Raw genomic sequence first — 72089 nt, 5'->3', positions numbered from 1 at the left:
GTGAATCAGTATTATCAGATTAATCAAACCTTTTAAATGCTCAGAAACATATACGCTACTTCAGTTAAGTGAACCAGCGTGTACACGCTACTGTGACGAAGTAAAACAGCGTATAATAAGAAAACTCACAATTTAGTTAGCTTATTCTTCAATTAAGTGCATCAGGACATTATTCATCACATTAACAGTAAACATGTGCAGTATAACAGAACAGATAAAAAGCCACACACATGAACACCAAGATATAAGGTGGAAACCCAATGTGGGTGAAAACCACCTGCTGCAAGTTGTCTCTATCTTTCTTTAATATGAAACTTCAGTTTACAATCTTTTGTACTGGTGCAGCCTTATACCAGTACGCAGGCTACAACCTGCAGAAGGCTTCAACCTTCTCTCGTTCTCCAAACTTCCTTGGAAGGGAGCTCCAACCCCCTTTGCTCTTGTACTAGCCAAGATACTAGTACGTAGGTGCTGACCTACAATCTTCCTTCTTTCAGGTATCACTTTTCATACATTTTCAGACTTGGATATTCCTGAAGCACAACATTACAATCTGAAGACCACAATTCATTCAATTTCCACAACAGACCATTGAAGCATAAAACAACCAAATTTTGAACCACTGAACCACTGAACCCTGTCAATCACCAGTTACCAGAACACAGAGCAGACTACAGAACTCTGCAATAACAGTCAGACCCCACTATAAACCCAAAATCAAGCTTCAAAAGATATACGCTACTTTAATGAGCAAAACCCGCGTATACACGCTCTTTTACCGAATCCAACCTGCGTACAGATCTAAAAATAAACTTTCTCAATTTGCAGCTGTACCAGACATTAGTTAGACCCAGAACGTAACATTGCGACAATATGCAGATCTAGAAATACGCATAATCAACCATATCATGATAGTGCATTTCAAACCATTAGATCCCGATCTATCCTTAGATCTAGTCTTCCATCAACCGATGTGATCTCTCCTTGGCTTAGATCAAGCAACTCAGAACCTGCATATCAGATCTCTTTCTCTCTTAGATATTCAAGCCTTGTCAAAAGATGATTTTGCCTAATGATTTTCTTCTCCTTATATAGTCTTAGGCCTAGCTCAATACCAAGAGCCAAAACCATAGTAACACAATACCATCAACTTTAAAACTAGGGATCGACACGCCCGTCGAGACATAATGGTCCGAAATCATAGGCACAACTTCCAAGGACTAACCACCATGAACCAAAGGAACCTTTCCACATACACGCGCTTTTTATGAATCTAACTAGCGTGTACACGCGATTTGGGCTTAACGAAACGGCGTGTATGAGCTTCCTTGGCATGCTGTACTGAGATCTGTCTTCTGATTAAGTTTCCATCACCTGTACCTGTACCATCCTCTGAGTGAGTTGCCTTCAAGGACAACACTTGAATCATAATGCCAACAGATCACTGCTCCCTCTTATTTTTATAATCACACCTTAACCCTTCATCTTGCCAACCTTTCAAATTCTTGGGAATACTAACCATCACATCAAATGAAAATATTTACGCGGTATATTTTTCCTCTTAAGTCAAGTTTTCCCCCTCCTGAAAGAATCATAATGTGTTGGATATCCCCTTTCTTCAACTCTATCATTTTTATTAATAAAAATAAGCATTACATCATATAATAGAGTTCGACATCATAACATCAATATTGGCACCCCAACAATATATGTTCTTAATTACATTACAAAATTTGGCGTAATGAAAGGGGTATCATAACTAGTGACATATAGGCTGGTATAACTTCAACGAATTTGATTTCCTTGAAGTCGAATTTAGTTGGGATACTCATTATTACCATATTGATGCACCACAAAATACCTATTGGTTCAACATAACATTGAAATACTAGCTTCAAATAATTTGTTGACGCTATATAGTTGTCACCTCCCCAAATTTATCCAAGTTTCCATTGGGAGAATGTTAACTTGGGAATCAAATTTGACAAATTCCCCATTTACCATATGTCCATTGATATCTAATTTGACTTGTGTATCATAGTCATCCTAAATGTTGTTTTGTGATAATTTCTGAAGGTTCTTATCTGACATTTTCTCTTCTTGCCAGTACCTCAACATGTTTAACAATTAAGAAATCAATTGACTAACTTATTTTATTTCAGTAGTTGCATGAGCTCTTAAATTTCATATTCATGGTTTATATTATTATTGTATTCTTGATTTTTAAAGAATTCTAAGGCCTCATGCACTAGCCAATGTCCTTGTTCTAGATTTGGGTATGTATTTTTGTTTTTCAATGGTCGGATAGGATTTTCCCCTTGCATATAAATTGTTGACCAACTCTTGATCTCATTACAACATGCAAATTATTATGATTTTTTTTTTCTTTGGAATTATGTGTACTATATTGACATTTCTATAGTGAATGATTTTCTCCAACATGATTGGAGAATATTCTAAAGAATGACCATCAACACCATATATATTGCAATAATATAAGTTGGTATGCTCTTTTAATGCGAAGTTGGGAGCCAGATGGTCTTCTTTCCAACATATGAAACAATATGTTTGACCTATACCTTAACCTCTACCACCTTTTGTGATTCGTCCTCTTCCTCTTTCCCCTCTTCCTTGGTAGTGACCTCTTCCTTTGTATCTTCCAAATCCTTGGTAGCCAATTTTTTTTGCATACTTTGGTCGACTGATTGCATATGATATACTGCATGGTAGTTTGGTTTGCTCCGACCATTCAGGTGATATTAATATGTTGAATGGATTTACTCTTTGTTTTTATAAATTTGAGATTATGTGGGAAATATCTTGTGTTGTGATTTTCATAGTTGGAAAACTATCACAAAGCATATCTACCTAGAGTATGTGCACATCTTGTTCATTTCCAAAAGAATAACCATATTTACAATTTTCTTTTGTTTGACCTTCATTCTTGCAACTTGTGAACCATATTTCATTTTGTTGAATACCATAACTTCTTAATGATTGATGTTGTTGTAGATTTTCTTGGAGGTATCTATTGGTTGATGATGATGACACTAATGGAAAATTGTCATTGGCCTCTATGTGTCATGCCTTTTGTAATGCTTCTTCACATGACTTAATGTCATGCATTCATAGTGGTACTCTAATTTTTTGTAGTAAGCCTAATATGTACCACTACATCAAGAGTTGTTCATTTATCTGAAAGGAGATTTGACTTAACAAATCCTTGAATCTCTTGTTGTAACCTTGGACTAATTCTCCCGACCATTGCTTTATCTCCTTCCACCTTTGTGTAGCTAGTGTTGAGATATGTTTTCATTGATGGAAACAAGGTGATGGAAACAAGGTGATGGAAACAAAGTATTAAGTGATGGTAGGTGGCAGTAGGAGGCATAGGTGTCAAATAAATACCTCCAGGAGCAGGTTCCAAGAACACAAGAAGGGAAAATGATCATAATCAGTGTAGTGGATTTGGATCCAGTTTTGGAGCATCATACCATCTCAAATGAAGATGGAAACCACTCACGTGGATAGAGATCTGAAAGAATTTTCTAGTGGTATGGGGAAGTTTGAAAATGGCCTCCTAGATCATAAGATTGAGCCAATCAAAGCTCGATGACCCTAAGTCAAATATAACATATTTAGTAGAGGTTGGAGAACCCTTAACACATAGCCAAAGTTGGAAGAACAACCAAGTCCAACGGAGCCTCTAAGTGAGAGCTCTGGGTAGACGTGGCAGGAACAGGTTGGACCATAGGTGGAGCCCTCTCGGTGGATACATCTTGACAGAATGTTTTGGTTCCCAAGTCTAAGAGACTGGGAGGAAATAATCGGACATGACAAATGTGTGTTGTCCAATGGGGACCAAGAGGGTGGAACCTACTCGGCCATGGTACCTCAACGGGTTCACCTCAGAGGTTGGCTAACAACGCCCAAGTATAAGTGACTGGGAGGTAGTCTCCAAGACATGACAACTAAGCGATGTATAATGGGGAGCAAGAAGTGGATCCCATAGTATAGGCTCACCCAAAAGATTATGTAGGGAACACACGGCTAAGCACCAGGAGGAAAGGTTCAGGCTACATGTTGGCTTCCTGAGGGAATTGGAGACAATCATTTAGACGAGCTTTTTGGTCACGAAAGTGGTTTCCCGAATAGTTTATCGTCCAAATAAACAATGGAGAGCTACTTCGGGGACACTCCTCCCAAAGCCACAATCCGCTCAGGAGTGGTGTTGAAGAAAAAGGGATTGAACTTGACATTTTTTGGAAAAATGAAATAACAAATGAAATGGTCATAAAATAAGGTCTTCAAGGAATTTTTCTCTCTCCTCCTAGAGGATAGGTGGAAACTCGTTATTGGCCCAAAAAATGGAGGATGGTGATGTCAACATCAGGGGAGGACATGTGTTGGGTCCCTATAATACTAGTGATTACCCCATTACTATTGTAGTTATACCCCTTATTTATATTGTTGTGCCCCTATTACCCCCATATTGTTATTTCTGTGCCCCATAGAATCCCTCTATTGTTATTTTTGTGACTTTATATTATTATTGTTAGGTCAGCTGGATTATATTGTGACTCCTTAGACTCCTATATATAGAAAGGAGGTTTTGTCATTTGTATCATCCAAGAATTGTTCATTTATGTAATGTAAAGGAAGTTGCCCCCTCGAAGAGGCTGAATTCTAAGGCGTTGATCTATCTTTTCTATCTTTTCTTGAGCTGGTTTCATAACATTTGGTATCGGAGCTTTGATTCTAGGGTTTCGCTGCTCCAAATAGGTCATCGTGGAATTTTCGCTATAACTTTTTTCTGTGACGTTTCAGAAGTAAAAAAAAACCCATTTGAGAAGAAATCGCGCTGAACCTTGGGTCCGAATTTCAGAGCTTTTCGCGTCATATTTGCGGAGATATGATCTGAGGAAGTTGGTCTTTTTGCAGACTCCTGAATTACATTCAAAACAGGTGACCTGGGGAAAATCGTCATAACTTTCTCTCTGGGGATCGGTTTGAAATTTCGTAAGAAGGTACAAAAATAGGACAGACTGTAGTTTCTTGTATGCATTTTTCAAATCCATAGGTCGAAACAGTGACTCGTGGCACGTCGTACAAGTTCGCTTTACTGAACTAGTCTATAATCAAGTCACTGTGGTAGATTTCACATAACTCTTCCTTGGAGAATCCAATTTGGGTCAGACTTGTGGAAAGAGGACACAGAAGGCTACTACAGGTTGCAATTTCAAAATTGGAGGATCTGGAATTATAGAGATACATCAGATTCAATATCAGGCTTCTACAAAGTGAAAAAAGGTGTGTAGTTTTTTTTTTAAATATTTGTGTAAGCTGGGTTTGAAGGAATTCAAAGGGCATATTAAAGAATTATTATCGGTAATTGATGCCTCGAGGAAAGAAAATGCAAACACCTAGTAAGGAACCTGAAAGCTCTAGCATGACTCATGAAGAAGAGGAAGAAATGCTACATGATATATCAAAATTACAAGAACAAGTGCAACAAATGTCACGCTCACAAAAGCTAACAGAAGCTAAGATAAATGGCATGGAATCTAAGATAAAGGGTGTGGAAGCTAAGATGGATGATTGGAAGACAGATTTGAAGACAAACATGGAAGAATTGAAGATAGATTTGAACACAAACTTGAAGACAGGCATGACAGATATGAAGATAGATTTGACAAATTTTCTACAAGAAATACTTACTAATGGTGAAAAGGTAGTAAAGGAAACTCATGATGCGAACAAAAGAAATGTTAATCATGATATCATAGACGCTAATGTTGGATCGAAGAATCACCATATTCCAAAAATCGATATGAGGAAGTTTGATGGCAAGGATCCCGCCACATGGATATTACAGATGGAGCAATTCTTCGATCTCAATAATGTGCAGAACGCACAAAAGGTACGTATGGCAACTGTATATTTGGAACCAAATCAGTTTGTATGGTATCAATGGCTTTGTTCTCGTAAACAATTTATCACTTGGGCAATTTTTACGGAAGAATTGATAACACATTATGAGGATACAAAAAGCAACACTTTTTTTAGCCAATTGATAAGTCTCAAACAAAAGGGTTCAACAATGGAGCACATTGAGGAGTTCCAAAAATTGAACATAAGGGTAAAAGATATTCCAGAGGAGCATAGGATTGATGTGTTCATAGGGTCTTTAAAGGATAATATCCAACATTATGTTCGCCTTTGGGAACCTAATTCATTAGAGAAGGCATTCAGGTTAGCAAGAAAAATGGAAAGCAAAATTATGGCAACTAGGAAGCATACCATTCACAACTATAAAGACGGAAGTGTTGTTGCCCCTAGTCTTCCACAACCTACAAGGTTGACACCACAACAATTGGAAGAAAAAAGAGCAAAAGGGCTTTGTTACAATTGTGATAGCAAATACACAAAAGGTCATAAGTGTGCTGAGAAGAAATTATTCTACATAGATTGTGAAGAGGAAGAATAAAAGGAGCAAGAAAGGTCAAAATAAGAGGATATACTCCAGGAAAAAAGCCTAGATGAAGAGCAAATAAATCCGACCATACCTTGTAATGCATTGGTGGGAATTACCACTCCTCAAACCATCAAGATAGAAGGACAAATCAAGAAGAAAAAGGTAATAATGTTGATTGATTCTGGAAGCACCCACAATTTTATTCATTGTAGGGTAGCAAAAGAATTGAATTGCTTCCTATATCCAGCACCAGAGTGTCAAGTGATGATTGCAAATGGAGGAACAATAAATTGCTCTAGCAAGTGCCATAATATCAAGCTATCCATGGGAGAATATGCATTGACTAGCCCAATGCTTTCCATTCCAATGGGAGGTGCTGATGTTGTACTAGGAGTCCAATGGCTACAATCCTTGGGTATAATAGCTTTTAATTTTCAAGAACTTTTCATCAAATTTTCTATGGAAGGAAAGGAAGTTGAATTAAGGGGTATTGCAGGGAAACCAGGAAATATAATCAGCTCTAATGGCATGACAAAGCTTCTAAAAAAGGAGCAAAGAGGTGTAATTGCACAATTATGTTCGCTAGATGTTTCCACATTGGAATCATCTATTTCTCCAGATCTCCAAAAAGTCCTGAACAATCATTCCAAGGTATTTGAGACTCCCAAAGGTCTCCCACCTATGCGTGATCATGATCATGCTATTCATCTGATTCCAGGAAGTGTTCCTCCAAACATCAGGCCGTACAGATATCCCTATGTCCAAAAAAGTGAAATTGAACGTATGGTTGCAGAAATGCTAGAGGATGGTATAATTCAACCGAGTCAAAGTTCTTTCTCAGCTCCAACAGTATTGGTGCACAAGAAGGATGGATCATGGCACATGTGTCTTGATTATAGGGAGCTCAACAAGCTCACTATTAAAGATAAGTTCCTCATTCTCGTCATTGATGAATTACTGGATGAATTGCATGGATCAATTTACTTCACCAAGTTGGATCTTCGTTCGAGATATCATCAAATCAGAATGAAGATTGAAGACATCCCGAAAACGACATTTAAAACTCATGAGGGTCATTATGAATTTTTGGTCATGCCTTTTGGCCTTACGAATGCACCTTCAACATTTCAAGGTTTGATGAATTCAATTTTCAAACCATTCCTTAGAAAATTTATGTTAGTATTTTTTGATGATATACTAATCTACAGCAAGTCTTGGAAGGATCATGTTGAACATGTTGATAGGGTGCTACAACTATTGGAGGAGAAACAATTATATGCAAAAAGATCCAAATGTTTCTTTGGAGTCCAGGAGGTGGAATATTTGGGTCATATTGTATCTCATGAAGGAGTTAAGGTAGACCCTAGCAAAATTAAATCCATTAAGGAATGGAAAATCCCCACATCCATAAAGCATCTGCGAGGATTCCTTGGGTTGACAGGGTATTATCGCAAGTTTGTTAAAAATTATGGGAGAATAGCAGCACCTCTAACAACATTATTGAAGAAAGATTCATTTTCATGGACTCCGGAAGCAACAAAGACCTTTGAACATCTTAAAGAGGCAATGTGCCAAGCACCGGTCTTAGCTACACCGGACTTCACAAAAACCTTTATTGTGGAATGTGATGCTTCAGGAAATGGAATTGGTGTTGTTCTAATGCAAGATGAAAGACCCATTTCTTTTGAAAGTCGTCCAATCAAGGGAAAATTTTTAAGCAAAGCTATTTATGAGAAGGAAATGTTGGCAATACTCCATGCAGTTAAGAAATGGCGACCCTACCTAATGGGAATACACTTCAAGGTAAAAACGGATCATGATAGCCTTAAATACTTTTTAGAACAAAGATTATCCTCTGAAGAGCAACAAAAGTGGGTTACAAGGATGTTGGGTTATAACTTTGAAATCATCTACAAAAAAGGGAAGCAAAATGTGGTGGCAGATGCACTCTCAAGAAAGGATGAGGATGTGGAAGCATTGTTGTGTGCCATTTCTATTATCCAACCAGATTGGATAAATGAAGCAAGGGAGGAATGGAAGAATGACGAAGAAGTGTGGGAACTTATTCGAAAGCTACAACAAGATTCCAGTACTTCTGATACATTTAACTGGCAAAATGATTCGTTATGGTACAAAGATCGCTTATACCTCTGTAAGAATTCCCAGCTAAAACAAAAGATTCGTATGGAATTGCACACTTCTCCCTTAGGAGGGCACTCAGTATTTTTAAAAACTTACCACAGGGTTAAGAAGGAATTTTTTTGGGATGGCCTTAAATCAGATATTCAAAAGTTTGTGGCGGAATGTTTGTTTTGCCAACAAAATAAAGTTGAAACAATTAAGACACCGGGTCTATTACAACCTTTATCCATTCCAAGCCAACGTTGGGAGGAGGTTTCAATGGATTTTATCACAGGTTTACCCAAGTCTGAGGGAAAGAGTGTCATCATGGTGGTAGTTGACAGACTTACCAAGTATGCACACTTTTGTGCATTATCACATCCATTTAAAGCCAGTACAGTTTCTACTGCATTTATGGAAACAGTTCAAAAGCTACATGGAAACCCAAAGATTATTGTAAGTGACAGAGATCCCATTTTCACTGGAAATTTTTGGACAGAATTATTTTCTTGTCTTGGTACTCAGTTAGCTCATAGCTCATCTTATCATCCTCAATCTGATGGGCAAACTGAGATAGTAAAAAAATGTTTGGAAGGATATCTTCGTTGCTTTGTATCTGATAAACAGACACAATGGGTCAAATGGTTGCCTCTGGCTGAATGGTGGTATAACACTTCCTTCCATATAGCAACAAAAATGACCCCATTTATGGCACTTTATGGGTATCAACCACCATCCATCACATCATATTTAAGAGAAAATTCTAAGGTTCAGGCAGTGGAACATCACATCAAACATCAACAACAAGTCCTCCAACTCTTAAAGGATAACCTCGTGTTGGCACAAAATAGAATGAAACAACAGGCAGATCAACATCGCAGTGAAAGAAGTTTTGATGTAGGTGATTGGGTATTCCTACGGCTACAACCATATAAGCAAATGTCCCTAAAGCAAGCTAAGAAGGATAATAAATTATCACCAAAGTATTATGGTTCGTACAAGGTGTTGCAAAAGATTGGTACTATGGCATACAAATTGGAGCTTCCTGCAGCTTCTCGATTGCACCCAGTTTTCCATGTTTCATGTTTAAAGAAGGTTATAGGTGACAAGCTCCCAATTCAAACAATATTTCCAGAACTTGACGAGGAAGGAAAAATTATATTGGAACCGGAAGCAGTCACCGAAACAAGAACTCGACAGCTACGAAATCGATCAATTTCAGAGTATCTTATCAAGTGGAAGAACTTATTCACTGAAGATTCCACATGGGAGGATGAGAATTTTATGCAGAAGTATCCAGAACTACTCAAGCGTTGAGGACAACACTTTTTTTGAAGGAGAGGGGCATGTTGGGTCCCTATAATACTAGTGATTACCCCATTACTATTGTAGTTATACCCCTTATTTATATTTGTGCCCCTATTACCCCATATTGTTATTTCTGTGCCCCATAGAATCCCTCTATTGTTATTTTTGTGGCTTTATATTATTATTGTTAGGTCGGCTGGATTATATTGTGACTCCTTAGACTCCTATATATAGAAATGAGGTTTTGTCATTTGTATCATCCAAGAATTGTTCATTTATGTAATGTAAATGAGGTTGCCCCCTCGAAGAGGCTAAATTCTAAGGCGTTGATCTATCTTTTCTATCTTTTCTTGAGCTGGTTTCATAACAACATGTGGCAAGTAGATTCAACATTTTTGGGCACCCAAAGGGCCCATTTTTGAGTGACACGTGTCACCACTCCATAGGTGCCAAGTGTCCCTATTGATTTCAACATGAAATCATCACGGAGGTATGACCTCGATGGTTAATAAAAATATGCAAAGGGAAAGCTCTAGGAGAGGATTGTTGGGACACATTGGCAAGTTGACAGATTAGCAGCCAATTAGAAAGGTGCTAGGAGGATTCCTTGAGACAACTCATGCTAGAAAATTCATTGTTGTGAATCTTATGGCGACGTTGGGAAGAAGGGATTGGGCCATAGAGTAAAGTGACAACCAATAAAATGGGTGTCAGGCGTTCCCCACGGACACGTTGTTGGGCCCCAGATATGTTATCATATTGGATATCCAAACCTCTCATTTACGAGCTATATTCATACCCTTATAACATATTTCATAACTATCATATTACCAATTTTCCCTAAATGCATTCATTTTACCTTGTGGTTAATTATTAATGTTTTCTTGTATTTTTAATGATTATAATGTGGTTTTATCAATATCGGTTTACTAATTTGTTTATGTGGCCAAGGATCATGTTCAACTATGATTTTTATTTTTATTTTTTTATTTTTATCTCTGTATTAGTTCAGCAGCTCGGTACTTAATTCTGCACTTGCACAAATGGAGGGAAAATAATTCAAAATTATAAAATATGTTTTTATTTTCTCGAGCATGGTAAATTAGGTGCCACATGGACCTAATATTATGGTACAAGCCTTGGAATATACTCAGCTCACACATGGGATCCTAGCACATGATTTAAGTTACAACAAAAAATAGGTGATAGTTTTGGAACTGCCATGTTTTCCCTCAATTTACGTGAAAATGGTGGAGAATAAAAATAATATGGAAAATTGGTTTCTAGAAAACATAGAAATTTATTTGGATCTCAAACCATTTCAAAAAATTCAATATGGTTTAAAAGTTATAGGTTGTCCTTTGAAGCAGTTTTGTATAAAATTTCTGCAAAACCTAGATTGGAAAAAGATCCAAACAGTCATATTTGGGTGTGATTTACGAGGCCATGGAAGAGAATCAGGAAATTAAAAGAGAGGTTTTTGTTCATATTATAACAAATTAGACTCCATAGAAAACGAATTTCTAAAATACATCATGGTCGAGAAGATATGGTTAGTTATCTACCACCAGTTTGTATAAAATTGCAAAAAAACTAGAATTATGAGATTTTCCTTTAAAATTGTAAATTCGTTTTCTGAGTTAAGGGGATTAGATATTATCTTTCCCCAATGAATTTTATGTATAAATAAGGTCTCAAATAACAGAGATTAGGAGGAGTTTGTTCATTATTGTAATAGAGGAGATCAATTATTAGTTTTTGGAGAGATTTAGAGTGTTGATTTATAACAAAGTTTTTAAATGTGAATAAAGAATTGATGGTTGACGAATTGTGGTACATCTTCTTAGCTTGATTTGAGATGTTATTAGTAGCACTAACTTCCTGGGAAGGGCCCCTTAGTGTGGGTAAGTGTTTCTATGCTTCATGTGTTTTGTAGATTAGTTTTACATCTAACAATTCAGTTTTATTTTGCAATGAATTTATGTTAGATACAACTTAGATCTATTCACTTTCATGCTCTCAATTTAGTGTTGAGTAGTTCCCTTTAGGTTTAAGAACTAAATTCCATTTGATTGCATATTTTATTTGGTGTTTCTTTCAATTTTCACTAGATTTGTATTTCACATAGTATTAGTATTAGATTTGTTTGCTTTTTCTTATAGTTGTCGGCATTTACTTTTATACAATTTACTTTTTTGCAACGTGTTTAATGAGCTTTCATCACTATAGGATTAAAACCACTGAAGTATCAAGACTTAATAAGTTACATATATGCAACCACACGAACATTGTTAATGAAAGATTATGGTTCAAAACTTGATAAGCATTAGAGTCCCATAGTCCAGTGACAAGTGATAATCCTTAGTGATTAGCTTTTTCTGGTGTTAATTGTTAGCATAGGCTAGAATAGGCTCTAGTCCTGCATTTCCTGTGCTTGCATTTCTAAGTCTTACGACCCTAGATTCGATAATTAAATGTTGGAATTAGAATACATATAATTCCACCAACACACGCCAACCTAGAGATTAGACCTCGATGGGTTATTGTGGTGCACATAAGTGAATGTGCTGGAAGGAAGTGAGCTATGGGCTACACGTCTGCATAAGGTTCCATGCAGTAGTTGGAGGACCATGGGCACAACAAAATAAAAAGATTCGGGACTTGGGAGCTTCGGGCCTTTTGTTTGGTGATTGTTCGCCTCGCGTAGAGGCAAAACCAACGACATAAGAGTCATTAACACACGGAATTGGCCTATGAAGGGTTTGAGAGGGCTTAGATCCTAGGTCTTCATTCTTGGTCATTTTTATTAGAAACAAGACCAAAAACATGAAACTGTTAACAAAGGAAAAAGGCCTCCAACAAGTCTAAAAAGGGATTAGCGCCCAGGGCCTAATTTGATGGTTGTGAAGACCCGGTCTTATGGCGAAGAAGCAGGAAAAGGAGAAAGTGAAAGGGGCTTAAGCTAAAATTTGGCAGAACTGATAATTTTGGTAGTGGAGTTAGAAATTAAGCCAGTTTAATTGCATATAAAAATAACAGGCGCATTGCTAAATTCTGTAAAAAGACATAATACAAAAATAAAGTAGAAAAACTCAATTCAAGTTGTAGAAAAGGTTGTAAAGGTCAGTTTGACTTGGAGATGAAGCTTAGAATAGAAAAAATAGTCCAGAAGACTTAAATGAACAGGACAAAGGAAAAAAATAAGGCTCCGTGCACAAATAAAAAATAAACAAAGCCAAAAGTAGAAAAAAAAAAAAAAATCTATAAAAGCAGGTCTAATCAAGCAGAATGTGGACAATTTTTTTTGAGACAGAGCTTATAGTGCAACGAGGTGTTGGTATGGTGATTGTTTTAGGTGTTTGTGAGAGGTTCTGAGATAAATTATTTGTTTAGAAAGGAGAGAAGGCAATAATTGATCCTAGTGTGAAAATGGATAGTAAATCCTTAGATGAGGAAAATATGATGAGATATCTACGGAATTCATGTTGATGGCCATTGAAAATATGCAAACTCTGATGATGATGAAGGAGAAGTTGATCTTGAAGGAGAACTGGTAAGTGCACTTGAGGAAATAGAGAGGCTGAGAAAGAAAAACAAAACCTAGAAAAAATATTTGATAAAGGAAAAGGTTGAGGTTGTTGATCCATTACTTATGCAATTAGAAGAAGGTAAGAAAATATAAGAAACCTTGAACCAACAGTTGATTAAAAAATCTCAAACGTGTGAGAAGATGGAAGGTAAAATTGTGATGTTAAAGAAGGATCTTGAAAAGGCTAAAATGCACTTCAGTTTCAACCAAAATTTTGGAAAAGAAACTGAAGATTTCAATTAAATATGGGAAGCACATCGAGCCTCCTCAAATCAAACTCGTCTAGGCTATGAAGTTGAGGCCTACACAACAATTAGATTAAAAGGTAAAAATGGAATTACCTTTGTTCCCCCAACAAAAGAAGGGTCCAAACAGTAGCTTGAAGACAACAAGAGTCTGAGAAAAGTCAACAACAACATCAAAAGGAGCATCTTGTCCATAATATTTGAACTACCCAAAATTATGCTCAACGCAGAAGGAAATCATTAAGGAACATGTATATCTTCCTAGGGTACTATTTTACATGCACCAATTATGGCCAGAAAGTAGCAAACTACATAGTTTAACTCTCTTACATACAACTTCGACATAAGAAAAGAAATCAAAAGAGAAGAAGCATACCCAGGTATAATAATTATTTAGATCCTTTGAATTATCAAGTACAATTCTGTAAGTGCCAAAAATTTGGGCATATAAAAATCAATTGCAGACTTAAAGAAAAGAACACAAAGCTAGTAATTGAGAAAATTGGACAAAAGTCGAAGTCTAGAAAGAAAACGGAAAAACAAAGCAATGTGACATTGTCTTGTATGCTCACAATGGTCAGAGCCATTGGTATGTGGACATTGGTTGTTCCAGGCACATGATAGGAGATAGAAGTAAGTTCCTAACTTGGAAACCTATCGACAAAGGTAATGTGAACTTTGGCAACAATGCTCCATGCAAAATAATTTCAAAAGGAGTGGTCAGTCTATCAAAAGGACAAGTTAAATCCAACAATGTTTCATATGTTGATGGGCTGAACCATAATCTATTGAGTGTGTCTTAGATGTGTGATAAAGGTATGATGTGGTTTTTAAAGCCAAAAATTGTCAAATCAAATCCACAGGCATAGGTGATATAGTTAATTAGGTTGTAAGAGCATACAACAATGTCTCTATGATGAAGGAGAAGACATAAGAGTGTTGTTTAACCAAGATAGATGAGAGTTGGTTATGCCACAAAAGGCTTGGACACCTGAACTTTGATTAGAATGTCAAGATGAGCAAGAAAAATGTTGTCAAGGGCTTTCCCAAGCTTCCAAAACTAGAGAACATTATATGTAAATCCTGCCAATTAAGAAAGCAAGCTTGATTTCCTTTCAAGGCAAAGGAAAAATCTTCAGTAAAGCCATTGCAACTAGTACACATGGATTTGTGTGGACCATCCAAGACATAGTCAACCACAAGTAAGCTATATTTTATGCTAATAATTGATGATTTCAGTAGGATGATGTGGGTTTCCTTTCTCAGAGAGAAATCTAAGGCTTTTGAGAAGTTTAAAGAATTCAAAGCTATGGTTGAGAATGAAACCAATTGCAAAATCAAAAGCATCAGGTCAGACAATGGAGGTGAGTTCACTTCAAAGGAATTTGATGAATTTTGTAAGACAAATGGCATCAAGAGACAATTTACCATAGTAGAGACTCCCCAACAAAATGGTGTTGCAAAGAGAGAAAACAGGTTAGTGAAACAATTAGCCAGCGTAATGATGACATAAAAGAATGTTCAATAGAGGTTTTGGGCAGAGGTTATTCACACAATATTTGTCATCCTCAACAAAGCTCATTTTCAACCCAACAGTGAAAAAACTTCATATGAGCTGTGGTGTGGCAGGCCTGCAACAGTTAATCACTTCAATTTTTTTGGCAGTAGATGCTACATTAAGAAAAAAGATGAAAAACATGGCAAATTTGATGCTAGATAATATGAAGGCATTTTTATGGGTTATTCACATAAAAACAAGGGTTAGAAATGTTACAATAAATTTAGTAAGAGAATCATTGATTGCATCTATGTAAAGGTAGATGAGCACGATGATCAAGAGGTGAAACAACACGAAAGAGGTAGTGATGATGAACCAATAAGCATTGGTGATGAGAATGATGAGGAAGATACAAAATAAATTGAGGAATATAACTTTAGTCCTCAAGCCAGAGATCCCCCAAGGTATTTACAAAAACACCATCCAATTGATCAGATTGTTGGTGAATTAAATTTTGGAGTGCAGACAAGAAGGAGGTTGCAGGATTCCCTCACACAGGCACATGTTGCACTGTTATCCATGGAGGAACCAAAGAATATTGTTCAATCTAGTCAAGATCAACATTGGCTAAAGGCCATGAATGAAGAATTGGACCAGATAGAGAAAAATTAGACTTGGGAACTTGTTCCAAGACCTGCAAACAAGAATGTCATTGGCACAAAGTGGGTATTCAGGAATAAGTTGAATGATCGTGGAGAAGTGATAAGGAACAATGAAAGGTTGGTGTGTAAAGGCTATGCTCAAATAGAGGGATTAGACTATGATGAAACTTTTACTCTTGTTTCCGGGTTAGAAGCAATCAATTTTTTTTTGGCATTTTCTTATTTTAAAAGATTTAAAAATTTATCAAATGGATGTCAAATCTACTTTCCTCAATGGAGAGCTACAAGAGGAAGTTTATATAGAGTAGTCAAAAGGATTTTAGTTGACAGAGAATCTAGATTATTTTTACAAACTTACGAAGGAATTATATGGCCTGAAGTAAGCCCCTAGGGCTTAGTATTCAAATCTAGACAACTAACAACTCAAGTGTGGATTTAAAAGAGGAGTGGCTGATAGAAATCTCTATGTCAAAGAAAAGGATGGAAAACTCATTGTGATGGTCATATATGTTGATGATATCATCTTTCCAAGTAATTAATAATTGTTGAACAATGAATTTGTAGTTGATATGAAGGCATAATTCAAGATGTCCATGCTTGGAGAGTTGTCATATCTCCTTGGATTGTAGGTAGCGCAAACCCCTAAAGGAATTTTTATTTCTCAAGGAAAGTATCTCAAGGAAGTACTAAAGAAATTTTGCATGGAAGAATTCTCTTTAGAGAGAACTCCAATGGTGACAGGCTGCAAACTTAGTAATATGGATGAATCTCCAAAAGTGGACTAGGCCTTATATGGATCCATCATTGGCAGCCTTTTGTATTTGACAACTTCAAGGCCAGACAACATGCAAGTTGTTGCAATATTTGGAAGATTTCAAACAGATCCTAGACAAAGTCATTTCCTTGCAACCAAAATAATTCTTAGATATCTTAGAGCAAAAATGTACTATGGAATGTGGTACCCAAGAGGTAAAGATTTTTCATTTACTGTTTTTACAGATGTTGATTGGGCAGGTGATGTGGATGATAGAAAGATCATAAGTGGCCATTATTCCTTTCTTGGAGATTGTCTAGTCTCATGGTTGAGCAAGAAGAAAACTTCGATTTCCTTATCTACAGTCGAAGTGGAATATATTGTAGCAACATCTTGCTATACTCAACTTATATGGATGAAGAAAAATTTGCAAGATGTACAAGTGTTTTATGATTAATCGATCCCCATTATTTGTGACAACACAATTGCAATTAGAATGTCAAAGAATCTAGTCTTTCACTCTAAGACCAAGCATATCCCCATTGTGTTATTTCTTGAGGGAGCAGGTTGCAACCCAGATTATGAAGCTTGAGTATGTTCCAACAAAAGAACAAGTCGCTGATATATTTACAAATCCACTCCCTAGAGAAAATTTTGAGTGCTTAAGGCAAATATTGGGAGTCATTCCTTTTGCCTCCCTTCACTATCTCCTCCTCCAAGAGGAAGCAAGGCAACTGGTATAATTTTCAACATATATTGGTGAAGCTGCCAAGCCCACAAGGGTCAACATAACAGATGGAGTATGGTAAAAGGGGGAGCACGGTCGTGTCTTTTGACATTAATGTCAAAGGGGGAGTGATAAAACAAAAAGGGTATGAAAGATGGTAATCAAACTAGAGCTAGCACAACAAGCACAACAACAACACTAACAACAATACTACAGCAACAAAATTTTATCTTTGGGGGAGCAACAATCATGTTTTACTAAGGGTGTTTTTACAAGAGAAAAAGGTGTTTTGTTATTTTGGTGTTTCCATCAATGCCAAAAGGGGGGATTTTTTATATATGTTGTCGTTGATGGAAACAAAGTGATGGGGAAAAAGTGTTCAGTGATGGTAGGTGGAAGCAGGAGGCACAAGTGTCAAAGAAATAATTTTAGGAGTAGGTTACATGAACAAAAGAAGGGAAAAAGATCAAAATCAATGTAGTGTCTTTGGAGCCAAATTAGGAGCATTAGACCATCTCAAATGAAGATGGAAACCACTCAGATGGATAAAGCTCTGAAAGAGATTTCCGTTGGTATGTGAAAGTTTAAAAATGGCCTTTTGGATTGTAAGATAGAGAAAAACAAAGATTAATGACCCCAAGTCAAATATAATATAGTTAACAGAGGTTGGAGAACCCTTGGCGTGCAACCAAAGTTGGCAGAACATCCAAGGCTAGCGGAGCCTCTAAGCAAGAGCTTTGGGAAGACGTGGTAGTAGTGGGTTGGACCACAGGCAAATCCCACCCGACGGATACATCCCGACGGAATATTTGGTCCCCAAGTCTAAGCGATCAAGAGGGAAGAGTTGGGACACGACAACTACACGTTATCCAATGGGGACCAAGCGGGTGGATCCCACTCGACGGTGGCACCCTAGATGGTTCACCCCAGAGGTTGGCTAACAACGTCCAATTCTATGCAATTAGGCTATAGTTAACAGGACATGACAACTAAGCGTTGTCTAATGGGGAGCGAGCAACGGAGTCCATAGTACAGGCTGGCCCAGAGGAGGTAACTTGAAATATTTTGTAGGGTGCACACGACTAAGCGTTGAGAGGAAAGGGTCGAGCCATGTGCTGACTTTCTTTGGGAATTGGAGACAACCCTTTAGATGGGATTTGTGGTCATGGAAGTGGTTTCCCATACAATTGGTCACGTAGATAAACGTCAGAGAGACACTCTGGAGACACTCCTCCCAAAACCACAATCTGCCCAGGAGTGGTGTCGAAGACAAAAGCGATTGAACTTGACATTTTTCGAAAAATGAAATAACAAATGAAATGGTCACAAAACAAGGCCTTGGAATAATTTTTCTCTCTCTCCTCCTAGAGGATAGGTGGTAGCTCGTGATTGACATAGACAACAGAGGATAGTGACGTCAACATTAGGGTAGGACATGTGGTAGGTAGATTCAACATTTTTGGACACCGAGAGGGCCCATTTATGAGTGACATGTGTCACCACTCCGAAGGCGCTAGGTGTCCCTGGTGATATCAACATGAGATCATCTTAGAGGTATGACCCTGATGGTTAATAAAAATATGCAAAGGGAAATATCTAGGAGAGGATTGTTGGGACACAGTGGAAATTTGACAGATTGGCATCCAATCAAAAAGGTGTTGGGAGGACCCTTTGAGATATCTCATCCCAGAAGAGTCATTCTTGTACATTTTGTAGTGGCATAGGGCAGAAGGGACCAGGCCATGGAGGCAGAGAAACAACCAATGAAATGGGCATTGGGCAGTCCCCACAGACACGTCAACTTAGAGGTTAGACCCCATCAATTTATTTTGGTGCACATAAGTGAATGCGTCGGGAGGAAGGGGGCTACAGGCTACATGCCTGCATAATGTTCCGTGCAATAGTTAGATGACCAAGGGCACAATGAAACAAAAAGAGCCAAGAATTGGGCGCTTTGGGCCTTTTAGTTGGTGATTAGCCACCTCGCATAGAGGCAGAACCAACGACATAAGATTCATTAACACAAGGAATTGGCTTGTGAAGGGCTTGACAGGGCTTAGAGCTCGGGCACTCATTCTTGGTCATTTCACTTAGAAATTGGAACAACAACGTGGATTCATTTGTTAGAGTCTTATATTATAGAGATATTAGTCATGTTAGTCTTTCTACTTACCTAAGGTCAATTTGTGAATATCAGTCATGAGTCCAGACTATGATGGTTTAAAAAGGTCTAGTTTTGTATTGAGTGTCATGCAAAGTTTGTTTATTTTTCTAAAGTCCAAATGTCTACTGTCATGAAAGATCATTATTAAGGGGTAATCATAGGAGGACATTGGTCACTATTAAAGGGTAATAAGCATTCATGTCAAGAAAATTTTTGGTCATCATGAATTAGTTAGCTAGTTCTAAAGGTCAAGTTACATCAAGTAATCATGAAAAGATTTTGATGCCACACTTTCTCATCATGGGAACATATTTGGAGGTCTTTTGAGTCAATTTACATGTCAAATCAGGATTGGTCATGACATGATCAAGAGGACAATGGTCAAAAGGATAGTCGATGCACTTTTTCCAAGTGCTGCGTTTTTTGTCATTCACATTCAATTCGAGTTTTCCACCATCAACTACACTCCAAGTCTCTTTGGGAGGTTATTTGCACGCTTTGTATCATTCAATAATGCTTTTCTTGTTTTCATTTCCATCAGAATCTTATGGTGTGAGTGCAAGGTTTTTGTGCAAACGAGGTAGGGGCGCTATGTTTCCACACAATGCTGCGTTTTCTCATCTTGGTGGTCAATTCTCCCTCACAAGTGAAAAAATCACGATTGTTTTTGTTCCTTAGTTTTGAATAAATCCCCAATTGCATGTATGAGCTAGCTAAAATCATAAAATCCTAAAAATAACCAAATTTCACCATTGCTGCATTTTCTGCCTATCACTGCGCTTTTCCCATTTCGTTGCGCTTTCTCCTAAACATTGTGCTTCCACAAAGTGCTCCATCTTTTTCATTTGTCATTTTTCAAGTCAGTATTTTTCCCTGTGGGGCCTACATTTGCAAGATGTGCTGTGTGTTTAAACTAAATTGAAGCTCCTTATCATAGGTTTATGTGATGTGGAAGTGTTTGAAATCCAATTTCTTGTGCACTTTGTTACGAGTGTTGTGCCTATCCCTTTCAATTTCCTACCAACAACATCAAACATTTGAAAGTTTTTTAGCGTTTTCTAAAGAAGGTTTGTGTTGATTAGTCTCTTGTGTAGAATTTCTTTCTTAATCATCATTAGAGGTTAATTTGGAGAGTCCTTCTTGTCATTACTCTTACACTGGTTGCACAAAACAAGTTTGCCTTAAACCTTAGACTATTCACTACTGCAAAACAAACATCATGTCAACTCCAGAGGAAAGAAAGCACAAGGGAGGTGCTATTGTCTATTTTGAACCACAAGATCTCTCATATATCAACGCAAACCCAACTATGAGAATGTCTTTTGAGTAGTTGGGCTATATGATATTTTGTGAAAATATTCAAGGATACAATCTACAATTGACTAAGTAGTTTGCCAAGAATTTTGATGGATTGGAGGCTGAGATAGGGACACTCACCTTTCCAGTTACTGATGTCACAATAGTAGTTGCAACAGAGATCCCCTCCAGGGAGAGAAATGGTTCAAGGGCACATCCCTTGATATTTCACATTACAAATATTTTTTGAAGCCTGAGTAGAGAGACAAGGAGTATGGGTCCATTGTGCTTAAGGAGTATTTACTGGAAAGTCACAACATGCTTTTGCAATATATTCATAAGTATTTCACATGTGAGGGAAGGTTTGGGAGAATTTTTCAATACCATTTCAGACTCCTTATACATTTCAATGGAACATTAGGGGAGTTTTGAGGTCTAAAATGGGCCTCCTGAGAAAATTATAAAATAATAGTGGAAATAATAAACTAATATTACATTACATCATCAAATTTTAGAGGAAAAAAGAAAAAAAACAATCAACTCATATTTTCAACTTATCTCCCTATGGGTTTACTCAAATTTCGAGTGAAAACATTCGTTGAATGAAAAATTTGATTCCTCATCCAAGGAGTACCCATGTTGCATACTTTTGATGGACTCTGCTACATGAAAAATGAGATATACATGAAAAATGTCTGCAATCACATTTTTTCATGTATTTCTCATTTTTCGTGTAGCAAGGTCCATTGAAAGTATGCAATATGGGTACTCCTTGGATGAGGAATTAAAGTTTTCATCCAACGAGTACTCCCGCTCTAAATTTGAGTAAAAACTTAGGGAGATAAGTTTAAAAGACAAGTTGAAAGAGTAATTTTATTATTTTATTATTTTTTAATATTTTTCCTTTTTTACTCAAAAAAATAGTGAATCATCCCCCATGGTTGACATGATCATCTTGAATCCTATTGGTTCTTATAAATTTTATTTTGCTTGTACATTTTTCTTAGGAGTCCCATTTTAGACCTCAAAATTCCCCTAATGAGAGCTCCTTAAACTTTCCCTTTTACCCATTTAGAAGTCTCAGTAAGATGGCTGACAAAGTTCAAGGAAAACAAAGTCAATTGGAGCCTATTCTATTACATATTTCCTTAACTAAGTTGTTGGTTTTAGGAACTAAGAAAAAGAAAACTATCATGGCAATCATTTGTTGATTCTTCAAAACTAGTGGATGATGTACTAACTAGTCCCTTGACCAAGAAGGAGACACCCTCAGTAGTGGTAAAGGAGATTAAATCACTAATTGGAAGCTCAGTGAAGAGGCCCTCATATACAGTGCAGTCTAAAGGAAAGAAGAAAGGAAAGAAACTAAAATTTTCTCCAGAGGTGGTAGTTGCCCCTAAGAAAACTATCACTAGGTCTATTGCCAAAACACTTCCCTTAGAGTAGACATTTTAGACCATGGAGACCATACAAGAAGTTGAGGTGATTGATGATAAGGTTAGGGAGATTGCATAATTACAAGAACAATTGAAGAAGGCCTATTTCATGATTGCATAGTTGCAACAAGAAAATAGGCAACTAAAGAAGGTTATTCTAGAAAAAAAATTCAACCTACTGAAGATGTGCCTATGGTTCAAGGTACACTAGTTATTGTCAAGTCTAAGGGAAAAGAGAAAGTAATTAACGAATATGTTAAGAAGACAGAAATACCAGTAGCTCGGATTACGAGATCCTCATCTAAGAAGCTACAAATACAAGAAGAGAGGATAGTGCAAGAGGAAAATAATGAGGTAGGTGAGGGGAAGAACACCTTTAACAGGTTGAGAAGGCAACTGGAAGAGGCTCACAGAGAGATCTCTTAACTCAAGAAATAGGAAGAAATGATGATAAATAAAAGGGGTGATCTTATGGACATTTATCAACCAGCCATGGATGATGCCAATTACATGTTGAGCAGATCCCTTCCACTTCACAAGAAAATGAAGAATGTATAAATGAAGAACCTATATATGAGGAAAGAACTAAGAGCCACTAAACAACAGCTAAAGGAATTGCAAGAGAAAGATAGGGGAAGACTAGACCTATATGCTGAGGCAACCAAAATCTGAATGTTGTAAGGGGAGAAGTAACACAGTTTTGTTTTTTGACTTTGCTTAAGAAATATGATTGTTTATAAGTTTGAATTTCCAGGTGATAATATCTAGCAAAATTTCCTCTAGCAGCTACATCTGGTCATAACTATGAAGCTATTTTGAAGAAGCAAATTTTCATCATTTTGTGCCCTAGCTAGCATTGTGGTTTCTGGTATAGAGATGCATGTCTAGTGTTTTGATGAAGAAAGGCTTGTGGAGGTTATATGATATCATTTTTGAAGTGTTATCATCCTCATCAGTGTACGAAACTTGTCTACAAACATCATTGTCCACTCAAACTATGAAAAAGAGGTGGCACTGTGCTTCTAAAACTGGCGTTGCGTTTTTGGCTACAGGAGGATTTGTCGGAGTTTAATGTTTTGTATGGTAAAGGAAAGCTTCTAAAGGGGAAGGTGTCCATATGCATGTTTATTTCCAAGTGCTGGAGCCATTAATTAGATCAAGAGGCGACCAAAGGCATCACAACCATCAAGCATTGCACTTTTGCACCGTGTTTATGCATTTTTGTAGGTTTAGGAGTTTGTGCAACACTTCCACTACATTTCTAGACAAAGCTTTTTTGAGTGAGTTATCTAAACTAAAAATTGATGTAATTTGTTTTGATGGTTGTTGTAATTGCAATAAACTAGTCAGTTACTCATAAGATCAATTTGGAGCTAAGATACTAATGTAAAATCCTTAGAAAAGCATCTAGTTATGCAATATCTAGTCTTTAGGAAGTTAGTTCTATTTTCCTTGCAAAGTTAGAAACAACAATCCAAATGAGGAATTTGACCCCTAGAGGTTAGAAATGACTCTTTTGAGTCTATTTTATGGTGTGCATGTAATGGAAAAATGGTTGGTTGGTCATATTTGAGAGAAAGAGACTTGTGTATGTGATATATTTTTTGAAATTGTTTCTAGTGAAAGAAAGACAAAAGGTGACTCGTAGGGATTCCTGTGTGAGATCTTGATGGTGTTGTGTTTATTTCATGTTGTAAGTTTGTTTGATGTTTTTTACATCTATTGAATGTATGTCTTCATGCTTGGAAGAACTAGATGTTTAGCTCAAAATTCATCTAAAAAGGTGCTATGACTTAGTTTTACCAAGTGATCGATGTTTTCTTCTTAAAATAACATTCAAAATTTATCTCCAAATTGATACTCTTTGTGTTGTTTCCATTTTTTCTCACACTCACCCTCTTACAACGAATTAATTCCATCACCATGACTGCCTACCTTGCCCCTATGAAAAAAACCCTTTCTCTCTTCATCTTATCACTGGACAAATAATCAACTTGACATGACTCCATGCCCAATGGATCTGTATCCTTTCTTACCAACAAACCATTGAAAATCATGCTTTATTGAGCACTATACCTAGCCTAACATTAGAGTAGATGAACATTTTGACAGAGAGAGCCCCCTCTAAAGATAGAAGGGCTAGATTCTAGCTTACAAGTGGGTATGTGGTTACGTTTGGAATTTATCTCCCTGGCCTATGGAAATTTACGGAGTGCTAACACCGTTAACAAAGGAAAAATGCCTCCAAGAGACTCAAAAGGGCTTAGTGCCTAGGGCCTAATTTGGTGGTTGCTAAGGCCTAATCTTTTGGGGAAGAAGTAGGAAAAGGAGCCAACAAAATGGAGTTAAACCCAGATTTAGCGGAACTAATAGTTTTGGTAGTGGACTTGGCATTTAAGCCAAATTAACTGTGGATGAAAATAACAGGCACACTGCTAAATTATGTAAAAGGCCAAAATGCAAAAATTAAGCAGAAAAACTCAGTTCAAGTTACATAAAGGTAGTAAAGGTCAGTTTGAATTGGAGATGAAGCTCAGAACAAAAAACAAACCCTGGAACCTAGAAATGAACATGAAAAGGAAAAAAATAAGGCTTCATGCAAAAATTCAAAAATAAACAAAGCCAAAGTTAGATAAAAGAAAAATATATAAAATCAAGCCTAATCAAGCAGAATGCAGACAATTGTTTTTAAGACAAAGCTTATGGTGAAATGAGGTGTTTCTATGGTGATTTATGTAGGTGTTTGTGAGATGTGACTGAGATAAATTGTTTGTTTTGAAAGGAGAGAAGGCAATCATTGATCCTAGTGTGAAAATGGATGAAAAATAGAACAATGAGTATCAGAGCAAGTTGTAGCTTGTTGATCAGGGGTTGGTTCTCCTTCCAGTGGGTGTTGGAGAATCGTTGGGGTTGAAGCTCCATTCAGCTGTAGCTAATAATTTAGGAATTTGTAGCTTCTTGTTGGTTGTAGCCAGAACTTTGTAGTTGCAAGTTGTAGCTTGCCCTATTAATAAAATGGAGAATCAGTTACAAAGTTATATGTTCTTTGCATAATTCCATTGATTGCTGAAGTAATTGTTTTCCATATTTATTATTGAAAGCTATCTTTATTGTTTTATTGTTCTCACAAAAAGTAAAAAGAAATTTTGAATTGGTAAAATTGCTACAATATTGACTCACCCGCCCTCTTAGTATTTTATTGGTTTCCAATAGCTAGATGCATAAAATATTTGGTTTATCTCCTTCATCCTCTATGTAGCTATATGCATAAAGTATTTTTCTTTAAAAAATATAAGAACTTGGATTTTATTTCATCTTTAGTTCTTGGATATTTTTTTGTAAAGTTCATGAACTAGGTTAACACTCTACTTCTCAAGGCATTGAAAAAACAATCCATTTATATTTCTTCATCATTGATGTTTAGTGATTTTGATAAATTTTGATAAATGAGCTAGCGATGCCTTGGGTCCTTGTCACCTTCATAAAGTGGGATGTGCTTGTGGCCCATGTTACCAATTATATGCACCTTCTTTAGTGCAGAAGGACGATTTGTCTAGATTTTTTGAACGTTTAAAGGAGTCTATTTTGCAGTCAACCCACTTCTTTGGGTCAAATGAAAATCGATCAACTTGACTTGGGAAGTTGAATTTCCTACTTCTGTCAATTTTTTTTCCTATTGATTAAATTATTTTTACTTCCTCATCTTCTAGATAAACTGGACTCATTTAGAAATATTTGTCTATATACTCAGTGAACTACCCTTCTTAGGGACACATTGGTTGACCACAACTGTTTGTTGACTTGGAACCCTCTTCCTTAGAAATTAAATTTAGTTGTGGGGGGGTGTGCATCTGTGATATATTTTATATGGAATATGGTGTTCTTGTCGCCTTGTTGTCCTCCTTGGATTTGATCTACCAAAGGTATTTATATCAATAGTTTTTGTCCAAGTTCCTTTGCAAGTTGACTCTATACCATGTTGAAGATGGAAACAGATATAGATTTAGTCTCTAGTGGAGGAATTCTTGAATACAAGGATTGGCATCATGAGGGATTCTAAACCAATGTAATGAGAGGGATGAAATCATTGACATACATACTTTCTACAATATCTACAAGTTGACGAGTGCAATCTATTTCCATGTCCAATTGTAAGCTATCACTAATCTTTGGAATTGTCAGGGAAACCCCTCTTGAATTTGATTAGTCTCTACCAACCTGAGAGTCCAACACATTGAAATGTTTCTCCTGCAGTTTCTTCCTAACTAATGTCTAGGGGTCACTTGCATTGTGCATTTTCTCTCTTTCCTTTGTCTTTTTTCCCTTTCAATTTTTTAAATGTTGGTTGAAGGTTCATTAGAGAAAATTTTAGCCTAAAAGTGGCCTCCTAAGGAGAAATAATAAAATAATAAAATGAAAGTAATGAATTTAGGAGCGAAAAGAAGAAAATTACTTTTTTAATTGTATTTTTGGCTTATCTCCTTATAGGTTTACTCAAATTTCATTTGTATACACTCGTTGGATGTGGAATTAAATTCCACATCCAATGAGTACCCATTATGCATACTTTTGAGGAGACTCGCATTGATAAAAATTGAAGAACACATAATGGGTACTTGTGGATTGTGGAATTTAATTATGCATCCAACAAGTGTCTACATATGAATTTTGAGTAAACCTATAAGGAGATAAGCCAGAAAAACAATTAAAAAAGTAGTTTTTCTTCTTTTCACTCCAAAATATTTACATGTATGTCTTTTTAAATTTAAATGATTTTGATTGGTTTACATATTATGACATGGAAATTACATGAAAATTTCATGGGCACTTTTAAGCTAAAATTTCCTCTAATGTTTGGTACTACATTTGATGTGTAGGATTTCATTTTCGTTCTTCATCTAATGTACACTCTCTTTTAGTCAGCTTCCTCCTTGAGATTGGCATTATTTTCTTCAGGATAACTGATCTTTCAACTTTGTGTAATCAATCTCATGAATCAACAATCTCCCCATCATTATCCTCAACTTAGTTGAAGTCGATGATGAAAATCATGATTATTGAGTTCATTTTCTTAGGAAATAATCTTGTACATCCTTCATATTTTTATAGTCGGATTCTATTTTTTTTTTTTCCAATTCTTTTGCCTCTAGTTCCCATTAGTGTTTGAAGGTGGAGTATTCAAGGGTGATTAATACTCGACTTTGTGACCAACTTCTTTTTCTAATAAAAAAATATGTTGGAGAGATGCTATAGTGCATAAGTAACTGTCATGGAAATCATTGTGAAATAATCCTTTTATTTCATCAACTAAAACTCTTTCTTCTAGTGCTTATTCTTCACGTTAATCATTATGGATCTTTTTGACCCACTCATATAAGTTTTTTCAGCCCCCAATGGTTGTTTTTAGCATTAAATTTGATCATCCATCAATATATTAATTAGTATTGCAATTGATGTGTTGGATGATTTCTTGTGGGAAAACTTCTAGAAATCTCTCGTGGGTCTCACTTAATTTGCATGGTTGATTGAGATTCTAACTTGGTCGGTTTATCTCATTTCGTGGTTGACTGACTCACACTTTGACTTGACAATCGACAAGGTATGTTGGGTATAGTTGATTGAGTCAACTAGCCCTTCCAAAAATACTAATAACTTCATCAATCACATATTAGTAAATCCTCTCAATTTATTTGTATTTATGGTACCAAAATTCCAAGTAATGATTGCAGATAGAGGCACCATAAATTTCTTAGGGAAGTGCCATAGTATTAAGTTGAATATGGTGGAGCATTTATTAGATATTCCCATGATTGCAATACAAATTAATGGTGCTATTGTGGTATTCATTGAAAATTTTAGGGGCGAATTTTCGCCCTTGGGCGAAATTAAGGGGTTTTTAATTTTTATTGGGTGAATATTTTGTATCATAGTACATTGTTACAAATCGCCTCAAATTTATTTTATAAAAAAATTAGGTATGGAGGTTAGCCGACCTTATTTTCAGGGAGAGGGTAAAAAAAAGTAAATTTAGCCCTTGAAATTAGGAGTTACAACCTTCAATTCACCCTAATTTTCAAGAATAGGTATTTATGATAGTTATTTCTTTCATTTTCCCGTATTTCATGGTATTGGGATTAATTTCGAGAAAATTCACAAAAAAATAATTTATTTTTATTTAGAAATTCAAGCCTCTTATTTTCATGTCTATTTAAATATTGAATAGTGCTATTGCCATCTTCCAAGTTTGCATATGTTTAGTCATAATCATAGACAAGGGTTGTTCTCAAGATTGAGAATAGTGTATAGGGTTGTTCACAAAGTAGCGAAATTGGAATTAATAAGTTAAGAATCAACGTACAGTGTGATTTAATGGATTTTTGGTATATACAATTATTAATTTTCTGATATATACTTGTCATTTTCAAATATTATTTAGATAACTGATATTTTGAATTTTCAATCCTGTTAAAATAATTGATGGTTGATTCTTTCTTTTCAACTTCCATCCATCGTTAAGTCAATATCAGTGAAAAGTTTAAAAATCTCTATTCCAGAAAAGTAATCCCTTACGTTCCAAAATCAATACAACCCAAATTCCATCATTTATTTTGTTACTTACCCTTTATCTTCAATGTATGCTCTATGTAAATTATATTTCTATGAAAAAATGATAAATTGGTTGTTACTATTTGAATACCAAGGTGTTGACAGTTTGAAAAACTCTACTAGAAGACCATTTGCTGGAAGACGCTATATTAAAAATAAAATTTCGCTATTTTTTTAAATTTTTTATCAATTACATTTCTACTTGGAACAAAATTGAATGGATGTTTGAAGACATATTATTAAAAAAAAAATAATGAGATATATTTAAAATAGATGTATTATCAAAACAAGGACTGTAATCCAAACTTTCAAGATTGAAATGAAAAAGGTTATATTAAAATGATAATTTAAGAAAATGAATAATAAATTTGAAACTATTTACTTCAAATAAATTTCATTAGCAAGATTAAGATGGAGGAGATATTTTGAGCGATTTTACATGCATAGATGCAGTGCAATTTTTATTTACTGGGTTCCCATAGATATTAACAATCATTGACATCCTATTCATATATATGGTAGCCATGAAAAGGAGAGAGATTTAGCATTTTGAAGACAATACAAAAAAAATTGAAGACACTAAAAAATTACATGTGGTGTGTCTATCTATCTATAAATATTAGTTACAAATCTATTAGGTTTCTAGAGGGATTAAATCGTTTGTTCAAATGTTCTAGTCATTTTTTTCATTGTAGATTTTGAAGACATTGAATCCATTTTATTCATTCAAAAATATAATTTAAACAATGAAAAATTACAGGTGGTATATATATATATATAAGGTTTTAGAGGGATTAAATCTGTTGTGTGCAAATTTTTTAGTCAAATTTTCTACTGTAGATAAAAAATGTGGATTGTAAAAAAATGAATATACATGTTATACTCTTACTCTCAACCATAAATAAAATATTTCAATGTCCATATGAACTATCATAATCTTATACCAATTTTATAGAGAAATAATGTAACTAAAAATAATAATAATAAAGGTTATACTTTTGAGTACAACAAATTTTATAATTCTTATACTTTCTAAAAATATTTCAATACCCGGACTTAATTTTTTTTTTTAATATTTTAGTACATGACTCAAATAATGTTTTTAAATATGCATGTTGAATAATTTATTTCAATCTCAACTACCTGCATATGTATATGGAGAGAATGGAAATGACTAGTTATTTTAATGTTGATCACAATAAAATATTGCAATGTTGTAAGAGGAGTAATTAAAAGTAAACAAGTTCAAGGAGATATGTATTTTATTTAATTATTAATATCAAATTAAAAATGCAACATTTAAAAGTATATAATTAATAATACAATATTGAATGTGACTAATAAATAAAATATTTTAATATGGAGGGTTAATTAATATTTAAATGTATTCAAAAATATATTAATAATAGAAAACTCATTTTAATGTGGAAAATATATTCCATAGATAAAATATTTCAAGAAAAATATTTAAATGTGTATATATTATATATGATTGAACAAAAACTATATATTCATTATATAAAGCAATTGATTTTTATTTTTATTTTTATTTTTTTATGGCTAAAATATTTGAAGTAATCTCATTGTGGTAATTTTTAAGAATATTTTTTGGTCAATTTGGTTTGAAATCAAGCAAAGATGTGTTAGAATTGCAAGTTTAAGCTATGTAGTTTACACAATCCAAGTTCTTAATTAATTTTTGAAGACATTGAATTTATTTTTTACATTCAAAAATATAATTTAAACAATGAAAAATTATAGTCGGTTTGCGTGTTTATATATATATATATATATATATATATATATATATATATATATTACAAATCGATTAGGTTTCCAGATCTATTGTGTGCAAATTTTTTAGTCAAAATTTTCACTGTAAAAGAGGTTTTCCTTGGAGCTACAAGGTTATATTGCTCCCCCGAACAAATTCTATATACTCTCTCTCCAAGATTGAAATCCAATCTAAACCAGCACAAAATGGATTTGATCATGTGTGCACAAATTTGCTCTTAGTTCCAAGTACTGAAGTTAAGTTTCTAATTAAAGAGTTGATCCTCATATCCCATGGATGAAAACATACATGCAAACAAAAAAAATCACCATGATCACTCTCAATAAGAATTTGAGGCATTGTACATATGGATTTTTATCTAAAATGCTTAAGAAGCACTTGGAGAAAGAAAAATCTTCATGGATAGCCTGGTTTTCAAAACCCTGGGGTATAGAGGAACTATGTCTTTTGGAATTTTCCCTTACACAATTATATTTTATATCTAATTTTTTTTACATTAATTTTAATAAAAAAAATATTGAAAATGGCCTATATTTGTTTTACCTCTAGTTTGGTGCAGAACAAGTTATTATTTTAATAAAAAAAGATTACAAGGTAAATGAGTATGATTAAGTACACGAGGCAGACTATATACCTCTAGTTTCATGCATAACATTAGCAAAGAAATCACGTGTTTCATCCACAATTCGTTATTCCCTAATGGTATCCTATAACCAAAATATTGATTCACATAACATGTTCATCACAAGCTATAACTTTATGGATGTTTATTGGCACACTCACATCCAAAAATAAATAGAGATAATGATACTTTGTAAAAATGTTGTACCATCATATAAAATTCCATTTACAAGAATTACATTGGCACATATAAAACTGATTTCCCATTCTTAAGAAATAGTAAACCTATAGCAATATTCAACATAACATTCAAATACTAAAATACTCCAACAAAGTGCATTGTATTAATCAATTGAATAAAAAAACTAAAGGAAAATCTTATCTATTTGAAATTTAAAGGCCAACATTAACTTAGGTAGATAAATGTTCCACCCAACCATACACTCTATTGCGCTTATTCTTTTTATACTAGGCCACCCCAATTGAGGCTATGATACCACTAAGGAAAATTAGAACATTTTTATGGAAATCATTCTATCTTAGGACAAAAAATTACCTATCCCATTGTCTCACCACTAATTTTTTTCTTGGAACAACACAACTATTTTGGTGACACATTGCTTTCCTTACATAGAAAAAGGAGAATACCTTCCTTATCTACTCAATATTCCCTCAAAAGTCTCTGAGCTCTCCCTCTATGTGTGCATAGAGGGTCTATATATTATCCATTAACTCCAACAACATTTACTTAGTTCTTGACCTTTTTCAAGTTTTAAAGGCTTCCTTTCTTGGTCGTTCAACCCACACTATGCTTTCCTCTTTAGATTCTATCCATGGTTTCTCCATCACATAGCTTGATATCTTTCCTAGATCCCTTTCCAACCTAATTTTTTAATCTCTCTATGTTATCCCTCTCTAGAATTCGCTTCTTTTCCAAAGAATTAGCTTTTAACCATTTGAATCTCTTCCTTCTCTATTTTCATAATCTATACATATTTCTGTAGTTATCATCACATGAATTCAAAATGGTCTCTATCATTCCTTGATCAATTGTCTAGTATGAATCAATACCTCTAAAACTACTTTCATGGATGTTAGCATCAACTGAGGGAGAATGAATTTACCTCTCCCTCTATTTTTTTCTCTCTTATAACCTACTTCTCTTCCATATGATTTTCCTTCTCTATTGTGTCTAGCCCCATGCATCTCTCTTCAATATTCTTTGCATGAGTTCATAATGGTCACACACCATTCAAAATGTGAATGGCCTCCACCATTCACCTTAGAACCAAAATTAATTATGTCATTTAGGTGATCATTGTATTGTACTATGTTGCTTTTCTTAGTCCAATAATGACCAACAATGAATCATTCCTTCTTCCCTACAACTATTCATATACATGCCTCTAAGACTACATGAATCATTGCATATCTATAGTCAATTTCCTACATCCAATCATGATTTTGTCCCTCCCCATCAACCACATGTGTGGGGAGTATAATGATGAATGAATGAATAAAAAAATCACCTCGTCTCCAACACCCCATGAGACCTCATTTTTCCCCTTATTGTGGGGACATGATTTTCTTCAAAGAAATTGTGAGAAAATCTAGCTTTGATCACTCCTCTCACAATTCCCATGACGAAGGTACTTATCGCCTTGATTTCATAATTGTGGAAGGTGTACATCTCCACAACCACCATATGTTTTCCATGATTGATAGTTAATGTTTCTATATTTTTAGTAAGGAACGTGGTGATGAAGGAAACAAAGTAAAGTTTGGAAAAATGGAAAACTATGGATTATTCAGCATGTAGAACCCACTAGTACCCTCTCATCTTTCCCATCTCCTGCTATCATAACCCCTTTTTTATGTTCTCCAATCTCAAGTAGCTCTATTATTTTATTAATTTCAAGAAAGATAATACTTACATTATCCAATGTACCATAAAATTTCTTCCTCATGGTGCAAATAAAACATGGAAATTAAAATATACATGCTAAACAAAATTGAACATTTAATCATAATTAAGTATAGTTAATAAATGGGATTCAATACTAGGACATTCTATCATATCCCCCTTTGAATAACACAATCATAAATATTCTCTTCTCATTAACAACAATTTGTTTCCTTATTCTTCAGTTGTATTCGTAGTTTCATCCTATTCATTATCTTGGTATACCACCAAACTTCAACATTCCAACATATGCCTACATTAGTAATCAATTAAGCATACATATTATAGAAATTATCAAGAAACACTTATCTTATGCACAAGATTTCTCAATTCGATGATGTACACATCCATTAAAATATATGTATGTATTTTTTATTTAATACCTATCTCCACAGATATGCATCTATCACATATAATGGCTTCCATAGGAAATATTTAATTTCATTATTCTTTCTAACTCACCCACAAGATTCTAGCTACCATCCCACATGAACTTTTAAGTTTCCTCCTCCTTGATACATTCACCCTCTAGGCTTAGATGTCTCATTCTCTACTAAACAATCCCTTAGGTGATCCATCTTGTCATGGATTTCTTGTGTAAGGAGAGCACTAACTTACTACTAGACATCCACTAGTAGTATATAATGTGTGGCAATCACAGGGTTCCTTTGTCCTAACAATGACCTTTCTTCGAGGGTTTCCATCTTCAATAGCCATAATATACCATGTATCATACACATACAGTTACCATAGACATATTCATAATAATACAACTTATAAATTCCAAGTCTAATTCATAACTAATATCATATTTCATAAGTATGAGATTCCTTCTCATAGTGTTTGGCTCTTGTGTGTTGTAGCACCTAATCTTTCTTACAGAATTACACTCATTTTCATATTTGAGACCATTCTAACTACAACCTAAACTTTTCAATCAACCAAATAAAAGTGAGCATTTATGAATATAATCCTTTCTTTCAATATTTACTACCATCCATGATGTGTTCTGAGAATAATATTAACAAACTAATAATTCAATCATTTTTAGTTGTTAATCATACTCAATGAAATGGAACTATGATTCATTGTACATGGGTTACTTAACATACCTACCATTACAAGATGAAACTAAATATTTATTCGAATAAACCAATGCGCCAATACTCATGCTCACATCTACTCAATCTATTTTTTTTCGCTTGATATCAAAATACTACATTTTTATACCATGCATTCACCATCATCAGTTGGAAGGTCTAGCCAACACCTCAACACATGATCTAGTCACCTCCCATTTATACCTTATTGAATACTACAAGGAACTTCCCTTCTTTACTCTATATTACCTTAGGAACCCTCTCCTCTATATGTGCTCCTCACAATTTGCAAGAAATTTAAAGTCTACAACACCAATATAAGCAAGGAGACAATTGGAAACTTGTGTAGTATTATATCCTTCCATATCCATCAACAATATGGTCTCACATATTATCTCTATTGGCATTCACTTTCATGTGTTATACAAATTTATAACACGATTATGTTACCCGTTCACTCATTGTCATGTGACTCAATCATGAGATACAAATTCTTGGTTGAATCGAAAGGATTATAACAATCTTGTCATACAAAAATATTCTTCTTTTATTATATCCCACCTAGGTACTATTATCATACATGCATTCCATCATAAACAAATAAATGAATATATAAAGTATGCCTAAAGGAATCCTCACTCCAACCATTTCAAGTAATATATGTTGGCATGATTAATTTTCATACTTGGATAGTTTCCTTTAGCATTCTTGACGTTACTTGATCAGTTGATGTCTCGTGGGAACTCACATGATCCCTTAATCAACCTATTGACAAGAATCCTATCATATTTATACATTTCACGAGGTTTTCTATCATATGCCACTTCATCATCAACATTTTAAACCATTGTTGATATTTTTTTTGGAATAAAGTGTGTTAATATTTGAAATGTCCAATATTTGAGTGGACACTCTACTAGTGTCGGTATCTGCATACTTCCATCAGGGATCAAATCTGCTCTTTGCATTTTCATTTTAGGTGTCTCATATTGAATTTTTGGATCATTCCACTAGGTCATGTCAAAATGGTCCACCGATGGTTATATTCTTCTCATAAAATCAAATTTTCCCTCATGAGGTACATTTGCTGACCCATCTCCATGTTGTATTCAGTTATGGTTTCAGTTATGTTATTTTTAGAGTTGAAACAGTTATGTTTCCATTAGGTCTCAGGGTTCATTTTCAAGGTCAAAAGCACAGTTTCAAGTGTAAATAAAGGGCAGCAAAGATATGAGGATGACCAATAAAAAAAAAGTGATTGCTAGTAAGTCATGATTATTGTACAAAGATCTTATTTCACTAATGTAATTTTCATCTCAAAAAACATGTTTTTGAGATGAAAACAAAGTATTTTAGTTGATTTATATTTCTTGATGTAAGTCAAGTCATTTGATATAATAAGTGTTCCCAGCTACCCCAAGCATTTCTCCTTGCTGCAAGAAAATGAAACCATTGAAGAAATCAATTCAATCAGAGCATCATCCACCTAAAAAGAGACAAAGAAGGAAAAGCATTAAACAGTTATTTGAAGTCAAAGAAAAAGTTCCAAAACATTAGAAAGTGGGTTTTTCTAAAGAAAAATCAAAATCAACCTCTATATAAGATGTCAAATTCCTTTTCCAAATTCATCAGTTTCATTTGACAAAGAGAAAGAAGAGCATTGAAGGAGAGGCGGGAATTGAGGCCAACTGGTGGCTAAGCAAAAAAGGAGACGCTGCACATAGAGCAGGAGGCGCTGCGCACAGAGGCCGGAGTGTTGCGCATAGGGATGGGGCACTGCGCATAGGGAAATTTTGCTAGTGAAATTTTGCATGGCGCTGTGCATAGAGCCGAAGCATTGCGCACCTGTAGAGGGCATTGTGCATAGGACCAGCAAGCACCAAGACACCCTATCAACCATCCAAATCATGTTTTTTTCCTTCTAGAACTTCTAAAAGAGTAAGTGTAATCCTTGAACTATCCTCCCGACATTTAGTTCATCATTTTGAAGTTGGTTTGCTATTTAAAATTTTAAACCCTAGATTTCCTACAAATCCCTCCACCTATTCCTTATACCCTAATTCCCTCAAACACATCCCTCCACCTATTCCTTATACCCTAATTCCCTCAAACACATTCCTCCACTTATCCCTTATACCCTAATCCCCAAAACAAAATCCTAAAACCCTATTTACTAAATAGTCCCTACCAAAGAAAAATACCCTCCTTCTCACTCTCATATCATATATATTCCATCCTACACTGCATAAGCTCATCTCCCCTTCCCCTATCCCTATTCACCATAACTCACTCCTTGTTTACCTTATCTAGGGTTACAAAGCTTCAAAATTCAACAAGCATTGACAAAGAGGATAGAGATTATGAGGAGGAGGAAAATAATGGCAATGAAAGCATGCGAGATGAACCTCAACATCATAGAAAACCACATAAGGGAGGCAGAATTATTAGAGAGGAACCATCAAACATCAGAGAGTTACAGGCTTCTCATATGACTATCACTTGTTTCAGGCATCTCGGGTGTTATGAGTTTTGTGAGCAAGTACAAAGAGTTCAACATCATCCTAAGCTGACCAGGCTTTTTGTAGCCAATATTTGTGATAACATAGTAACTCTTGCCAGGGTGACATTTACAGTTTCATCCTCCATCATTGATAATGCCACAAGGATTCCAAATGTGGGGGAAAAATGGTATAAGGCACAAGATTTGGATGAGCACTACTATGAGCCATACATCAAATCCATGTACAAAAATGAAAAGAAGAGGACCTTTCCTTTTAGGTTCCTTAAAGACAAGTATGCCCCTATGATGAGGATCATTATGAAGTATTTTACATGTGATGGCAGATTTTCTAGATTGTACACCTATCACATTAGGCTTCTTACGCATTTCACAAGAGTGAAAATTTTTAACATCCCGTATTTCTTATTCAGGAACATTAAGAAGATGGCCTACATTGTACAGAAAAAGCCTTACCCCCAGCCGATGAGTAGTATCTATCACTATTCCCTGATTAAGATGATTGTACTACATCATCTCAACCTCCTCAATATCTCCTAGGATACATTTATTTCCAATGACATCTTCAATGGTCCTCAGATTCCCCCACCGGTGCCTCAAGAAGCAGAAAGGCCTTCCAGCAGTGCCAAAGTAAAGAAATATGAGAAGGTTAAAGAGACTAAAGCCATTGAGGAGCTAGAAGCCTACAAGACATATCAGAGAGGGGGTAGAAAGTTGTTTGTAGTATATAGGCAAGTGTTTACTCCACTTGAGTCAAGCTCTTCTTGTAGAACATCTTTTTGTAGACCTTGCTTATAGTCAGGGGGAGCATGAACATCACACTTCAGCAGAGTAGAGATTTCAGCATGTACTCAGAGGGAGCATGGAAAGATTGGTACACCTTGGCATATACAAAGGGGGAGCTCATTCATAAATTTCAGCAGGTACTTAGGGGGAGTATGGACAACGGAATGTTTATCAAGGAAAGAGAATATCTTGGTCCGCCCTTTGCCCTTGATGTCAAAGGGGGAGAGTGATTTGGGTTGTTGCCATCAAGTCCAAAGGGGGAGATTTTTGGCATTATGATGCATGTGTTGTACTTGATGGCAACCCACTCGTAGAAGAACAACTCACTTATATATAACTAGATGAATCTACATAAGAGTTATCAGATGTGACAGAATACATGGGATGCAGGACAACTCAAAGGAATCAGATGACAGTTCTCAGTACGACAAGTTAGCTTTGCCATCAAGTGCAAAGGGGGAGATTGTTGGCATTATGATACACGTGTTGTCCTTGATGGCAACTCACACAGATGACAGATCATAGTGCAGCAAGTCAGTAGCAAAGAGTTGATGATCAGACTACAAAGAATGAAGAAAGAAGAGTATATACACAGGTTCACTATATACCAAGTCGTGTACATATGCAGGTTATACGCAGGTTCACTATGTACCAAGTCACGTATATACGCAGGTTCGCTATATACCAAGTAGGATATACACACAGGTTATATATGCAGGTTCACTATATACAAAGACGCGTATACACGCGGGATTGCTGATCAAAAGTCACGTATGTGTATGCACGCACTTTCATGCACGAAAAAATGCGTACATGTGGGAAAGCTTATTTTTGGGTCCGTGGTATTTAGACCTATGGTTTTGGTCCTTGGTATTGCGTCCGAAGTGTTGAACCCAGGTATTGGATCCCTAGTATTGGTTCTCAACGGTTTTGGACCATGGTATTGAGTAAGGCCTAAGACTATAAAAGGAGAAGAAGATCATTAGGCAAAGGTATTGAGAAAGTCTTGAATATCTGATGAAGGATGAGATCCAGTATGCAGGTTATGGGTTCATGATGCATTGTTTAATCTAAGTTAAGGAGGAATCTCAACGGTTGATGGAGAACAAGATCTAAGGTGTTATCACTCAAGGAAAATATTTTAAATTCTGTCCAGTCTTTTCATCTGGTTAGAGTCTAAACAGTTTAAATAGGAGTCTTGTTAAGAGTATTGTTGGTATGTCTAAAAAGGTCAATTCTCTGCTTTAGTATGTCGAAGCTCATTTCAAAGATCACAGTGCATAAACCCTATTTAGGTTTGTGTGAACGTGCCCTTTGTTAACGCAAATGCAACAACTTTAACACATGCAGCATATGAAGGGGAGGATGTGTAGTCTATTTTGTATAAACTACTCATGGTCGCTGATTTCAATGTTAAAGCTGTTCAACAGACATTACTTAAATTGCTAGAAGGAACAGTTGTACATGTTCTAGAAAAGGGAGATCGGAAACATCCTCGTGGCGATCATATTCAGATCGATACAAAGGATATTCCCTTTATATGTGGCGGGGCTTTCGTGGATCTAGAGAAAACGATTTCTGAGAGACGGCAAGATTGGTCGTTTGTCAGATATCATTTCAGAGCTTCAGGGATTGCTAAAGGGGATAGATGAAACAGGAGAGTCGAGCTCTGGTACTGAGAGCGCTGCTGTTCTTGCAGCTCAGATACGCCGTTTGGCACAAGAAGTAAGGCAGCTGGCATCTTCCAGACCAATAACAGTTTTAAATGGGAACACTAGCCAAAGTGGTAATGCTGCATCTCTTTTGATGCCAGTAGCTGCTCTGGGAGCAATGGGTTACTACTATATGTGGTGGAAAGGATGGTCCTTTTTGGATCTCATGTATGTTACCAAACGTAATATGACAAATGCTGTTGCAAGTGTGACGAAGCAATTGGATCAAGTTTTGGCAGCTCTTGTTGCCACAAAGAGACACCTGACCCAAAGAATTGAATGCTTAGATGGAAAGATGGATGAACAGAAGGAAATATCTAAATTAATTAAGAATGAGGTATCTGAAGTCTGCGAAGACCTTTCACAGATTGGATTTGACATAGATGCAATTCAAAAAAATGGTCTCTGGACTGGAGGGGAAGATTGTGTCACTGGAAGATAAACAGGATTTTGCAAATGCTAGTGTTTGGTATTTATGCCAATTTGTTGGAGAAACAAAAGATGGACCCATGGCAGAACTGTTACAGGATTTCCCTGCAAAGGCTCGATTAGAACGCACAGCTTCAACATTTACCGAGGGTAAAAGCTTAAAGGGCCTTCAATACATTGCAGATACAATCCAGTCTAGAAGCATTGCAAAACCCAAAATAAAAGAACTTTTACAGGATGATGTAGATGTTATTGCTTCCAAAACCAATGCCCCGAAGGGACCTACCAAAATACACAGATCATTTACAACTTGCTTCTCTTCAAGCAGAACCATATTATTTGGTTTATCTTATTATTGGTAACCACAATCGATCCCTCCCATTCGATTCTGCAGCCATTTTGTTGGAAGGAAGCATTCAGGAAATTGAGTTGCGGGGTAAGCGATCCCAGGTTTGTGGGACGAAATGGCGATGCAAGCAGGAGTTGCGACATCTAAGGTTCTTCTTCTGGTGGGCGCAGGACTTACAGGATCTGTTCTTTCTATTGGCTTTGGAGCGCCTGTACGAGCTAATATGAGGGCTAGTGGCCTGACAAACGCTGCGGTGACATCATCCTTGCTAGAGTCGGTTGAGAGTAGTGATCTTACTGCATATGGCTTAATACCAGAGTTCATTGGACGATTTCTTGTGCTTGTTAGCCTCTCAGCGTTGACTGAATACCAACTTGTTCAGGTGCTCATGGAGCCTAAAAATGCACTAGGAAAGCAATACAAGAAAATGTTTGAGATGAACAATGTGAAGTTACATTTCACTGAGGATGCCCTTAGGCAGATTGCACAGAAGGCAATGGTCAAGAGTACTGGAGCGCGTGGTTTGCGTTCTATCCTCGAGAACATTTTGACAGATGCCATGTTTGAGATTCTGGATGCAAAAACAGGGCTGGATTTATTTGCCTATGTTAGCAGAACTGCCGATAGCAATGCTTGCTTGTGCTCGTATTGGTGTTGTTGTCACTACATACAATATGGTGGCTTTTGGAGGCAAACGTTCTGAAGAGTCTGAAAAAATCATTGAAGAGATTAGGAACAGGGAATGGGGTCTTCTTCTTATCGATGAGGTACATGTGGTTCCATCACATATGTTTCGTAAAGTCATTAGCATTACAAAGTCTCATTGTAAACTTGGGCTTACAACTACACTTGTCCGAGAGGATGAACGCATTACTGATTTGAACTTCTTGATTGGGCCCAAGTTATATGAAGCCAATTGGTTGGATTTGGTGAAGGGAGGATATATTGCTAATGTACAATGTGCTGAAGTGTGGTGCCCCATGACAAGGGAGTTTTTTGCAGAGTATCTGAAGAAGGAAAATTCTAAAAAAAAAAAACAGGCCTTGTATGTGATGAATCCAAACAAGTTTAGGACCTGTGAGTTTCTCATCCGTTTCCATTAACAACAACGTGGAGATAAGATCATTGTTTTCGCAGACAATCTTTTTGCACTTACTGAATATGCAATGAAGCTCAGGAAGCCTATGATTTATGGTGCTACCAGTCATAGTGAAAGAACAAGGATCCTGTATACATTCAAGCACAGCCCTGATGTTAATACCGTTTTCCTTTCAAAGGTGGGAGATAACTAAATTGATATTCCTGAAGCTAATGTGATTATACAAATATTGTCTCATGCTGGTTCTCGGCGTCAAGAAGCACAACGTTTGGGACGTATCTTGCGAGCAAAGGGTAAACATCAGGATAGGATGGCTGGTGGGAAAGAAGAACATAATGCTTTCTTTTACTCCTTAGTATCTACTGATATATAGGAAATGTGTTTGTGTTAGCACACATGCACATGGGAAAAGCTTACAACACATGAAGGATGTGGCACTTATTACTAATTCAAGAAAATCAACATGGCTAATTACTTCCGAATATCTTTGAGGAAAACAAAGGCATAAAAACAGGTACAGTTTCCTGTTTCTCAGCAGAGGTAAAGGGATACGACATTAAGGACCAGTAAGAAGCTTCGAGCATCCATCACAGCTAAACTAAAAAAGACCAATTGTCAGAGAATGAGCCCGTTTTCTCCTTTTTCTCGTAGGAGCACCATCTTGATTGTAATAAATGCTATGTTCAGCATGATATCGAATTAGAATCCTAATTGTTTTAGGTCTCTAGAGCTGTCAATTTGTAGTCTGCTGTTTTTATTAGTTAGTTTCAAATGTTAGCAGGTGTCATCATAGGCAGAATTGGAGTTCCCCTCACGCTGGAGGAAGAACCTCAGTTAGGTAGAAAAGCTCTATATATAGCTGAAACAACAAGGTATTAAGGGTTGGAAAACTTTATAACAGAGCATAGTATTTGGCTTATGTAAAGACTCACTTTCAGTAATATAATTTTGATTTTACTTCTCAGGATTCATGAAGGATTTCTTATATTCAGAATGTGTGGTGCTGTCCTTTTCTTAGTTTTGTTTATAGTGGTATGGATGTATAATCACTCAGAATTCACTTAATGTGCTCTGATTTCCTGTATGCATCTATAAACTGTGTGGTTCCATATAAGTGTATGTTCTGAATATTCAAATGCTGAATGCCCTGACTTCCATGTAAGGTCAAGATCTTTGTTATATTGAAGTGTTGTTGACTCCATAGGCCCAATGGATACTTGTTTAATGTATTTCCAGCATTTATATTTGTCACAGTTGTTCTACAAGAGTTAGCCATCTTAGTTTTAATCAAAATCATTATTACACCCAGAGAGAGCCCTCTCAGGTTGAGGAGGCTAAGCCTCAGCCTAAAGCAGGTTTGAAATAGTTACTTAGAATCAACCTGACCAACAGCCTATCAGGGTCTGATTTTGAGATAACATTTTGGTGCGTCTGCCGGGAGTCTGAAGATTATTCATTCCCGAAATCAAGAGACTGAACTTCTGAAGGTAGCAGGAGCTCAGAAGAATTTTCGAGGCTGCAATCTACCTTGGCGACTCCATTGTTGAAGAATTCAAGATTCATACATTCATGGTGATTCCACTGGAGTTATGAAGGACCCAGATGTTACCATTCTTATTTCAAGGTATGAATGCATAAATTTTTCAGGAATTCATGGTTTCCCAAATCATTTTCCCAAGGATGCATATTTTCTAAGGAATGGTCCAAAATTCAATGGAGAAGATTTGAGTTTAACTTTGAAGCATATATCAGATTTCTGTGATTTCACTGAGCTTCTTAGAGTTAAACATGAGGATGTTTGCATTATGTTGTTCTATGATTCATTTCAAGGGAAATGTAAACGGTGGATTGAAAGCTTTCCTGCTAAATCCATTAAGTCATTTGAAGACTTTTGGCTTATGTTTTTGGAGGAATGGATAGATAGATCAGATGTGGTGGCAAACTCTCCTTCAATTCAAGGTTTCAAACAATGGAATGATGATCATAGCAATGGAGAAATGGATGAAATTTTTTCTTTGTCCTTGTCCTCGTATCTAAAATCATTTAAGTGCAAGGCAGAGGATAAGATGAAATTTTTGGATGAAGTTGCTAAAGATATTGAGAAAGACATTGAAGGTTTACAAGGTCAAATTCAGGCATATAATCTTCATAATCATGATCATTATTTTCAGAAGCTTTCTATGGCAGAACACAAGGAGAGAGTGTTGCTTCCTTTCTCTTTCATGATTGAGGAAGTGTAAACTGTTGTTGAAGATCAGTTTGCACAACCTGAAAGTTACAAGAATCATCAAGCTGATCATGTATTCTGGGATCCTATAGCTAAATATATGGAAGAGTTTTACTCTCCAGTGTTTCAGTTTTTCTATGAAGATCAGAGGCAATTTCAGTGGCAGTGGTCATCACAATATCATATTGGCTCTGAACTCCGATGCAGTAAAAAAACTCAAATATCAGATAAGACAAATGATTGGCTACATTGGAAATTTCACATTGATTGAGCTGAAAGAAATTTGAATTGTTAGGGTAGGTAGGTAGGAAAATGCAAATAAGCTAAAGGTTGACTGAGCATTTTTTTTAGTAGATGTAGATTTCTTTCTCCTACAGTGATCATCAAGCTTAAGCCCGAGGTGAAGGCCCAAGACGCTGGAAAGGGATGTTTGTCAAGCAAATTTCCGTTTGTAATAAAGAAGACAAAGCACTGGACCTGCATGTTCTTAGTGTACCTCAGGAGCACACTATCCCAAGTGGAGCCACCTGTTATCACTCAAGGAAAATATTTTAAATTCTGTCCAGTCTTTTCATCTGGTTAGAGTCTAAACAGTTTAAATAGGAGTCTTGTTAAGAGTATTGTTGGTATGTCTAAAAAGGTCAATTCTCTGCTTTAGTATGTCGAAGCTCATTTCAAAGATCACAGTGCATAAACCCTATTTAGGTTTGTGTGAACGTGCCCTTTGTTAACGCAAATGCAACAACTTTAACACATGCAACATATGAAGGGGAGGATGTGTAGTCTATTTTGTATAAACTACTCATGGTTACTGATTTCAATGTTAAAGCTGTTCAACATGCATTACTTAAATTGCTAGAAGGAACAGTTGTACATGTTCCAGAAAAGGGAGCTCGGAAACATCCTCGTGGCGATCATATTCAGATCGATACAAAGGATATTCCCTTTATATGTGGCGGGGCTTTCGTGGATCTATAGAAAACAATTTCTGAGAGACGGCAAGATTGGTCGTTTGTCAGATATCATTTCAGAGCTTCAGGGATTGCTAAAGGGGATAGATGAAACAAGAGAGTCGAGCTCTGGTACTGAGAGCGCTGCTGTTCTTGCAGCTCAGATACGCCATTTGGCACAAGAAGTAAGGCAGCTGGCATCTTCTAGACCAATAACAGTTTTGAATGGGAACACTAGCCAAAGTTGTAATGCTGCATCTCTTTTGATGCCAGTAGATTCTCTGGGAGCAATGGGTTACTGCTATATGTGGTGGAAAGGATGGTCCTTTTTGGATCTCATGTATGTTACCAAACGTAATATGACAAATGCTGTTGCAAGTGTGATGAAGCAATTGGATCAAGTTTCGGCATCTCTTGCTGCCACAAAGAGACACCTGACCCAGAGAATTGAATGCTTAGATGGAAAGATGGATGAACAGAAGGAAATATCTAAATTAATTAAGAATGAGGTATCTGAAGTCCGCGAAGACCTTTCACAGATTGGATTTGACATAGATGCAATTCAAAAAAATGGTCTCTGGATTGGAGGGGAAGATTGTGTCACTGGAAGATAAACAGGATTTTGCAAATGCTAGTGTTTGGTATTTATGCCAATTTGTTGGAGAAACAAAAGATGGACCCATGGCAGAACTGTTACAGGATTTCCCTGCAAAGGCTCGATTAGAACGCACAGCTTCAACATTTACCGAGGGTAAAAGCTTAAAGGGTCTTCAATACATTGCAGATACAATCCAGTCTGGAAGCATTGCAAAACCCAAAATAAAAGAACTTTTACAGGATGATGTAGATGTTATTGCTTCCAAAACCAATGCCCCGAAGGGACCTACCAAAATACACAGATCATTTACAGCTCGCTTCTCTTCAAGCAGAACCATATTATTTGGTTTATCTTATTATTGGTAACCACGATCGATCCCTCCCATTCGATTCTGCAGCCATTTTGTTGGAAGGAAGCATTCAGGAAATTGAGTTGCGGGGTAAGCGATCCCAGGTTTGTGGGACGAAATGGCGATGCAAGCAGGAGTTGCGACATCTAAGGTTCTTGTTCTGGTGGGCGCAGGACTTACAGGATCTGTTCTTTCTATTGGCTTTGGAGCGCCTGTACGAGCTAATATGAGGGCTAGTGGCTTGACAAACGCTGCGGTGACATCATCCTTGCTAGAGTCGGTTGAGAGTAGTGATCTTACTGCATATGGCTTAATACCAGAGTTCATTGGACGATTTCTTGTGCTTGTTAGCCTCTCAGCGTTGACTGAAGACCAACTTGTTCAGGTGCTCATGGAGCCTAAAAATGCACTAGGAAAGCAATACAAGAAAATGTTTGAGATGAACAATGTGAAGTTACATTTCACTGAGGATGCCCTTAGGCAGATTGCACAGAAGGCAATGGTCAAGAGTACTGGAGCGCGTGGTTTGCATTCTATCCTCGAGAACATTTTGACAGATGCCATGTTTGAGATTCCAGATGCAAAAACAGGGCTGGATTTATTTGCCTATGTTAGCAGAACTGCCGATAGCAATGCTTGCTTGTGCTCGTATTGGTGTTGTTGTCACTACATACAATATGGTGGCTTTTGGAGGCAAACGTTCTGAAGAGTCTAAAAAAATCATTGAAGAGATTAGGAACAGGGAATGGGGTCTTCTTCTTATCGATGAGGTACATGTGGTTCCAGCACATATGTTTCGTAAAGTCATTAGCATTACAAAGTCTCATTGTAAACTTGGGCTTACAGCTACACTTGTCCGAGAGGATGAACGCATTACTGATTTGAACTTCTTGATTGGGCCCAAGTTATATGAAGCCAATTGGTTGGATTTGGTGAAGGGAGGATATATTGCTAATGTACAATGTGCTGAAGTGTGGTGCCCCATGACAAGGGAGTTTTTTGCAGAGTATCTGAAGAAGGAAAATTCTAAAAAAAAAAAACAGGCCTTGTATGTGATGAATCCAAACAAGTTTAGGGCCTGTGAGTTTCTCATCTGTTTCCATGAACAACAACGTGGAGATAAGATCATTGTTTTCGCAGACAATCTTTTTGCACTTACTGAATATGTAATGAAGCTCAGGAAGCCTATGATTTATGGTGCTACCAGTCATAGTGAAAGAACAAGGATCTTGTATACATTCAAGCACAGCCCTGATGTTAATACCGTTTTCCTTTCAAAGGTGGGAGATAACTAAATTGATATTCCTGAAGCTAATGTGATTATACAAATATCGTCTCATGCTGGTTCTCGGCGTCAAGAAGCACAACGTTTGGGACGTATCTTGCGAGCAAAGGGTAAGCATCAGGATAGGATGGCTGGTGGGAAAGAAGAATATAATGCTTTCTTTTACTCCTTAGTATCTACTGATATACAGGAAATGTGTTTGTGTTAGCACACATGCACATGGGAAAAGCTTACAACACACGAAGGACGTGGCACTTATTACTAATTCAAGAAAATCAACATGGCTAATTACTTCCGAATATCTTTGAGGAAAACAAAGGCATAAAAACAGGTACACTTTCTTGTTTCTCAGCAGAGGTAAAGGGATACGACATTAAGGACCAGTAAGAAGCTTCGAGCATCCATCACAGCTAAACTAAAAAAGACCAATTGTCAGGGAATGAGCCTGTTTTCTCCTTTTTCTCGTAGGAGCACCTTCTTGATTGTAATAAATGCTATGTTCAGCATGATATCGAATTAGAATCCTAATTGTTTTAGGTCTCTAGAGCTGTCAATTTGTAGTCTGCTGTTTTTATTAGTTAGTTTCAAATGTTAGCAGGTGTCATCATAGGCAGAATTGGAGTTCCCCTCACGCTGGAGGAAGAACCTCAGTTAGGTAGAAAAGCTCTATATATAGCTGAAACAATAAGGTATTAAGGGTTGGAAAACTTTATAACAGAGCATAGTATTTGGCTTATGTAAAGACTCACTTTCAGTAATATAATTTTGATTTTACTTCTCAGGATTCATGATATTCAGAATGTGTGGTGCTGTCCTTTTCTTAGTTTTGTTTATAGTGGTATGGATGTATAATCACTCAGAATTCACTTAATGTGCTCTGATTTCCTGTATGCATCTATAAACTGTGTGGTTCCATATAAGTGTATGTTCTAAATATTCAAATGCTGAATGCCCTGACTTCCATGTAAGGTCAAGATCTTTGTTATATTGAAGTGTTGTTGACTCCATAGGCCCAATGGATACTTGTTTAATGTATTTCCAGCATTTATATTTGTCACAGTTGTTCTACAAGAGTTAGCCATCTTAGTTTTAATCAAAATCATTATTACACCCAGAGAGAGCCCTCTCAGGTTGAGGAGGCTAAGCCTCAGCCTAAAGCAGATTTGAAATAGTTACTTAAAATCAACCTAACCAGCAGCCTATTAGGGTCTGATTTTGAGATAACATAAGGATAGATTGGGATCTAATGGCTTGGAATGAATCATCTCTATACGGTTTGATCTTGTTTAGTCTAGATCTGTATACTGACGCATGTAATGTTATGTAAATGTTATGATCTGGGTATCACTCAAGTTTGGAATAGCTGCAAATCATGAATGAATATTTATAGATGTATACGCTAGTTGGCTATGATAAAAGCTCGTACATACGCAAGTTAGATACATTTAAGTAGCGTATACCATATGAGCTATGATGTTTGAAGTTACAGGTGTTTCTGGTTGTTGATGAGTTCTTATGACTGTTTATTGGTGTCAGTATTCTGCATATTCAGATTGGTTGATTATGTTTAGCTTAAGTATTGATGGATGAGATCTATAATGGATCAGGATTAGAATGACTTATCTTTATATGATCTGATGAACTAGATTTGGTTGCTAACATACATATTATCTTTGTATATGTAATGATCTGGGTATGTCTGAAGTCAGGAAGTGGAGCGAAGTTATAAGTAAGTAATTAATGACATATACGCTAGTTCGCCTTGGTGAAGTTGCGTTTACACGATGGTTCGGAACTTCCAAGTAGCGTATGCACCTGATGCATGATTTTTGATGATACAGTTGGTTCTGAATATTGTTGCAGAGTTCAGTGTTCTGCTCTGTGTTCTAGTGACTACATTTTGTTGACAGGGTTTCAGTGATTCAATATTGTGTGATTTAGAGATTGATGATGCAGGTGTATTACAATGATGATTAATTTTGTGCTTCAATGTTGTTGATGGGTCCAGTATGAAAATTGGATGAAACGTGGCCTTCAGATTATGGTGTTGTGCTTCAGGAGTATCCAGTCTGAAAATTTATGAAACGTGGTACCTGGAGGAAGAAAGAAAAGGTTGTAGCCTTCTGTAGGTCGGTACCTACATACTAGTACATCAACTAGTACAAGAGCTAAGGGGGTGGTAGGCCCCTTCCAGTAGCAGCTAGAAAACGAGTAAAGGTTGGAGCATTTCAGTAGGCCAGCACCTACGTACTAGTAAATGGATTGGCTAGTACAAGAGCAAAGGGGGTTGTAGTTCCCTTCCAGGAGAGTATGGAGAATGAGAGAAGGTTGTAGCCTTCTGTAGGTAGAAGCCTGTGTACTGGTATAAGACTGCACCAGTATAGAATCATTGTAAAAAGAAGTTTCTTGTTAAAAAGAAGATTGAGATGGTTTGCAGCAGGTGGTTTTCACCCACATTGGGTTTCCACCTTACATCATGGTGTTCATGTGTGCTTCTTGTGTGTGATGATCTGTTCTATTTTACTACTCCTATTTACTGTTCATATGGTTAATAATGTTCTGATACACTCATTAAGGATCAACTAACTGAATCATAAGTCTATTAGATATACGCTTGTTTTATTACACATAGTTGCGTATACACGCGGTTTGCCTTAACTGAAGTAGCGTATATGAATCTTAATATGGAAATGAAAAAGTTATATTGATTTGATAATATTGATTCACCCCGCCCCCCCTCTCAGTATTATTTCCAACACACTCTATCCAAATAGTCCATGGAATATGATGTCCATAGACCTTTTAAAAGTAGCTCTAGGATTAATAAGTCTAAAAAAATGTGCTTAAATTCACAATTTTCCCACTTTATAACAATTTTTAAATAGTTTGGTTCTGCTAATAGCACCTGATTATAACTAGAAAAACCATCTACCAGTGAGAACATTTCCGACCTAGATATTATCTGCAATATCTTCTCCATCAATGGCACTAGGTAATTGTCTTTATCTGAATCCCGATTGAGCTTTTGAAAGTCAACACATGCACGTATCCCAATAGAATTCTTTGTAACTTGAACTGGGTTGGAAACCCATGTAGAATGTCAAACTTTAAAAATGATATGAGCATCCAACAATTTCCTTAGTTCCTTATGAATCAAGGGATCAAGCGTTAGATGAAATTTTCTTAGTTTCTGTTAGAATGGATTTTCCCCTTCCTTGATAGGAATAACATGTTAAATGATGCATGTATCATAAGTCTTTATATCATCGTATGTCCACACAAATACATCTCAATATTGTTTGAAGAGGTGAATAAAATCTTGTCATTCTTGGGGAGAACAACATTTACCAAGATTGACATACTTGGGATCCTCTTTGGTTCCTAGATTGACATGTTCATGTGACAGTTTTGAGCTCTGGGTCTTTGTGTTCACTAGTCCTCGGAATTAGTTTTGTAGGTCATAATTTTTCTTAAGAGATACCACACCCTTGGGAATAGCATTCCCTTTTGATTCTCGACTTGCATCCTGTAAAGCCTTCTTGTGCTCATCTTCTTCAATAATTGCATCATTAAACACATTTGCATTGGCCATGAAGTGCAGTATATGTTTTTCATCATTAAATACACAAAAATTAGGTATATTATTAGGCACAAATGGCATATAAATAATTTCAATACAAAAAAAAATCTTTTAATGGTGACATTCGAGCAGCTGTGTTTCCTAATACGTCTGTGACAATATTATGTATTCTAGGAACATAAAGAGTATTAAATTCTTTAAAATATGAAATTAGTTTCCATACCTCTTGTTGGTAGTTTTTCAAAGTAGATGAAACAAGGTGAATGGTATTCCAAACCTGTCTAACGACGATATCTGAATCACCAATTACCTTAAGTACCTATACCTTGAGGTTTATGGCTTTTTTAATCCCAAAACAAGTTCTTCATATTCAGCAGTATTGTTTGCGCAATCAAACTCTAAGTGGCATGAAAAAATGTACCTTCTATTATAAGGGTTATTAATAACACAACCAACTCCAAAACCTTCTTGAGTCTTAGAACCATAAAAGTATAAGGTCCACATATTAGTAGCTGATGGGTTTATTCCTACACAATTAGTATGTATATTACAAAGCTCATTAGCACCAATTGGACATGGAAGGAGCTCCACTGTGTATCATATGGGATGGGTGATGGTTGTGCTTGATAACACCCATGATCAACTTCCAAGGAACAATTTCTGAAAATAATGTCTACAAAGCCTATTGGCTCATTATATCCCTCAAGTGGTGTCACGATGTTCTTCATGTAAGGCTCACTTTCTACTGGAATATGATTTTTTATTCCCTTATAAGGAACCAATAGATGTGTCTAGTCTATTGAGAAATACGCTTGTAGTTTTTTGGACCAATCTCTACTCATAAGAAAACCATAAGCTTCTGGTATGTCCATACTAACATTGTTAATGCATTGGTGAACTATTTGAATCGAGGACAAAAAAATAATAACATTGTGGGGATCACCAATTTCCTGAACCAATGATCCATCCACCTATATGATTTGTGCATCACTCTTTTCCCATTTAGCATTAATATCTTAGCAATAGATAATGGAATTACATTTGTAGATGCACCTGAATCAATGATACAACTGTGGAAATTTTAATTAAAGATTTCAAATGTTAATAGGAACAAAGGGCAGAGAGTGTTAGAACCTAAATTAATAACATTTACTACAAATTCAAGAATTTCATAAGACTTCCAAACAAAAATTGAGAAACATAAACTTCATTACCTATCGGGGCTTGTGATGAAAGTTCTTAGATTAACAATTGATGTTGTTATGTTATCTTCGCGAGCCCAAAAATCAAAATATTGGGAAGAGCTAATTTCATGTATTTAGCAATGTCATAATCAATACTTTCAAGATTCACAGGTTTTGTTGAAGTATTAGGCAACATAGCTTTATTAAAAGCCTCCATAGTGATGGAATTATTCTTGTTGTTGGTGGAAGTTCTCTTAGAAGGGGGAGAACTTCCAGAGTTATTCTGCAAATTATGAGCAAGGTTAGGAGGTGGTAGAACCCTTCTCAAAAATTTATTTTTAAGCTCTTGCTCAAAAATAGGTCCTTTTCTCCTTAGAATATATTGGTCTTTTGTCTATTGAGGATTATCTTCACTCGATGGTGATTCTTTAGCACTTTGTTTATTAATGCTATATACGACATGAAAAACATTAAATGAATGTACAACATCTGAACTTTCCTCAATCATGGTAGGTTCATTTGATTCTTCACTCTGCTCAGGCTTCTAATCTACTAATAAAGTATTTACAAAATTAGCCATCATAGCATTCATGTTATGGTTCCATTGGGGACATGTCTTCTCTGAATGCTTCTCCTAATGGAAAGTGCAATAGTTATCAGTACCCCAACTTTCAACATTGACCACCACGTTAAAGCTCTAAGCAAACTTAGTCAGTTGGTAATGGTTTTTGTTTTTTAAGAAAAGAAGCTTAAATTACATATTGTTGGTAGATTCCTCACTTGACCTTCTCTTCAATTCAGACACTTCGTTTGTGAGTGACTTCAATATTTGGCCAAGATTTCGATATTGAATGAATCCTTCTATTTGGCTTTAGTAGAAAAGGCTTGGGTTTTCTTATAAGTTTATTTGGAGTTTTTAGAATATTCATGATTTTCAATGGTTCTAATAGAATGAAATTCCTTTTCTATAGTGATTTCCTCTACAAATTTCAAAGAAAGTGTTTCCTTTGCAGCTCATTTAACAAACATGGAAATATTTGTAGAAAAAGCAGCTAAATGATAATCTTTTGTAACTGAGTCATGCAATTGAACATATGTGAGGAACTTTTTCAAGAAATGAGTAAACCTATGATTGAAATTCTTTACCTTTTCCTTGTCCCCCATCTTAAGATTCTCGATCTATTTTAGTAACATGGCAGGAGTCTTGTCATATTTTTTTTTTATCCAAGAACAACTTCTTGAACTCCAACAATGGAATGAATTAGGTGGAAGATTGTGATACCAAATCGATGCTATATCTTCTAGAGTGGATGGGAAAAGTCTACAAGAAACATCATCAATGCGTACCTCAAGCATTCGCAGTGCATGTAGAATTCATCAATATGGTCCTCAACTTTCAACTTCTTATCGAAATCGAACTTTGAAAGAAAATTTTCTGGGTATTTAGGTATACGATGTAAATTTCCCAGAAGAGAAAATAGCTCTTGGGTCATCTAATCCAACTATTCATCAACCATGTCTCCTTCCTCCTCTTCTTCTCCTTATGAATTTGAAGAGTCTTCTCCCTCACCATTCAAATCTTTGTTACAATCTAGTTGTTCTCATTGTCCTGGTTGTTATTCATAAGAATGTTGAAAATCTTTCCCTTCACTATTTAAATCTTCCTCAATAGGTGGAATCTCCCCTTGTTGGTTTATTCTTTTAGACGAATCATCTAACTCTTCATTGGTTTCAGTAACTAAATTTTCCACTAAAGAAACTAATACACCACTACGAGTTTTTTATTTCCTTATCGACTTATGAGGTAGAATAGAAGCAACATGAAGTAAACCAATAGCCCTTGCGAAATGATGAGTAAAAGGCCGGATTTTTTGGAGTTGTTTGTATGTAACTTAAAAACCTTGTTATGGAATTTGATGAGAGGAATCTCTTGTATCAAGATCATGAGTGGAACTTTGAATGTTACTTCCTTGCATGAATAGTTGGTTGTTTAGATGAGGTGAATTGTCAGCCATATAAAGGTTTCCCTCCTTCTAGTGCTAGAATGTTGACAATGTTGGACTTGCCAACATATAGGGTATCTCCCCAATATTAATTCCCAATTAGACCTCACACCATTGGGTATAGGAGTCCCATTCGGAAGCATGTTATGAATCCCATTTACTTAAATACTTGGCTTGGTTGCGACTATTAGCATGAGAGAGAAATGCACGTGTACTTTTGAATGAGAAAGCAAGTATTCCTTATGAAATGTCCAATTGTAATATGTATCAAGGTTCTTTCACTAGAAGGAAACAAAAATTAACCTTTAAAAGAGAAGTATTAGTACTAATCTAATAAATACACACACACATCATAAGGAAGAATTGTTAGTCATCAAGGGAAATAGATCACATAGATGCAACGATCATGACAAAATATACAACACATATTTAATGGCATGAGCACCAAAGCCACCGAAATAGTCCAATTTCTTAAACACATGTGAATACCAACATATACCACAAACGTCCAAAGAATAGTCTCAAAACATTCACGATATACACATGAAAATGTGTTGGCTCAACATTGCTTTAAATATTAGGCGAAATTTCCAAGATACATTAATACAATTAACACCGCTAGCTCCAATAGTGGAGCGTTAAGCCACTTATTTCTCTCCAAAAGAACTATCTTCCTCTCTAATGATTGGATGGAGAAGCCAAGGTTAAAATTCCTCTCTTAGAGTAATGAGGCCTCTTTAATAACAAAATAAATGACCTTTCATATCCTTGTGACTTTTGAACTTCCTCGTGACTCTTAGACTTCTAATATGACCTTTGGACTTATTTATGTCTTTTGAACTTCTAAGTGGCTTTTGGACTTCTCCATGTGGCTCTTTTATCCATATATGATTCTTAGACTTCCACATATTTACATTTACAATATTTTCCAAAATTACATCATAATTCCCACATCATCACGTGAGCAAGACAACTTGACAAGTCAACAACATTTATGACTTGGACTCATGGTGACTTGTACATAAGGTTCTTTAATAAGTGACAACACAACCACTATGTCTTCAATACTCATGACATATATTTCATTGTTGTTGACATATACCCTCCAAAGTGTCTTGAGAGATCTTGGAGTCTTCATGAGTCACTTTAATCATCAAGATCCATTGTTCTTTAAACTATCGCAACATGGTTCCTTTGTCTTCAGGATGCTTCCTTGGGAAAAAATTATTATCATATCTCCTCACAGATATTTTCCATGCTTCATTAAACGTATGTAGATGTAGATCACTCATAATAAGAAAAAATTAGCTAAAAAATCTTATATTCTATCATGTTTTAGGTCAATTTCCTGTATGTGGATCAATAATTCACCAAGGGGAGAGAGAAGCTTTCTGGGTGCAGGTTGCACTTGCAAGAGACAAGGATGGTATTCACTGATCACTAATGATGTGTTGAGCACTCAACTACATTAAGAGGAGGCCTAATGGAGGGCACAAGGTACAAAAACAAGGGATAGAAAGCATGATTGTTCATTAAAGATGCATTGTGCACTTGGAGGTGAATCCAGGGCCACAAGGAGGGCGCAGGGTATAGGAAAAAGTGATAAGGGAGGCCTCACTTCCATCTCAAAATGCACAATGTGCTCAACTGGGAGGAAGAGACTAAGGTTTGGTGCAAGGCACAAAAACAAGCAACATGCAAGAGGAGTTGCTGAATGGGAGTGTGTTGTGTGCTGGAGGAAGAGAGAGGGTTCATTTGCATACAAGCTACAAAAACAACTAACAAGAAGGGTATCATTTAAGCCTTAGGATTGTGCTATGCAATCCTCATGGCGTAGAGGGAACACTTACTTAGTCATAAAATTGTCTAAGTCTGGGAAGATGAAACCTTGAAAAACACACAGAGTTAGGAGAAAAATTAAGTGCAACCAATATCAACTCATCAATAAAACTTAGAAAAAACCCAAAACTAGGAAGTATACATAAAAATTACAGTTTACAAACATTGACCAAGTACAACAGGCCAAGTATGTGCAGTTGCAACCAAAAAGTGTTGTTTTATGAACATAAAGTGTATTATGACCCTAAAGTTCATTATTATTACTTTTGATGATGCGACGACATTAGGAAGGAACATGGACACTTAGAACATGTATTGAAACATAAAAATACACTTGACAACCAAAATCGACACTTCACATGATAAAGGGTAGACTCCAAAATATGAATATAGCAAAATTTTGGAGGGTGTTGTAGTAGCGACAATAGGATGTTAATATGGATTTATGTCTTGTACTAAATAGATTGCAGAATCTTGGGGGTTTTATAGTTTTTATTTGCATTTTTATTATATGGCTTGTTGCCTTATAATTTATCTTTTTCATTTGTCGTAGTGAGAAGTGAGTCTCTGTCCTGTAAGTGATGTGTTATATGCTTCACAAATTACCTACAAAGTTGACGTTCAATCTTTCACTAAGGGATGGGGTGATAAAGAAACAAAAATGAACAAGTATTGGCTTGAAACTAATGATCATATAGGTACGTGTTAGCTTATTTTGGATTAAACATGTTTAGATATCCTCACTTTTATCATAAAGGTTAGGTAGATGCAGAATCTTATTGGGTGTGGGGAGTTGGGGCTAACATAACATATATGGAATTTCATTGTTTCTCAATTATTTATTTTTGTTCTCCAATTAAATTATTTGTTAATGTATTGGGTGTTTCCTCTAATTTTATTTTGGAGGAAATTTATTTATTTATTATTATTTTTTATTTTCAAACATATATCTTTCAGGTGAAACTGTTTATTCAAAATTCCATAAATGTGATTTGCACCTTTCCAAAGAGTGGGTCCACAATTGGTGGGTTGATATGGAAAATAATGTAGATATTGTTGCAACATTAGTTTTGTATGTTTCCAATTAGCATCTTGATATTGGGTTACATTCTCCAACCTTAAGAAATTATTTTTTGGATATAGAACCTCACATGAATCGAGGGATCATGATCACTCAGCTAATAGAAAGTTACATATTTTTTCCCAGGTTACGAAGAGAGAATCTAGAAAGTTGGCAACATATGAAAATATAGAAGATGGTAATAATGATATTGTGCCTGTGGTTGGGAAAGGAGGATTGGATAAATTTTCAAATGGACATGATGATTTTATGAATGTTTTAAAATTTAAGAGTATGACTTTGCATGAATGCAATTCTAATAGGGATGCATTGGCAAACTAGACTGATTTCATACGAAGGATGTGAGAAACCTTCAAAATAGGGAAACCAAATGTTGACATAATTAAATTGGAGAGTAATCAATTGAGGAATCAAAAACATGCTAGAGACTCAAATTTCTTATCAAGGTCCCCAACATCTTATGGAAAGGAGGAACCAAAATGGTTTAATAAAATTAAGTTGGTAGATACAGATGGAATAAATAATTGCAATGAATCCCTTTTAGGAAGTAATAATGAAGATTTGGAAAATGCATAAGAAGGGCCTATGGAAGGAAAATATTTGAAGATAGGTAAGAATCTCAAGCACATGCATGAGGTTTCTATCAATGAAAGTTTTTTCATAAGTTAAATGTCTATTAATAATCTTGTGATGTCAAAATGATGGGTTGTTTGGATGGAAACTTTGCAATTTCATTTGATGGGTTGGTTTGTTTGGTCCATGTTAATTTTTTTTTCTTAGGGCTATATCGTTCTTTGCTTTAGATAATTGCATTTCATCATTTACATATTTAATTCACCCCACAAGATTATAACATCATTAACAATGAAATTATAAAAAAAGAAAAATATCATCATCAATGCAGTGGAACATAAAGGAACAATAGAAGAAAATGCATTCACACATAGAGACACTAGGATTCGTCAAAGACCAAGGAAAAACCCCACATGGGGGGAAACCATTTCAAATTATTATTCTCATTAGATCGTCATTGAATGTTTTAGTAAAGAGAGAGTACAATAATCCAACTCCTTATCCACAAGACTATCCAAGATATCATCTAAACAATATACAAGAGATGAATCCACCAACACTACTAATCAAAATCATGATTCAAAAATTGTGGTCAACTCTCATCATCTGCAATCAACTATTGAAATTTGTAGATTTTAACCATGTATAGAAATTACCTGCATACGAATTCTAAAAAAAAAAAAAAAACAATGGTGAGAGCATAAAACATAAAACAGATATACATAGAGATTTTCCTCTGGATCCCAAAACTGGGACTACCAGATTGATTTTTCATTGTGTTCCTTTCAATGTTACAATGTGTGTGTGTGTGTGTGGAAGCATCCATAAAGCCCAATCAATTAACCATGGATTATAACATAACCGTGGTTCCCTTGACTGGATCTACAAAATACCATGGACAAAAAACCATCATGCCCAAAATCATGTGTGAAATCTATGCACAAACCATAGCTAGGTCTGCCCACCTAATATAGGGTCCAAAAAAATTTCCCGGGCCACTGCCTCATACCCTGTGCATGGGGGCTACTGCCCCCCAGTAGCTCCCAACACAACGTCAAACAAACACTTGGGTTAGTTGTGGAAATAATATAACACAACCCAAAAACAATTGTGGTCAAGTGAAAACTGAAACCCTATTTTCCGGCCAAACAAAGAGAGAGTGTGTGCATGTAGTTGAAACTCTCCAACTGCACATAAAAGCTTGCATGCCTACGGTTGCAGCAAAAAATTCCTTATGCCAACCCTGCGGATACAAATCAAAACCCTAGATCAGATGTGTGAGCTTCGTACCCTGTAATTTCAAACCTATGGGAACCAATCTCTATGAACCACTCTAGACCTATGCGAGCCAAATCAAAGAAGAAAGAAGAAGAATATTCTTGATGGTGATCTCCAAATGAGGGTCACTTGACTTGTATTTATAGGTTTCGTGGGTGTCAAAATTTTTCTTTGGGATGACCTCACCTTTTGTGCACATGTGGGTTTCCAAATTAGAAAATAATTTTCCTTAGCCAAATTAAATTTTTCCAAGGGATAAGAGGGATCTTTCTTGATAAGGAAGGTTTTCCAATGGAGGGAATTTTCCCCTCAGCTTCCAAATTAACACTCCCTCTCAGCTAGGGAGAAATTACTGACTACAACATATGCCCCATCACATGTATATTGCCAACAAATGTCATCACTACATTTCTTGGCTCATCTCTACTCGTCTTTGTTCATCTTTTCTCATATAGGCTCATCTCTTGTTATTTCTGTGTGTCCCTTCTCATATGCTGAATAATTGAGAATATAAAAGAAGAAGAATTGGACATTGAAGGGGAGCTTAAGCTACCACCCTCAATTCACATCAATAGAATCAGAGAGCTTATCTCAATCCATAATGATGCCAGGGAGCCTTTCTCAACCTAGAACCACATCGGGGAGCACATCTCAACCTGGAATCCACTGACAATGAGGAAGGTCCTATGGGACACTCTCTCCTCATTTCTATGGAAGTGGAGAAGGTCCTATGGGACACTCTCACCCTAAGTCATATGATTTAGCAATAGGAGAGATACACCTTACCAAGTAAGGACCACAACCATCCCATTATGCAATCAATGGGTGAGATACCACTTGCTATATGATGTAAGGATCACAACCATCCTATTTCTTGTTGATATTCCCAGCAATGACCCTTATCTTCATGTGGTATAACATCTACATCATAATCCATCTTAGGTGAGATAACCAACTTAAAAAAGGTAAGGATCACACAACCCAAGGCTCCTCAACCCATTGGCTAGATGAGGAGGGACAATCCCAACAAGCTTGATTTTTGGGTATGATTCCAACTGGGGTATACTCTACATAGACCAAGATAGGGGGAGATACGTGACTTGTAAAAATGGACAAGGATCACATACACCCTATGGGAAATTATAATAGGGGAGATACCCAACCTACTACAAGAGTAGGGATCACACACCCTATTTTCCTAAGTTCCCTCAACCCCAGAAGCCCTAAATGCTCCATTCCCTCCTTAGGGAGCTAAATTAAGGGGGAAGAGCTATGCTCAGTGTTCTCGATCAACCTGGACCATTTCCTAGAAGGGTGACATCCATAAATCCTTACAACTCTCTCTAAAGATCAAATACATATCAAAGTGCTCATATATGGTACCGATTCAAACTATTCATTGAAGAGTTTAATCATACTTCTTTATGTAGATCTTTCGACTATCATTCCTCTTCTTTCCTATTCATAAGAAACATCAAATAAAACATTATGTTAAAGTAAATACATGTCATAAAAGGATACCTTATTCATCATCCCTCTCACAGAGGCAACAACCAAAAGCCTAAGCTTGTCTCATATAGCATTATTATCTCAATGCATGAATATATGGGATTTTCTGCCAATTGGATCCCACTCTGCAATGTATCACTGTTATAGCCAAAACCTGCTCAAACAACTCTTCAAAGAGCTTCCCTAGCCAAAATTCCCCATAGCAAGCCATGCTAGCAACAATACTCATCCTTAGTCGTGCTTAAATCTACAAAAATCTATTTCCTACTCATCAAAATGTCATGGAAGATCCCAAGCTAAAGCAAACCTTATATGCGCTCTTTCTATAAATAATGCTTTCTTGCCCAATCAACATTAGTGTATTGTTGTAGCGGTTACAACCACACTGATTCAGGTATTCATGCTTTTATTGAGACTCATATTTTTACTTTATGCTTGTGTTTTCTTGTTTCCATACTTAACTGATCTTTCTAACTCACAAGATGATCTCCTGACTTGGTCTCACAATAGTTCTGGGTTTTCCTCTAGAAACTGCGTAATCCTTGAGGGCAAGCAACCTTGATGATTGGAATTGCACAGTTTAAAATAGAAATCAACCTTGAGCTCATAAAATTCGTAGTCATGGAAGGAAACCTAACATTGAGCCCAAAAACTATGCATTCCCTCACTAAGCTTAGAAACTACACAGTGCAATGACTCGAAAAGTTGCCCATGTTATAGACATTTTTGTGCCTTACAGCATTGAGCATGAAATGTCCATAATCTAAGGGATCCAAAGTCCCTAAACATGTTGTTCCTACCCCTAGAGGAACAAGGCTAACAAACCACAACAATTCACTGAAGTTCTCCACCAGAAATTGCTCAAAAACAAGTCAATTCAGGATCAATTCAGTGGCTCCACTAGCTGTCTGCGCTGAATGTCAAAGTCAACACTGGCTACCTGCACTGCAACGCAGGTAGAAGCACTACCAGGGTGCGCTGAGCGAGAGTTGACATGTGGCAAGTTCATTCAACAAGGTGTCAAGACCCAGGAAGCTTCCAAAATCTTCCTCAATGACACTTGCCTCAGTGAATTCGACTATGATGAGTAAGAGGTTCCAAATCTCCAAGTGGAAGCAAGAACCTCCAAGTGGAATCAAGAACTGACAGAGGGAGAGGACACTAGTCAGATCTCAAGCTGACTCATCCTCTCTCCAAACATCTATATATGGATCTCTCTTCCATGAGATCTAGGGGCTGGAATTTTGTTATTGCAAAGAATTGCTGTTGGTTTGACATTAGAATCATTGGGTGCTTAATGCTTTGAAGGGAGGTGAAGATAGGAATTCCATTTGCTGGGAAGGAGATGCTGGATTGGAGCCTTCTTGGTTGTATCTCTTCCTGAACCTTGTTATTCATCAATAAAGCTATCTTGGTTTCTCCTATATACTGGTGTATCTTTGATGTATGATTGCATTAGTATGTTTAGTTTATTTCTAATCCTGAACTAGTTATGAATATGAATCTATGTCTTTGTGTAGTGTTCTCTTCTTGTGATCTTGCAGAGACCTGTTGAAGCTGGGCGAGCGAGAAGGCAAGTAGTTGGGAACTCTCAAAGAGAAGAGAAACTGGATCGAGGGACAAACAGAAGACACCGGTTAGTCCATCCATCTCTCTTCATTCTTAATTCATAAAGGAAGAATACTAGAATAGTTGTCTCTGTTTGTTGCTAAGGCACTGTCACACCTTAGGTGGATAGGATCGTCCTGCATAGGCATTTTTCCCCACAACAAATTGGCGACTCCGCTGGGGAGATCTGTTTAGTCATTTTATTTGTGTCTCTATCATTGTTTGTTTCATAGACTCAACAGCAACAATCGAACTGCATCTGCTTTTCTCAGATGCAATGTAGACAGCTGCCGCTTTGATCCAATCACTGGATTTGTCTATGATCTGAACAATGGACTCACAAATGATTTCATGATCCTTTGTGATAGATCTTAGTACCCCCTCAAAGCATCCCTTTGATTGTACCTTGCTTGTTTCTTTTATTTGGCCTGAAACCGAAGATTAATCAGCAATCTGTGACCCAGAACCCAGTGAGAAACTCTCGTTTCTCCTTCAGCGCAACCCCTGTGAAGAGGTTCTGCATTTCAACACAGGTCCCGTGAAGGCTACCTGCGCTGAATGTCAAAACCCCTGTGTTGAGGTTGCGTTGATCCAGTTAGGCCTTGTGCAGCTGGGGTTCTCTGCTCTGTTTTGCCTTGTTTTGATCTCTGATTTTTGCAGCCTGTAACCAGCATAGGTACCAGTCTGATAACTCCTTTTCTCTGCTTAAATTCCGCCTCCTTTTGTACAAAAAGACTGTGAGTGTTTTTTATGTGTTTGTGGCGTCATTCATAGTTTTCCTTTGCAAGAGTGAAATAATCATCCTGTAGCCCTTGATTCAGATCTGTTGATTGTGATCTTAGGAGAGAGTTCATTGGCTGTTTACAGTTGATTATACATTTGCTTTTGGTTTTGGTTTGAGTTTGTCTCTTTTAAGTGTCGAAACAAGTATTCATTTCGAAAGTCATAAAGTGTTGTATTCTCTTCTACCCTTTCTGATTTCGAAAAAGTAAACTTGTTTGTGTTGGTCATTTAAAAGCGAATTCAAAGTTGTACAAAAAGCTTTCTTTGTAGGCATCAATACTAAGAAAGCGGAAAACAAACACCTGCATTGTGCATTTGCATCTTGATAGTTTGCATGTTTGATTTAGGAAAAGTGCATTAGAGTGTGCTGATTGCTCTTTGAGAAAAGATGGTGTCTTTCTTTTCCCTTAGTAGCTAGGATTTTCAAAGTTGAAAAGATATAAAGCTTGCTTATCATCTTTAGACTGCATTCAAGAATTGTATCATACATCTCGTGGTGATCCAGAAAGGCAAACTTCTAAAAAGATCAACTTAAAATAAACTGAATGAACTTAACAATGCTTTGCAACATAACGCACAACATAGAGGTCTAGGCTAGAGACGTGTTCTGGCGTCGTAAAGCCTGGTGACTGTCGATCTCGTTGATGGTGGGTGATTCCTCCTGAGAGACGATAGCGCCAGTATGGATTGTGCTCCCACGTACCGTCGCGTATATATTGGGAGACCCCTATAGGCATAAAACCTTTATCCTTAGGAAGCCGTGTCGGCCGCCCTACTGATCACAATGCACTGAACACAGCATTCAGGAAGATTGACCGCCCGTACCCTAAAAAGTATTCTGCGGTTTTGCGAAAGGTTTGGCACACCCTCTGCCTAGAACTCCAGAGCAGTTCCTTTTGGCCTTTTTCAGACTCTATAACGGAAAAAGTTCATCCGAGCATTTGTCACTTCGGGCTCGTTAAAACATCGAAGGAGACTAGAGTCATCTTTAGCTTTTTCTCGACTCTTTAAAATTGAAAAAGCAAGTTGTGTCTAAAGCGTCGTTAAAAGTTTATTTTAAATAGAACAATCACCCTTTATTCCTGCGTTGATCTTTAGGTTGAAAAAATGGAGCCCACCAACCAAGGAATTCCCCTTGGTGGAAATCCTAGTCCCTTCTCCTCTTGGGGAGATGTTGGTGCGCCCCATATGGCCACATTGTTGCTTCCAGGACTGACAATTGGCCTGCCGGTCTGGCTCTTTTCAACCAATGTCGTTTAGAACACCACTATTCCTGAACAGTCGAGTCAACAGTTAGACCAGACCAGAGTTGCCCACCAGCCTTCTACTTCATCTAATTCTTCCTCTCCTCCTTCCTCTTCACTTGACGGAACTGGTAAAACAAAAAACCAAGTTCCTAAGGAGAAGAAGGAAAAGAAGAAGAAAGAGAAGAAGAAGAAGGAGCCAAAGGTGACTGGGGGCAAACAAGTGTCGTCTGACAAAAATCCACACACAACACTGACTAGGCCTAAATCGCCATGTGTCATATGCAAGGGAGACCACTTCCACAGAGATTGTCCCTGCATCCCTCGGATACTAAGGGACTGGTCTCCCCGTTTGCACAATTCGGTGGCGTCAACCTCTGATAGCCATGTTGACTGTACACCGTCAACTAGTGAAAGTGAAGCCACAGGACAGAGAGGGAAAGCTAGATTTCCCTGCAAACTGTGTGAAGGTGACCATGCCATCCACCGTTGTCCCTTCTTAGACGAGGCGAAAAGAGTTTTGGAAGATCGCCCGATTTTACGAGCGCAACTTCCTCCTGGATATCAAAAACTCCTGCCAAGTCCTTCACTAGTTGAGAACCCGGCTGGCCCGCTCAGGTGGTCAGTCGAAGCACCTATCATTGAATATGAACCGTCTGAATCCATACCTGACGAAAGTCAAAAGATTGAGGCGGCAGTTGACCCGGTTTTGCCTTCAGAGGCTCTATCTTCGAATGATACCATCACAGAGGAGAATAAAGACGACACCGTCCAAATTCTCTTCATCAACACAGACTCCGACGAACAAAGGGGCAATTTGCCCATTCCTTTATCGCAGGAAGGAACTTCGTCAGAGTCATACCCGGCCGTCTATTCGGTCCCACCACCAAGCAACCTGGTTGTGTCCTTCGACTGGAACCAACTAGGCAGACCCCGCTTGCCAGCTAGCATACCATTCAGAATTATCGTTCAAATATACAGAATGGTAATGGCTGGCACAGTTATTGATGAGGGGGCATCTGTGAGTATCCTTTCCTCTATTGCTTGGAAAGCGCTTGGTTCGCTAGCGCTTTTGCCTGAAATGAGAAATCTATCAGGCTTTGATAAAGGAACCAGTCGACCTTTAGGGATCCTCCCCAATGTGCCTATCACATTGAAAGGGAAGACCGTTCAAATGAACGTGATGGTCGTTAAAGGACCCTTGGATTATAACCTACTCCTTGGACGAGACTATATATATTGCATGGGAGCCATTGTCTCCTCACTCTTTAGAGTAATGTGTTTTCCGCACGAAGGAAGAGTGGTCAAGCTCGTGGACCAACTTTCATTTCCCGGATCACGCATCGCAAATAGTCATATACCACCCCTAAATGGTCTATTCACGCAAAAAGTGTCTCAACCCATGGTCCGTCCTCCTGATGAGCGCGAGTAATCCGGGAGGGTATGACTGGAACCCAGGGGGCATGCGTCCTGGTCTGCTTCGGCAGGAAAACTTTGGGTATAGAGTAGGTTTCCACGGGAGAATATGACTAGTCTGTACCCCGTCCGTCTAGGAAGAGGGGTTATTCTAGAATAAGATTCTTTTGTCAAAGTTATGTGAGTTGGCGGGCTTCGTCGCTCACCTTTGTCTATTTCGGTAGACAGTGCCGAGGAAGTGTTTTGTTTGAAAGATTAACGAGACAATCTTTGGGTAACCTGAAAGAGGTAGGCCTCTCTCGGTGAAACAAATGTTTTGACGGAAATGAAGTAGGGGTAACCTTGAAATCGTACTTTATACCTAGGGGCATGCAAACCTTTTGGAGTGCAAGCAAAGAGCGGTTATTTATCTGTTTTTTGGGTTAGCCGTTTCCTAACTTGCATAAAGAAAGGATGCGGAGCAAAGCTTTGTGAGATGAAGCTCCATAAAAAATAGAATCTCAATGAGACACTCTTATCATATGACTGGGTTAATCGAGCAGTTTTAGCACATAGTTCATGCTCGTTAAAAAATAAACGCAAGATCCGAGCAGTTTTAACGCGGACTTCATGCTCGTTAAAAAATAAACATAAGCAATGAGCAAGTGTTTCCACCAGCGTTTAAGCTCATTTTAAAATAAAAAATGAACCAAATTCCCGGTAAATAACCACTGCGAATGTAACATTATCAGCCATTTAAGCCTTGGTCGTGTTTGCACCGTCACCTCCACTTTTCATTTGGCCGATCGTTTGCCTCCATATGATTGTTTATCCATTTTGAGGAACAGCTGCGAAGAGTGATTTCACCTAGCCATCCTTGTGACACTGCCGTGATTGGAAAATTCCAACCTGTACCTGGAATCAACTGCTACCCCCTTTTATCACTCGTTCCTCAAAAGACGAGTCTTCTTTAAGCTCTTTTCAACTAACTCGTAAAATATGAAAAGATTGCCAAGTCCTTGGCCTTCCAGCTCGTTAAAGGGACAGGAAGTGCTATCCCTCCTCTAGATTTTAATCTTTTTGGACCTGAGGGATTATTGCACAAAAAGATCGAGCACTTGTTTTGTTCGGCTCGTTAAAACTATCGAAAACTCATCCCTTCTGTATTGTTTTATACTTTTTCAGACTTAAGGGATTAGATGACGAAAAAGGACTTTTGGAGTTAACTTTATGTACCTTTTCAGACTCTCTAAAAATGAAAAGGACCGAGTTATCTTTGTCGTTAGACTCGTTAAAATCATTAAATAGCGACAAACTTGTCTTTAGACGAGAACGAGTTTCACTATATCTAGGCTCGTTAAAACATAGCAATGGGCTTGCCCGAAGGGCAAGTTATAGAACAAGCACATGTTATCCTCCTCAAGCTTGACAAAAATAAAGAGGTACTGGTCAGCAATGACTGGGGAAAAATTGGGAGAAACTCAAGAAAACTTTGATGGTAGCAAGTCGCTCTTGAACATGACACTTTTCCTCCGTACCACAATCGGGTTGGGTTGTTTCATTCACAAGTCACATCACCATGGTCTCGCCATACCATCCATATTTGGGGTAATGCTACCAATCCATCGCATCAGTGTCGCCATATGTTCAAGAGAAGTCGTTCAAAAAAGTCAACCATGTCCCATCCACTGCCATACATTATCCTTCATCCTTTCATGACCACCACCCTGAATCATATGTCATAGATCGTTTTCACCTCCATCAAAATCATTAGCTCCGTTCCATGTCATTGATGTGGGATTCATTAAGGCCCTCCTTTGACGGATCGCTTCTTGTCGACATCAGCTCATTATCCAAGAATTTGATCTAGGAACAACCCCTTCAGTACTTTGAAGCTTGCATGCCTCAATGGCAAGTTTCTCACTTCCGGCGACAGGTATACATCAATGACCTTCGACCGAGAGATTTTGCGTGGTGTTCGACACCAAGTCCTTTATTCACACCACGTGAATTGTACTGCAGTACCTTGAGGGTCATTATCATTATCGGTGATTCCTCTCGCGCTTGTTAACGGTTTACCTCATTGACCGGTAATCAAGCGATGTCTTTCCATGTTCGACTTCAGAACATTTCTCACATGGATCGACTTGTACTTAGAGTATAGATCGAACGAGTTTGAAGACCCCGGAACTAGTTTCATCCATCCGGGTTGTGATATATATTCAGGAAAAATAAAGACATTGACATGTACGTCATTGCAGCAGATAATCATCCTACCCAAAGGATGATAATTTCATCAAAATTATCAGTCTACCATCAGACGATTGTCTACTCTATGTACAGAAAAATGAATTTATAAAGCTGAGCATGGGAATGCCCGCCTCAGCTAGATCATGAAAGCAATGTATTGTATTGTATCTTATTACAGGTCTCCTCCCAGCATTGGATGAACTTCGGATCCTCCTGGATAAAGCATTTCACCCGATAAACGGCCTCATACTTTAGGGGGCAACTGTTATAGACATTTTTGTGCCTTACAGCATTGAGCATGAAATGTCCATAATCTAAGGAATCCAAAGTCCCTAAACATGTTGTTCCTACCCCTAGAGGAACAAGGCTAACAAACCACAGCAATTCACTGAAGTTCTCCACCAGAAACTGCTCAAAAACAAGTCAATTCAGGATCAATTCAGTGGCTCCACTAGCTGTCTGCGCTGAATGTCAAAGTCAACACTGGCTACCTGCACTGCAACGTAGGTAGAAGCACTACCAGGGTGCGCTGAGCGAGAGTTGACATGTGGCAAGTTCATTCAACAAGGTGTCAAGACCCAGGAAGCTTCCAAAATCTTCCTCAATGACACTTGCCTCAGTGAATTCGACTATGATGAGTAAGAGGTTCCAAATCTCCAAGTGGAAGCAAGAACCTCCAAGTGGAATCAAGAACTGACAGAGGGAGAGGACACTAGTCAGATCTCAAGCTGACTCATCCTCTCTCAAAACATCTATATATGGATCTCTCTTCCATGAGATCTAGGGGCTGGAATTTTGTTATTGCAAAGAATTGTTGTTGGTTTGAGATTAGAATCATTGGGTGCTTAATGCTTTGAAGGGAGGTGAAGATAGGAATTCCATTTGCTGGGAAGGAGATGCTGGATTGGAGCCTTCTTGGTTGTATCTCTTCCTGAACCTTGTTATTCATCAATAAAGCTATCTTGGTTTCTCCTATATACTGGTGTATCTTTGATGTATGATTGCATTAGTATGTTTAGTTTATTTCTAATCCTGAACTAGTTATGAATATGAATCTATGTCTTTGTGTAGTGTTCTCTTCTTGTGATCTTGCAAAGCCCTGTTGAAGCTGGGCGAGTGAGAAGGCAAGTAGCTGGGAACTCTCAAAGAGAAGAGAAACTGGATCGAGGGACAAACGGAAGACACCAGTTAGTCCATCCATCTCTCTTCATTCTTAATTCATAAAGGAAGAATACTAGAATAGCTGTCTCTGTTTGTTGCTAAGGCACTGTCACACCTTAGGTGGATAGGATCGTCCTGCATAGGCATTTTTCCCCACAACAGCCCAGTTCCCTACAATTATGTTGTCTTTCCCGGCAGCATGCATGGAAATTTTCCCTCAAAAGGAAAAAAAGAAAAAAGTTAAAAATAAAAAAGAATCCCTAAAAAATAGGATCCATTATTAGTATCCCAAAGGCGGCACACTTGTTATTTTTAGAAACTTTCACCAAGTCTCGCTTTTTCCTTGATTTTATGCATGCATGTCATAAACCCTAATTCACTCAAATCTATTTAATTTACACATCTAGATCTCATTATCACATTTGATATTGGAGATTTAGCATTCCCAAGGAGATCAAGGAACCTTTGTTGTGGCCTTCGACGCTTTTTCAGGTGAGTTTCACTTTTATTGCCTTTTGTCACTTTTTCTGTTGTTTTTTGTCATTTCACTTCTGTGAGTGTTGTTTTTCTTATTTATCATCATGGTTTATAGCATTTCAACTTATTTTATGTTGTACAGGTGTTTTTTCATTTGCCTTTCAAAAGCGTCACATCAGTTTTCTTGTTTTTGCACCGATGGTCACCATTGCGGCGACTCTCCTCACAAACTTGATTTTTCCTCATGTTAATTCAATTTTTGCACTTGATATACATTGATTCATTCATACTTAGTCATATCTACACCAAAGATCACATAATTACTCATTACTACTCATTTTTCACACTTCCACCAAACATATCTGCACTTTCCTTGGCCAGATTTTGCCTTGCCCAGCTAGGCACTGCGCAATCCTAAGGCTTAAGTCCAAAGCTCAGCATATAGAACTGCTCACTGCATAGTATATGCTAGACCAACTACGTATTGTACAGTTCCAGGGCTCAACCTCTCACCTTGGCTATTGAGACTATGTATTGCGCAGTCTCTCCCAGTCTCTGCCAAGGATGAATTGCACATTACAGAATATTAAGCCTTACGATACACCCTTCGTTGTTGGGACTGCACAGTGAAAACTTCCCACAACCAGTTTCCCTTTCTTGTCGATGATACACAATCCCTCTCATCAATTGCTTCGTTTTCTACTTGATCAGGCTTTGAAGGTAGATTTGCAAAAGCTAATGTTTGATTTCCATGAGTATCCTTTTCTTCCCACAGACACCACACTTATGAAGCACTTCTCTCCAGAAGTCATTGTTACCATGGAACCACAGAGAGTTGCTTCAAAAGATTCCACTGAAATCAGTATTGGGGAAGAAGTTGAGAAAACATGAGTAGATTTTCTAGTGTATGAAGACACTCAACTTCTTATAGAAAATGGGTCAACACTAACATGGCATCAAGTTAATGAAGTTATTTTAGGAAAGAGCCTTGAGGCATATCTAGAGGACCAATAGATTTATCTCAATATCTGGTATTCAGGACTGCACAAGGTTTTATGTATATATCCATCCTTCCCATGTGCAGATGTCATCAGCTGGATTTTTTCATACATCTATGAGCAGACCATGACATTAAGAAGTGCTAGTGGACGAAAGATTGCTACCTTTCTGCCAGAAGATTATCAGTGCATGTATCACTTTCTCGAGCCAGTGAAGCTCATGGACTCATTTTTCTATGTCGCTAACATATATGTGAATAAAAGAGATATCGTTAAAGGCTCACTCAAAGAGCCATCAAATTTTTGATAGACACCCACCCATGCATATAAGACAAAGTTCCTTAAGAAGGCCTACCAGCTCTTTGTTATCTTAGCTTGCAGGATCCATGGTCAACAGAGCACGAAGACCTTTCCTGAATGGTGGGAAGTCTTATTTAACCAAATTGTGAATGAGGGGAGGTCCTTCAACTATTTATATTTGTTGGATCAACAATTGATAGCCCATGTAACTCAGGCCCAAGGTCCCCCCAAGGGTGAGAAAGAAAGGTTTTAAATGTGTGCATATTTACTGGATACAATCTGTGAACAACATCAGTTTTATAGCATGAACTGGGCATGGAAACCATGATAAATTGTCGTGCATATCTATTGCAAGTTGTTATCAGATTGCAGTCTTCGAGGAGTAATGGAACAACTAACTGAACATTTCATCATCCAGCTCTACAAGCTCATATTTGAAGAAGAACCACTTTGCATGTCATAAGTAGCAATGGAGGAGACTACATAGATCGCAGATTAGTATGCCTCACTAGGTGGTATGTTCCTTAGTGTGTTAAATGGAGAGAAGCCACTACATGTGTTTACCGAGGTATGCCACTAACAAGCTTGTCATGCAAGAAGTGTCATTTCATATCACCACAGGGTTGTCAACAGCTTTGCACTGGAAGAAGAAGGCACCATGGCCCACTCTTCCTTTGAAAATTGGATTATACAAGATAAAGAACTTGAAATTCATGGATAACGAGGGAATGAAGATAGAGAAGTTTGCATTCGATACTCAATACTTTAATCTGTATGATCCCCATAGTATTTGAAAATACCATTATGTGCGAATTCACTTTCAATGGATTAGTGAGGCTTTTCATTGGCTAGAGGAGGATCCATGGATGAATTTCTACAATGCCTCCAAAATCCATGAGGTAGTCATTTTAGCAAGGACTTCATAAACTACTCCATAGAGGGTAGCAACTCTAGAAGAAAAAATAGTAGAAGGTAGCAATCCCATGAAGGACAAGGGAAAGAGAAAGATTGTCGACATTCGAAGGGGAGAAAAAAGCTGCAAGATGAAATTGGATCCTATTCTTATGAAAATAGCTTTAGCATCTAAAGAAAAGAGGAAACAAAGGATACAGAGAGTAGAGTGGAGGAAGGGATAAAAGAATAGGTTGCAGGAAGAAGGACTGAAGTTACAGGAAGCATAGAATAATTTGAAGGAAGAATGGGAGTTGAGGAGGAGCGAACTTGAAGAGAATAAGATGCAGTTAGAAGAAGAAAGGAAGGGTGCAATGGCAAGAGAAACAATGTCAATAAAGGTTGAAGAGAAGGAACATAACCAACCAGCAGCTAAAGAGTAAGGTGAACAGATACAGGATCAGGAGCTTCCTTAATAGATTAAGCACTTGATTAAATTTACAGACATGGAGATGGAATAGGAGACATAAAATGAATATGTTGACCTGATGTTGAGAGCAACGCAGGTCGCCATTCAGTCTCCACCACCTGCAGCAGAAGAGCCAATCCCGAGCGAGGAAGGGGATGTTGCTCCTCTTGATGATGACCCAGTAATGGATGTGTACAATTTGTCATTTGATGAGTTCCAAAAGAACATTGTAGAAGCTTGGAGAAATCATTTGTCAAATGATCATGGATCGCCTTCATTCATTAGAGAAAGGGTGATAGTGGTAGACACCAGGAAGAATCCAAATGGCATCAAAGCCAACTTGGCCTTTGCAGGTGAAACAAGATCAAATATTTAGTATTTCATGGTAGAGAATAAGAAATTGGCATAGAAATTACAGGTTGCTAAGCAAGAGGCATAACAACTCTGTGCAACAACACCACATAACATAGTTTCTACACAGGTCTACTTAGAGGAGATGAGAGAAGTGATACTCGTTGGAGTATCAACACTTGGATAATGTTGAAAATAGCAACAAGAAATGCTAAATATAGAAGTTATAAAAATAGCATTGCTATAAATAGCATTTCAGGATACATTCCAATTTTAGTTAGTCCCTAAACTAAAATTGAGAATTAAAATTCGAATTTGATCTTAGCAGCTGTTTGAAAAATAATTAATTAATTCATATTGAGTAAATTAGTTGGAGAAAATCAAACATGAAGTCAATGTGAAGACAAGCAATAGTTATCCCTTTGATTGAGGAAGTTATCCCTTAATTAAGGA

The 72089-nt window shown here is 36.9% G+C and overlaps 2 pseudogenes; both read left to right on the top strand.

Annotated features, from left to right (window-relative positions):
* Positions 1–39058: 39058 nt before the first annotated feature.
* Positions 39059–40167, top strand: LOC149229836 (uncharacterized; annotated as a pseudogene).
* On the top strand, positions 40147–45393 carry LOC149229835 (uncharacterized; annotated as a pseudogene).
* The last annotated feature ends 26696 nt before the right edge of the window (positions 45394–72089 follow it).

This window comes from Pinus tabuliformis, chromosome J (assembly GCF_031772625.1).
Source record: "Pinus tabuliformis cultivar Carrire ecotype Pingquan chromosome J, CPIR1, whole genome shotgun sequence".
In the NCBI taxonomy this organism is placed as follows: Eukaryota; Viridiplantae; Streptophyta; class Pinopsida; order Pinales; family Pinaceae; genus Pinus; species Pinus tabuliformis.
This window is presented reverse-complemented; position numbering and strand designations above follow the sequence as displayed.